Source organism: Lolium rigidum, chromosome 6 (genome assembly GCF_022539505.1).
Source record: "Lolium rigidum isolate FL_2022 chromosome 6, APGP_CSIRO_Lrig_0.1, whole genome shotgun sequence".
Taxonomy (NCBI): Eukaryota; Viridiplantae; Streptophyta; class Magnoliopsida; order Poales; family Poaceae; genus Lolium; species Lolium rigidum.
In genome coordinates this window covers 126,983,399-127,052,291 of record NC_061513.1, presented here as the reverse complement: position 1 = coordinate 127,052,291, position 68,893 = coordinate 126,983,399, and the positions used below count along the sequence as shown (strand labels likewise).

At 44.2% G+C, this 68,893-nt stretch overlaps 4 protein-coding genes across 4 annotated transcripts; all 4 read left to right on the top strand.

Annotated features, from left to right (window-relative positions):
• The first annotated feature begins 10,282 nt into the window (after positions 1-10,282).
• On the top strand, positions 10,283-13,351 carry LOC124661805. Its single transcript, XM_047199689.1, has 2 exons — positions 10,283-10,566; positions 11,792-13,351. Exons 1-2 carry the CDS (start codon positions 10,283-10,285, stop codon positions 13,119-13,121), a joined length of 1,614 nt encoding a protein of 537 aa, XP_047055645.1. The 3' UTR covers positions 13,122-13,351.
• A 19,374-nt stretch (positions 13,352-32,725) lies between these two features.
• Positions 32,726-33,610, top strand: LOC124658878. Its single transcript, XM_047196873.1, has 2 exons — positions 32,726-32,884; positions 33,406-33,610. Exons 1-2 carry the CDS (start codon positions 32,726-32,728, stop codon positions 33,469-33,471), a joined length of 225 nt encoding a protein of 74 aa, XP_047052829.1. The 3' UTR covers positions 33,472-33,610.
• Positions 33,611-54,444: 20,834 nt separating this feature from the next.
• On the top strand, positions 54,445-57,909 carry LOC124661212 (GDT1-like protein 4). The gene is made up of 8 exons (XM_047199072.1): positions 54,445-54,488; positions 54,614-54,730; positions 54,848-54,946; positions 55,054-55,126; positions 56,660-56,739; positions 57,038-57,121; positions 57,370-57,429; positions 57,519-57,909. The coding sequence occupies exons 2-8, from the start codon at positions 54,614-54,616 to the stop codon at positions 57,705-57,707; spliced, it is 702 nt and encodes a 233-aa protein (XP_047055028.1). The 5' UTR covers positions 54,445-54,488; the 3' UTR covers positions 57,708-57,909.
• Positions 57,910-62,073: 4,164 nt separating this feature from the next.
• On the top strand, positions 62,074-66,665 carry LOC124663256 (ubiquitin carboxyl-terminal hydrolase 45-like). Its single transcript, XM_047200978.1, has 3 exons — positions 62,074-63,301; positions 63,568-64,540; positions 66,153-66,665. Exons 1-3 carry the CDS (start codon positions 62,074-62,076, stop codon positions 66,382-66,384), a joined length of 2,433 nt encoding a protein of 810 aa, XP_047056934.1. The 3' UTR covers positions 66,385-66,665.
• The last annotated feature ends 2,228 nt before the right edge of the window (positions 66,666-68,893 follow it).

Below are 68,893 nucleotides of genomic sequence, written 5' to 3'. Positions count from 1 at the left end.
TTAGTATTTTCAGGGGTGGCCATTTTAGCAGTAGTAAATAAAACAAACTAGATAAAGTAAATGCAAGCAACTAATTTTTTTTTTGTGTTTTTGATATAGAGTGCAAGACAATAAATAAAGTAAAGCTAGCAACTAATTTTTTTGTGTTTTGATATAATGCAGCAAACAAAGTAGTAAATAAAATAAAGCAAGACAAAAACAAAGTAAAGAGATTGGGAAGTGGAGACTCCCCTTGCAGCGTGTCTTGATCTCCCCAGCAACGGCGCCAGAAAACAGTCTTGATGTGCGTATAATTGACACGTCCGTTGGGAACCCCAAGAGGAAGGTGTGATGCACACAGCAGTAAGTTTTCCCTCATAAAGAAACCAAGGTTTATCGAACCAGGAGGAGCCAAGAAGCACGTTGAAGGTTGATGGTGGCGGAATGTAATGCGGCGCAACACCAGGGATTCCGGCGCCAACGTGGAACCTGCACAACACAACCAAAGTACTTTGCCCCAACGAAACAAGTTGAGGTTGTCAATCTCATCGGCTTGTCTGTAACAAAGGATTAACCGTATTGTGTGGAAGATGATTGTTTGCAGAGAACAAGTAAAGAACAGGTATTGCAGAGATTGTATGCGATGTAAAGAATAGGACCGGGGTCCACAGCTCACTAGAGGTGTCTCTCCCATAAGATAAAAGCATGTTGGGTGAACAAATTACAGTCGGGCAATTGACAAATAGAGAGGGCATAACAATGCACATACATGATATGATAAATATAGTGAGATTTAATTGGGCATTACGACAAAGTACATAGACCGCCATCCAAGCATGCATCTATGCCTAAAAAGTCCACCTTCGAAGTTATCATCCGAACCCCTTCCAAGTATTAAGTTGCAAAACAACGTACAATTGCATTAAGTATGGTGCGTAATGTAATCAATAACTACATCCTCGGACATAGCATCAATGTTTTATCCCTAGTGGCAACAAGCACATCCACAACCTTAGAACTTTCTCGTCACCGTCCCGCATTTAATGGAGGCATGAACCCACTATCGAGCATAAATACTCCCTCTTGGAGTTAAGAGTAAAAACTTGGCCGAGCCTCTACTAATAACGGAGAGCATGCAAGATCATAAACAACACATAGGTAATAACTTGATAATTAACATAACATAGTATTCTCTATCCATCGGATCCCGACAAACACAACATATAGAATTACGGATAGATGATCTTGATCATGTTAGGCAGCTCACAAGATCCAACAATGAAGCACAATGAGGAGAAGTCAACCATCTAGCTACCGCTATGGACCCATAGTCCAGGGGTGAACTACTCACTCATCACTCCGGAGGCGACCATGGCGGTGAAGAGTCCTCCCGGAGATGAATCCCCTCTCCGACAGGTGCCGGAGGCGATCTCCCGAATCCCCCGAGATGGGATTGGCGGCGGCGGTGCCTCGCAAGGTTTTCCGTATCGTGGCTCTCGCATCGGGGGTTTCGCGACGGAGGCTATTTGTAGGCGGAAGGGCAGGTAAAGAGGCGGCACGAGGGGCCCAGACGACAGGCCGGCGCGGCCAGGGCCTGGGCCACGCCGCCCTGGTGTCTGGCCACCTCGTGGCCCCACTTCGACTCTCCTTCGGTCTTCTGGAAGCTTCGTGGCAAAATAGGACCCTGGGCGTTGATTTCGTCCAATTCCGAGAATATTTCGTTACTAGGATTTCTGAAACCAAAAACAGCGAGAAACAACAACCGGCTCTTCGGCATCTTGTTAATATGTTAGTGCCGGAAAATGCATAAATACGACATATAATGTGTATAAAACATGTAGATATCATCAATAATGTAGCATGGAACATAAGAAATTATCGATACGTCGGAGACGTATCAGCATCCCCAAGCTTAGTTCACCCCTGGACTATGGGTCCATAGCAGTAGCTAGATGGTTGTCTTCTCCTCATTGTGCTATCATGTTAGATCTTGTGAGCTGCCTATCATGATCAAGATCATCTATTTGTAATGCTACATGTTGTGTTTGTTGGGATCCGATGAATATTGAAAACTATGTCAAGTTGATTATCAATCTATCATATATGTTGTTTATGTTCTTGCATGCTCTCCGTTGCTAGTAGAGGCTCTGGCCAAGTTGATACATGTGACTCCAAGAGGGAGTATTTATGCTCGATAGTGGGTTCATGCCTCCATTGAATCTGGGACAATGACAAAAAGTTCTAAGGTTGTGGATGTGCTGTTGCCACTAGGGATCAAACATCAATGCTTTGTCTAAGGATATTTGTGTTGATTACATTACGCACCATACTTAATGCAATTGTCTATTGTTTGCAACTTAATACTGGAAGGGGTTCGGATGATAACCCGAAGGTGGACTTTTTAGGCATAGATGCATGCTGGATAGCGGTCTATGTACTTTGTCGTAATGCCCCGATTAAATCTCATAGTACTCATCATGATATATGTATGTGCATTGTTATGCCTTCTTTATTTGCCAATTGCCCAACCGTAATTTGTTCACCCAACATGCTATTTATCTTATGGGAGAGACACCACTAGTGAACTCGTGGACCCCGGTTCATTCTTTACATCTGAAATACAATCTACCGCAATTGTTCTTTACCGTTCTTCGCAAACAAACATCATCTTCCACACTATACATCTAATCCTTTGTTTACAGCGAAGCTCGGTGAGATTGACAACCTCACCGTTACGTTGGGGAAAAGTATTTTGATTGTGTTGTGCAGGTTCCACGTTGGCGCCGGAATCCTCGGTGTTGCACCGCACTACACTCCGCCACCAACAACCTTCACGTGTTCCTTGACTCCTACTGGTTCGATAACCTTGGTTTCTTACTGAGGTAAAACTTGTCGCTGTACACATCACACCTTCCTCTTGGGGTTCCCAACGGACGTGTGTATTACACGCCATCAAGACAGTTTTCTGGCGCCGTTGCCGGGGATCTGAAGAAAAGTTACACCACAGAGAATTGCCTCCCACGGCAACACTAGCCCAATTTTTTCTAGATTTATGAACGGTCTTTTCCAAGATAGATTTAATTTCTCTATTTGATAATTCTACTTGCCCACTAGTTTGAGGATGATAAGCGGAAGAAATCCTATGATTAATACCATATTTAGCAAGATTTTTTCTAAAACCACCATGAATAAAATGAGAACCTCCATCAGTCATAAGATATCTAAGTACTCCAAACCTAGGAAAAATAACATCTAAAAGCATTTTTAAAGAGGTATCACCATCATCACTTTTTGTGGGTATGGCTTCCACCCATTTAGTAACATAATCAACATCAACAAGTATATGAGTGTTACCTTCTGAAGAAGGGAAAGGACCCATGAAGTCAAATCCCCAACAATCAAATGGTTCAATAACAAGAGTATAATTCATAGGCATTTCATTGCGTCTAGAGATATTACCAACTCTTTGACATTCATCACAGGATAAAATAAACTTCCTTGCATCTTTAAAGAGAGTTGGCCAATAAAAACCTGACTGTAGAACTTTTTGTGCGGTCCTATCTCCGGCGTGATGTCCTCCATAAACACTACCATGACACTTACTCAATATCTCCTTTTGTTCATATTCGGGGACACATCTTCGCATAATACCATCCACTCCTTCTTTATATAAGTGTGGGTCATCCCAAAAATAATGCCTCAAGTCATAAAAGAATTTCCTCCTTTGCTGGGCTGAAAAGGTTGGTGGCAAGTACTTGGAGACAATAAAGTTAACATAATCAGCATACCATGGACTTTCTCGCGAGCTCACCTTTATTACAGCCAATTGTTCATTTGGAAAACTATCATTAACAGGAACAGGATCATAAGCAATATTTTCTAATCTAGACAAATTATCAGTAACATGATTATCGGCACCTTTCCTATCTACAATATGTAAATCAAATTCTTGTAAAAGAAGCACCCATCTAATAAGCCTTGGCTTAGCATCTTTCTTTTCCATAAGGTACCTAATTGCAGCATGATCAGTATGAATTGTAACTTTTGAATCAACAATATAAGGTCTAAACTTATCACAAGCAAAAACTACAGCTAATAATTCTTTTTCAGTTGTAGCATAATTTCTTTGAGCAGCATCAAGAGTTTTACTAGCATAATGAATAACATTCAATTTTTTATCTACTCGCTGTCCAAGAACATCACCTACAGAAAAAATCACTAGCATCACACATAATTTCAAAAGGTAAATTCCAATCAGGAGGTTCAACTACAGGAGCAGTTGTTAAGGCTTTCTTTAGAGTTTCAAAAGCTTCCTTACAATCATCATCAAAAATAAAAGGTACATCTTTTTGAAGAAGATTAGTAAGCGGCTTTGAAATTTTAGAGAAATCTTTAATAAATCTCCGATAAAAACCAGCATGACCAAGAACACTACGAATACCTTTAACATCCCTAGGATAGGGCATCTTCTCAATTGCTTCAACTTTAGCTCTATCAACTTCAATACCTCTCTCAGAAATTTTATGTCCCAATACAATTCCTTCATTAACCATAAAGTGGAATTTCTCCCAATTAAGAACAAGGTTAGTTTCTTCACATCTCTGCATAACTTTATCAAGGTTTCGCAAACAATTATCAAAAGAATTCCCATAGACAGAAAAATCATCCATGAATACCTCTACAATCTTTTCACAAAAACCATGAAAAATAGCAGACATGCATCTTTGAAAAGTAGCGGGAGCATTACATAAACCAAAAGGCATACGCCTATAAGCATAAGTTCCATAGGGACAGGTGAAAGTGGTTTTCTCTTGATCCTTAGTCAGAATAACAGCAATTTGTGAAAACCCAGAATAACCATCAAGAAAGCAAAAATGAGTATTTTTAGATAACCTTTCTAGCATTTGGTCAATAAAAGGTAAAGGGTAATGATCCTTCTTAGTAACTTTATTAACTTTTCGATAATCAATGCACATTCTATACCCTACAACTACTCTTTGAGGAATGAGCTCATCATTATCATTGGGTACAACAGTTATTCCTCCTTTCTTAGGAACACAATGCACAAGACTAACCCATCTACTATCAGCAATAGGATATATAATACCAGCTTCAAGAAGTTTTAATACCTCATTTCTTACCACATCCTTCATCTTAGGAATTAGACGACGCTGATGTTCAACAACAGGCTTTGCATCATCTTCCATGTTGATGGCATGTTGGCAAATAGCGGGAGAAATCCCCTTCAAGTCATCAAGAGTGTAGCCAATAGCTCCTCGGTGTTTCTTCAATATTTCCAATAACCTTTCTTCCTCAAAATCTGAAAGCTTAGCACTAATAATAACAGGATATATTTTCTTATCATCAATATAAGCATACTTAAGATTATCGTGCAATGGTTTCAAATCAAAAACAGGATCTTCCTTTGGTGGTGGTGTTGTACCTAGATCTTCAACCGGTAAGTCATGTTTAAGAATAGGTTGACGAAGGAAAATTTCATCAAGCTCATTCCTTTCTTCCCTAAAGACTTCACTCTCATGATCCTCCAAATGTTGCTGCAAAGGATTACTAGGAGCAAGAGCAATAGATGCAAGCTGTTCAACTCTAAAATCACTATTAGGCAATTCAGCTTTATAAGGAACTTTGGCAAATTTAGAGAAATTAAACTCATAAGATTCACCAGCAAATTTAGTCACAATTTTCTCCTTCTTGCAATCTATTATAGCTCCACAAGTATTTAGAAAAGGTCTACCAAAAATAATAGGACAAGTCTTACTAGCAGCAGAACCAAGTACCAAAAAGTCAGCAGGATATTTAATCTTACCACATAGAACTTCCACATCTCGAACAATACCAATAGGGGAGATAGTTTCTCTATTAGCTAGCCGAATAACCACATCAATATCTTCAAGTTCACAAGACCCAATTTCATGCATGATTTCCTTGTAAAGCTCATAAGGAATGGCACTAATACTTGCACCAATATCGCATAAACCATAATAACAATGATCACCAATTCTAACAGAGAGCATAGGAACACTACCTTTCCTAGACTTACTAGGATGTGAAACAATATTAGAAGCATCTTCACGAGTAAAATGATGTGACCATCTTCTACATTTTCAGTTACAAGATCATTAACTATTGCAACAACAGGTTCAACATTTATTTGCTCCTCAGGTTCTATAGGTTTCTTTGCACTTTTATTAACCACACTAGTTATAACAGAATACTCCTTCATTTTAGCAGGGAAAGGAGTTTTTTCAATATAAGCTTCAGGAAGAATATGATCAACAGTTTTAATTTCAACACATTTACCTATAGGTGAATCAGTTTTATCTTTATAAGGTTCATGATACTTATCAAAATTCGTCCTAGGTAATTCAAAATGAGAGGCAAAGGCTTTATAAAAATTTGCAACAACTTGAGAGTCAAGACCATAAGTAGCACTCATATTACGAAATTTATCAGTATCCATAAAAGTTTCAATGCATTCATAATCATAATTTATACCTGACTCTCTACCTTTGTCGTTCTCCCATCCTTCGAGCATTCTCTTGGATCCGATCAAGAAGGTCCCATTTAAACTCTTCTTTGTTGCGCGTGAATGATCCGCAACAAGAAGTATCCAAGCAAGATTTTATCTTGAAAAGAAAGTCTTGCATAGAAATTATCAATGATTATATTACCAGGAAGCTCATGAATGGGGCATTTGAGCATTAAAGACTTCAATCTCCCCCATGCTTGGGCAATACTCTCTCCATCATGAGGCCAGAATTTATATATGCGGTTCTGGTCTTTGTGAATTTCACTTGGAGGATAGAATTTAGAATAAAATAGAGGCACAATATCCTTCCAATCAAGAGAGTTCCCATTCTTCAGCAATTTATACCAATGCGCCGCTTTACCAGACATCGATATAGAGAATAGTTTCTTCCTAACTTCATCCATAGAAATACCTGCACACTTGAATAACCCGCATAATTCATGTAGAAACAATAAATGATCTCCAGGATGAACAGTTCCATCCCCTTCATAGCGGTTATCCACAACACGTTCAATAATTTTCATAGGTATTTTATATGGAACCTCTTTCTCACCTGGCGCCTCGTCCACTACCGTTGCAGTAGTAGTAGACTTTCCAAATAGGAATTCAAGAGAAGATCTCTCCATAATGAATTATAGCAGCAGGCAGAAATAAAAACAACACGTACAATAAAAGTTTCCCTTACCAATTTCACTTACCAATAGCGCTTCACTCCCCGGCAACGGCGCCGTGAAAATAGTCTTGATGACCCACAAGTATAGGGGGTGTATCATAGTACTTTCGATAAATAAGAGTGTCGAACCCAACGAGGAGCAGAAGGTGTTGACAAGCAGTTTCGACGAAGGATTCACTGTAAATGCTCACAGACAAGTTTTTATGGGGTTTTGATATAGCAGATAAATAAAGTACAAGTAAGTAAAATGCGAGAATTATAATTGCAGCGAGTGGCCCAATCCTTTTTAGCACAAAGGACAAGCCGATTTGTTTACTTATGATGACCAAACGTTCTTGAGGACACACGGGATTTAGTCTAGTGCTTTCGCTTCATATAGTTGATTAATCTTCATTGTTTTGATAAGTGTTGTGTGGGTGAACCTATGCTAATGCACCGCCCTTCCTAGGACTAATACATACTTGTGATTAAACCCCTTGCAAGCATCCGCAAATACAAGAAAGTAATTAAGATAAATCTAACCACAGACCTTTAAACTCGAGATCCTACTATCCCTCATGCATCGATATACCAACGGGGTTCGAGTTGTCGTCACTCCAGCAACCCCACAATTAGAAAACGAATACAAGATGCATTCCCCTAGGCCCATAAAGGTAAAGTATCATGTAGTCGACGTTCACATGACACCACTAGAAGAATAACACCACAACTTAAATATCAAACCATTAAATATTACTCAACATAGTTCACTACTAACATTTAGACTTCACCCATGTCCTAAAGAACTAAACGAACTACTCACGAGACATCATATGGAACATGATCGGAGGTGATATGATGATGAATAACAATCTGAACATAAACCTTGGTTCAATGGTTTCACTCAATAGCATCAATAACAAGGAGTAATCAATACCGGGAGAGTTTCCCCTATGAAATAATCAAGATTCAACCCTAGATGTTACAGCGGTGGAGATGATGGTGTCGGCGGTGGAGATGATGGTGCTGATGATCCCAATGAAGTCCAGCTCAATGGCGGTGACGATGGCGACGATTTCCCCCTCCGGGAGGGAATTTCCCCGACAGATTTCAGCCTGCCGGAGAGCTCTTTTCTCTCTGGTGTTTCTCCGCCCCGCAGAGGCGGCTCTGTCTATTCTCGATGCCTCTTCACACCTTAGGGTTCTCGGGAGATGAAGTACGCGAAGGAGAGACGGCCGAGGGGGGTCGTGGGCCCCCTTCCCACAAGGCGGCGTGGCCAGGGTGGACCCCGCGCCGGCCTATGGGGGGGGCCCATGGCGGCCCTCCTCAGCCTCCCCTTTTGGCTGTGTCCGTCTTCTGGAATAATAAGAGCTTCGGTATATTTTCCGTCAGTTGTTGATCTTCGAAATACCGTATCCCGACGGTGCTTTTTCCAGCAGTAATCCCGACTCCGGTGAGTGATTCTCCAATAATCATGAAACATGCAAAATAGGTGAAATAACATAAGTATCATCTCTAAATATGAAATATATCAATGAATAACAGTAAATTATGATATAAAATAGTGATGCAAAATGGACGTATCAGTGGCCATCAAGGAACTAATCCCCTTCAAGTCATCCATAGAATACCCAAAAGCTTTACGGTGCATGTTTATTATAATCATCAAGTTTTATTCTTCCTTTTTTGTAAGATCAACACTTACAATAACATGGTATTTGTTAGTATCATCTAAAAACATGTACTTTAATTTTTTAGGAAGAAGTTTGAGTTCAGGGGGTGGAAGTTCCTCATCTCTCTTTCTTTCTAGAACTTCATAAACTTCATTCATCAAAGATTATAGGAGAGGAGTCAACATACTAATCAATCTCCATCTTACCAATGTCTTCGGGTTCGGGAATATTATTATTTTCAGCCAAGCTTCTCTCTAGATCATCATCATGTATTTCATAAAATAGAGCGGTAAGACTAGTGATAGTGTTTCATTCTTCTTCTTCAAACTCTTCATAAGTGGGTTTGCGTTGAAATTTTGAGAAATGGAATTGGATTTCATCTTCCCCCAAGTTGAGAGAAAATGTCCCCTTCTTGCAATCAATACTTGCCCCTGCGGTATTTAAGAAAGTTCTTCCAAGAATAATCAGGCAATATGAGTTAGTGGGCATATCAACTACTACAAAGTCAATGGGATATGTATATGGACCAATAGAAATGGAAAAATCTTTAATAACTCCCATCAAGACTAGTGTTTTATCAACAAACATAATTGTCACGTCGGTATTTAGGAATTCAGTTGGTTCTAATTCATCTTGGATGTCTAGATAAAATAGTGCAGGAGGCATCAATTGGTTCTATTCTAACGACCGGGTTGCGTATCCTCTAACTCTGAGGTGTGGGAGGAACTCACCGCCGTGCCTCCCACCGCTACCGCCTATTGCACCTCGTCACGACACACTCTCCGTTTTTGCTGCAATTGCTACCTCACCATGTCCAACCTTGGTGATATGGGACACATATGAGTATAATCACCCCCTGCTAGCGTAGGTGAGATATAGCCTATACTTTGAGCAATATGAGGGAAGGAGGCTCGGTAAAAGCCGAACCAAAGTAGGAGGCACGTGGACACGGGGTAACCTCGCTCACAGGGGTGTAGATGTGAGTAGTGTGTTTGGTTTCGACTAGTGGCGCATTATGCACATGAACAACACAAGTATTGGAAGGGAAAACACTAATTTCCAATGAAGAAGCAATTTTGCGTATGATACAATCTCATGTGGGCAAAACACAATAAATAAATCCAAAAGTACTCATCGGCCGCCCCACCTTGGATAACTTGATGATTCATGGGGACTTTGGAATCGAGTGGGGATATCGCAGAATTTTGCGATAATGCAAAGGCCCCATTACCGTTTAGGTATCCCAGGAAGGAACACGACTACACTGTGTCACGTTCTGTACTACTACTCCTCCCCTTCCTCTCAGCACGATAGGAGCCAGCCAGCCAGCCAGCCACCGGTGGCTCGAGGTCGAGGGCAGCGCCGACCGCCCTGCCCCCGTGCGCCGGTAGCCGCTGTCGGAGGAGGGAGCGAGAGCGGCGGCGGCGTCGGATGGGCGTCCTGGGCGACGGCTCGGGGTGGTGCTTCTGCTCCGGCGGCGGGGCCAAGCTGGAGCGGATCAAGTCCACGCTGCTCGCCGCCAAGGGCCCCGCCGTCGCGGCCGTGTCCTTCCCCCGTAGCGGAGAAGGGGCAGGAGGGAAACGCGGGGACGGGATCCTCATCCACCGCGGCCTCCTGCTCACCACGCACGGCACCGTCCCATCCGCCGCCGCCGCGGGCGCCGCCGAGGTCCGCCTCAGCCAGGGCCGCCTCCTGGCCCGCCTCGTGCCTCAGAGGTAACAAAATCCCCGGAACAGTCTCTGCTTGCGGTTGATTTTGGCTGTGCAATGCGGTTGCATTTTTGTGCCGAGTTTGCCCAGGAATCGATTGATTCTTGCCCAGCGCTCAATGGAAACACTTTAATTGCATAAGACTTTGGCAATTTCTTCGCGCTGCGCTCGTGCTCGGATTGTTCCTGTGGTACCGTGGTGGAAGAAGATCTACTTCCCGTCTTTCAATTCATGGGAACCTGTTAGGTTTCTGTAGCAATCCCCAGCAGCAATGCTGTTAGAAATGGCTCAAGCTTTTGCCAGATTTGTGGGTCAGCTCCATATTAGTTTCCCAGTTTCTGCATTTGAGTGAAAAGCGAAAGATTAAGACTTTTGTGGGGTTGACTTCCTTATGGTCCAGGGAATCATTTGAGCTTCTGATCATGGACCTCGACAATCTTGATGTTATTAATGCATTCACTTATTGTGGCAGCCGTATGTGAAGCGGGGCATGATTTCTAGCTGTTCTTTATTGTGGATAAAATGCAACCAGGTGTACTACAAGATTATAATATCCTATTAATATTACTTTGGTGAAAGTGAATATCTAACAACTTATATACCAAATAAGAATGTTCACCTGATGTAGTAGTGGCTTCTTGCCATTTATTGAGGTATGCAAGATTAAAGTTGGTTATGTACTAGCTAGCAGAAAAGTTGGTGTAGCCGCATAGGATCACTCACCTCTCTGTACAGGTATGCATAAATTCTAGTATTGAATTTTGGACACTAGTCTACTATAGATAAGAATCAATGTGAGGTAATATCTGCTGAAAGTGGTCCGTGGTTCCATTTATTCACTTGATTGATGGGCGTAGGGCGTGTTGTTTTTAATGTATTTTTCTCAAGATGGGCTCAATCTGGATCTTACAACAACAACATCAAAGCCTTTTTCCCGAGCAAGTTGGGCAGGCTAGATATGAAATTCAATCTTGATTTTATATAGAGAAAAGATTCGCTAAGAGCCCAACAAATTTGTAATTTAGCTGTATGATAATTGATAAGAAATGAAAGGTGATATTAATGGACTAGTTCTTGTGGAGAAAAATGTAGTGCTCTGTGCATACTCTCTTTGCTAGTAGAGATGGAATAAGCTTTACTTTGGTGGCTTATGTACTCTAATGAGCCTTTATTTTACATGCCTTTGCTTATTGTCATTGCTACCAGTTTTACATTTTTTTTTTCATTTCAGGTTCTTTATTACTAGTCCAATTCTGGACCTTACGATAGTCGGGCTTGATATCGTGGATGATGGCTCAGATTCGCATGGGCAACAGCCTCATTTCCTGAAGACCTGCTTGAACCCCAGCTTGGACCTTGGCAGTACAGTTTTGCTCCTGGGCCACACAAACAGAACAGATTTGGCGGTGGGTGAGGGGAAGGTTGTTATAGCAACGGACAACCTTATAAAGTTCTCAACAGATGGAGTCTCATGGCGACCTGGATCTGCTGGTTTTGATATGCATGGGAATCTAGCTTTTATGGTCTGTGATCCGATGAAGCTTGCGCCTTCGACACCTACAGGGTACGCTTCTGCATCATCATCTGCACTCCTTGCATCAAAGAAGGACATGCCTATGCAGTTTGGGATCCCCATCCCTGCAGTATGTGAATGGTTAAAACAGCACTGGACTGGTAGCTTGGAAGATGTCAGCAAGCCAATGATGCCTCCTGCACGATTAATATCTGCTGGACAACGAAGCGAACCTTCTTCTATGGGTCATCTTCGTTATACCAAGACCACTGAGCAAGAGGATGGTGTATTGTCATCATCGCAGATGCCATCAAGGCCAACACAGCTGCATGGATCATGCAGTTCAGCATCTGCCAAGATTTCATATGGTGAAAATGGCTCTTCACGCTCTTTTCAAGACCGACGAGATCCAACTTCGCAGATGTCCAGACCTAAGAATGACCAACCAGGTTCACTTGTGGGTATCAGCTTTCCTCCAGGACATCCAAGATCTATTTGCTTACCACCTCCTCTAAAGCAAATGATGCCTGATGAGAGTAAGATGAAACCAAATGGCTCAGTTTCACATGAATCACGGCTAGCCAATGCGCGGGTCAACTGCGACGCCCAGCACAATGTTGCTTACCAGGAAAATTGCTGGAGTGAGGCGCAGTCAAGTTCCTCACCACCGGCGATATCAGAACAAGGAGATAGGAGGGATGGTTTTAGCAGTGGGGAAGAGACAATGTACTCCGCGGAAACTATGGAAAGCAGAAACATTCCAAGTCCAAAGGAAAAGAGGCCCCAGCCAGTTGGTAGATCACAGAGTTTTGCGAATCATAGCAAATGGGATTCACCTAAAAGTGTCGAATCTTCAAAAGGGCCCCCCTCAAGGTCGCATACATTCATTCCTCTAAGAAAACCGCATTTGCAAGCCGCAGCAATTTCACAGAAAAGCCAAGTTTATTTCAGCCCTACCGTCTCCTCGAACATGAAAAAGAGGAACATGTCCCGTGTTCCGATGAAACCTAGGCAAAGTGCTCAGGTTACCTCCAAGTGGATAACCTGATACTATGACCCCCTCTCTCCAGACCATACAAAGATATCACATCTTTCGGTTTAGTCAGTTCCACTAAACATCTCCTTTTTGTTTGTAGTCGTATGGTGTAAATCTATACTAGCTGTAAACTGCTCCGGTGATTCTATTCAATTTAACATTAGCTAGCATTATTCCTTTTTCTGTTTACCCAGTTGGCATACAACGAACTGCCATAAGAGAATATACTAGCTTTATTTTCAGTCAGGTGCGATGTTGAGGATGCTGCTGTGCATTGGCACAGACAACCAGAGTTGTATTATTTATGAAACTGTCCAGTAGTGACATTTTCCGAGCCGAATAGGGGAATGCTTCGTGTTTTACCAGCTAGGGGTTTCTGCATCCTGTCATATTTGCTGAAGCGTGTTCAAGTCATTGCAAACCAGGAAGGATCTTCCTGAATGAATATGCGCACATCTCGCTTTGTTTACTCAAAGGTCGTAGATGCGGTCGTTTGGCTCCTGCGTTTCTGAGAGCCTGCAACTTACAAAAAAAATGAAAATTCTATTTTGAAGTTTCAGAAAAATCTGAAAAACAATCTCACTTAATCTATAGTACTTCTTATAAAGCAAAACTCCACTATCTGCAATTAATGTTAGTCTATCTACTACATGTAAGCCATCCACATCATCTATTTCATTAGTCAATCAAATGTCCATATCATCCCCACTAATATTTATTATTGATGTATCCTTGCATGCAAACTATCCCTCTCACCACTTTTTTATTCAACTGCTAATTTGAAGCCATCAAATGTACAAAAAAGTTATGTAAATTAAATTTATCATCTCAACTATTTTGACCAATTGAATCTTGCATACTTCTATAAACAATTTATATTTTATACGTATTATACCATTTCATTTAGATAATATAATTTCTTAGAAAATTCCCGCTGTAGCGCGGGGTATCCTTCTAGTTTCATTAATAACTAACTCTATCTGTCTGCTAAAAAAAACTTTTTTTTATTATAGATCCACAACTTTTTTTTGTGTGTACTCCTCAAATTAACACATTTCGTGGTGAAAATTACAGGTTTACTGTTCGGATCTATGTGTGCTTGTGAAGAAATCGTACTTTAACACAAAATATGTATTCCACTTTTTTATTATTATTGTAAATCGAGTTCTGTTTGAGTTTTTTGAAGGCCACACTTATGGCGGATCAATGATAGCATGTCAGGACCCTCCTGACCCTCACCCCTCCTAACCCTCGCCCCGACGCGGCGGCGCCGCGCCGTGCCCGGGCGCTCCGGTAGCCCTTCCTCTCGCCTCCCCCGTGCGCCTTCTCTTCCTGCCGCCGTGATACGTCTCAAACGTATCTATAATTTCTTATGTTCCATGCTAGTTTTATGACAATACCTACATGTTTTGTTCACACTTTATATCGTTTTGATGCGTTTTTTGGAACTAACCTATTGACGAGATGCCGAAGGGCCAGTTGCTGTTTTCTGCTGTTTTTGGTTTCAGAAATCCTACAAAGGAAATATTCTCGGAATCGGACGAAATCAATGCCCAACATCTTATTTTTCCCGGAACCTTCCAGAAAGTCAAAGGGGGACCAGAGGGGAGCCCTGGGGGCCCCACACGTGTGGGCGGCGCGGCCCAGGGGGGCCCCCCTAGTGTGAGGAGGCCCCGTGGCCCCTCCGACTCCGCCTCTTCGCCTATTAAAGCCGTCCTGACCTAAATCTTCGAGACGGATTGACGAAACACCAGAAAACCTTCCAGAGCCGCCGCCATCGCGAAACTCCAATTCGGGGGACAGAAGTCTCTGTTCCGGCACCCTGCCGGGACGGGGAAGTGCCCCGGAAGGCATCTCCACCGCCATCTTCACCGCCATCGCTGTCTCCATGATGAGGAGGGAGTAGTTCTCCCCCGAGGCTGAGGGCTCTACCGTAGCTATGTAGTTCACCTCTCTCTTTGTGATCTAGTTACTCTGGTGATGTTCTTAAAGTACTCTATTCCTCCTTCATGATGTAATGGTGACAGTGTGTGCATCATGTAGTACTTGGCGTAGGTTATGATTGTAATCTCTTGTAGATTATGGAGTTAACTATTACTATGATAGTATTGATGTGATCTATTCCTCCTTTCATAGTCTGTCGGTGACGGTGTGCATGCTATGTTAGTACTTGGTATAATTGCAATGATCTATTATGCACTCTAAGGTTATTTAAATATGAACATTGAATGTTGTGGAGCTTGTTAACTCCGGCATTGAGGTGCTCTTGTAGCCCTACACAATTAATGGTGTTTGTCATCCAACAAGAGAGTGTAGAGTGGTTTTATTATATGGTCAATGTTGAGAGTGTCCACTAGTGAAAGTATGAACCCTAGGCCTTGTTTCCAAACATCGAATCTCCGCTTACTTACTGTTCTGTTGCATGTTTACTCGCTGCCATCTTTATTTCAGATTGCTATTACCACTCATATTCATCCATACTACTTGTATTTCACTATCTCTTCGCCGAACTAGTGCACCTATACATCTGACAAGTGTATTAGGTGTGTTGGGGACATAAGAGACTTCTTGTATCATGATTGCAGGATTGCTTGAGAGGGATATATTTGACCTCTTCCTCCCTGAGTTCGATAAACCTTGGGTGATCCACTTAAGGGAAACTTGCTGCTGTTCTACAAACCTCTGCTCTTGGAGGCCCAACACTGTCTACAAGAATAGAAGCACCCGTAGACATCAAGCACTTTTCTGGCGCCGTTGCCGGGGAAGTAAGGTAAAAGGTATTCACATCCTCCGACTACTAAGCTATTTCCTAGCACTGTTGCCGGTGTGTGAGTGCTCGAAGCTATTTCCTTTAGATCCTGCAATTGCATCTTTTTGTTTCTTGTTTTATTTTCACTAGTTAGGCATAATGGAAAACAACAAAAAATTTGGTGAGCTTTTTAATCTTTTTCCTGAGTTAGAATTGTTTGATGCGAAAATTAAAAAACCTATGGAACCTTATTTGCATGCTAGTAGCAATGTTATTAGTATGAACACAATTACTACTAATGCTATGGAGAAGTCTAAGCTTGGGGAAGCTAGTTTTCATGATCTTTTTAGCTTCCCATCTTTAGGGGAGAAAATTTGCTCTAATAATACTTTATCTCCCATATGCGATAACTCTAATGATGCTTGTGATATTTTAAATCCACCTACTGAAAGTATTCCATATAAAATACCTATGAAAATTATTGAACGTGTTATGGATAACCGCTATGAAGGGGATGGAACTGTCCATCCTGGAGATCATTTACTGTTTTTGCATGAATTATGTGGGTTATTCAAGTGTGCAGGTATCTCTATGGATGAAGTGAAGAAGAAATTATTCTCTATGTCGTTGTCTGGTAAAGCGGCGCATTGGTACAAACTCGCTGAAGGATGGGCATTCTCTTGATTGGAAGGATATTGTGCCTCTATTTTACTCTAAATTCTATCCTCCAAGTGAAATTCACGAAGACCGAAACCGCATATATAATTTCTGGCCTCATGATGGAGAGAGTATTGCTCAAGCATGGGAGAGATTGAAGTCTTTAATGCTCAAATGCCCCAATCATGAGCTTCCTGGTAATATCATCATTGATAATTTCTATGCAAGATTTTCTTTTCAAGATAAAACCTTGCTGGATACTGCTTGTTCTGGATCATTCACGCGCAATAAAGAAGAGTTTAAATGGAACCTTCTTAATCGGATTCAGGAGAACGCTGAAAATTGGGAGAACGACAAAGGTAAAGAGTCAGGTATAAATTATGATTATGAATGCATTGAAACTTTTATGGATACTGATACAATTCGAAATATGAGTGCTACTTATGGTCTTGACTCTCAAGTTGTTGCAAATCTTTATAAAGCTTTTGCCTCTCATTTTGAATTGCCTAGGAAGAATTTTGATAAGTATCATGAACCTTTCAAAGACACTTGCATGGAAAATGAAATTGTTGTTAATGATTGCAATAAACATGCTCAAACTTCTGAGAATGCTATTTCTTATAAGCATGTTAATTTTTGTGGAATGCATAGACCCTGTGGAATTAATCAAATCAAAGATGAATATTGTATCCACCATATGAATGAAAAAACTAGAAAGTGGTCTAGGGCTCTAGATGATCTTGGTAAAAAAGTTTGTGCCCTCTATCCTTTTATTTGTGAAATTTGCCATAGAGCGGGTCATTTTAATTTTCAATGCTCCTCCAATGATAATTCGAACCCCATGAGTGCTGCAAATTTGTATTGTGATGATGAAATTACTCCTAATCAGCATGATGAATTTACTTTATTTTTGTGGTGTGAAGAGTTATCAAGAAAAATCTCTTTGTTACATATGAGTGATCTTGATATTGATGATGTCCTGCATGGGTGTTTTTCTTATTGCATTGATAATTGCCATACAAATACTTACATACAAAATATTTTAGAAGATGACACTTTGCCAAAATATGATAGGACCGCTGTGTGCTTTGAACTTATTAATGAAAAGGAGGAATCCTCCCAAGTTTCTTCTATTGTTTCTGGAAATAAATCAGGTTATGTGGAGAAGCCTCCCTTCAAGCCTTTTCCTCCTAAAGAAGGGAACGAGGAGAAGGAAGAGAAGAAGAAGAAGAAGAAAAAGGGAACGAAGAAGAAGAAGAAGAAGAAGAAGAAGAAGAAGAAGAAGGGGAATAAAAAGAAAGAGGTAACAACATATCCCCGCGTGTATGAGATAACGATAGGTAACCGTAAGTATGTTGCTCCTGATGATTATTATGATAATGAATCTGAATACAATGATCTTCCTATGCCCTTTACCTACATTAGTGATCATGATTTGAAAGAGCACACTACTTTTGATATTGCAAATCTCTGGGAAACTAATTTTGAAAATGATAAATTTAATAATTGCCATAGTATTAGTACTATCTGTGCTTCCTCCCATAATGATACAGAAAGCTCTAAGCTTGGGGATGAGGTGTTTGAAAATTCTTTTGCTACTGATCATTATATGTTCGATACATCTCCTTCTAGTAACAATGATGGTATGGTCACAGATGAACATACTGTGAAAGATAACTATTCTATTTCTTATGATGACACTGTGCCTCCAATCTTTGATGATTATTATAAAGAATGCTATGATATAGGTTATAACTACCCTTATGAAACTTTTCATAGTTATGATTGGATTGCCAAAAACCATTCCCTTAGTATGCAACTTGTTTACCATGTTCAAATTCTTGATAATGATCCTGCTCCAATTACTATTAATGAGAAGAGTTTTTCTTATGCCAAAAATAATGATACTTTTATGCATATGAACCATGATAAGAATGTCTTAAGTGATGGATATATTGTGGATTTCATCAATGATGCTACTGAAAATTATTATGAGAGAGGGAAACATGGTTATATGCATCTTAATAATATTAAGTTTCCCCTCTTTATGTTGAGAATTTTGAAGTTGCGCTTGTATTGCCTTCTTATGCTTGTCACTTTGTTCTTCATGAATTTATTTGTGTACAAGATTCCTTTTCATAGGAAGTGGGTTAGGCTTAAATTTGTTTCATATTTGCTTCTTGATGCTCTCTTTTGCTTCAACTCTTATTTCTTGCACGAGCATCATTAAAATTGCTGAGCCCATCTTAATGGCTATAAAGAAAGAACTTCTTGGGAGATAACCCATGTCTTTATTTTGCTACTGTTTTGTTGTGTCTTGGAAGTTGTTACTACTGTAGCAACCTCTCCTTATATTTATTTTATTGCATTGTTGTGCCAAGTAAAGTCTTTGATAGTAGGGTTGATACTAGATTTGGATTATTGCGCGTAAACAGATTTGTCTCGTCACGAATTTGGGCAGGGTTCTCTGTAGGTAACTCGGAAAAATCTGCCAATTTACGTGCGTGATCCTCGGATATGTACGCAACTTTCATTCAATTTGAGCATTTTCATCTGAGCAAGTCCAAGTGCCTCTAAAAAATTCGTCTTTACGGACTGTTCTGTTTTGACAGATTCTGCCTTTTATTTCGCATTGCCTTTTTTGCTGTGTTGGATGGATTTCTTTGTTCCATTGACTTCCAGTAGCATTGGGCAATGTCCAGAGTTAAGAATGATTGTGTTACCTCTGAACATGTGAATTTTTGATTATGCACTAATCCTCTAATGAGTTTGTTTCGAGTTTGGTGTGGAGGAAGTTTTCAAGGGTCAAGAGAGGAGGATGATATACTATGATCAAGAAGAGTGAAAAACCTAAGCTTGGGGATGCCCCGTGGTCCATCCTCGCATATTTCAAGAAGACTCAAGCGTCTAAGCTTGGGGATGCCCAAGGCATCCCCTTCTTCATCGACAACTTATCGGGTCACCTCTAGTGAAACTATATTTTTATTCAGTCACATCTTATGTGCTTTACTTGGAGCGTCTGTTTGTTTTTGTTTTTGTTTTTGTTTGAATAAAATCGGATCCTAGCATTCCTTGTTTGGGAGAGAGACACGCTCCGCCGTTGCATATGAACACATGTGTTCTTAGCTTTATTCTTAATGTTCATTGCGAAGGTTGAACTACTTCGTTCATTGTTATATGGTTGGAAACAGAAAATGCTGCATGTGGTAATTGGTATAATGCCTTGAATAATTTGATACTTGGCAATTGTTGTGCTCATATAGATCATGTTTAAGCTCTTGCATCATGTACTTTGTACCCATTAATGAAGAACTACATAGAGCTTGTTAAAATTTGGTTTGCATGATTGGTCTCTCTAAGTCTAGATATTTTCTGGTTAAGGTGTTTGGACAACAAGGAGACGATGTAAAGTCTTATAATGCTTACAATATGTTCATATGTGAGTCTTGTCGCACCGTTTTATACTTGAGTTTGCTTCAAACAACCTTGCTAGCCTAGCCTTGTATTGAGAGGAATTCTTCTCGTGCATCCAAATCCTTGAGCCAAAACCTATGCCATGTGTGTCCACCATATCTACCTACTATGTGGTATTTCCTGCCATTTCAAGCAAATACTTCATGTGCTACCTTTAAACAATTCAAAACTTTATTACTGCTTATTTGTGTCAATGTTTTATAGCTCATGAGGAAGTATGTGGTGTTTTATCTTTCGATCTTGTCATTTACTCTTGACAGACTTTCACCAATGGACTAGTGGCTCATCCGTTTATCCAATAATTTTGCAAAAAGAGCTGGCAACGGGGTTCCCAACCCCAATTAATTAACTTTCATTAATAATTCTCTTCACATGATTTGCCCTGATCTATCAGTAAGCAACCTAATTTTGCAAATAGACACTCCTCCATGGTATGTGAATGTTGGAAGGCACCCGAGGATTCGGTTAGCCATGGCTTGTGTAAGCAAAAGGTTGGGAGGAGTGTCATCCATCAATAATGAAACTAAAATACATGTGTAAACAAAAGAGAAGAGGGATGATCTACCTTGCTGGTAGAGATAACGTCCTTCATGGGAGCCGCTCTTGAGAGTCTGGTTGATGAGGTAGTTAGAGTGCCCACTACCATTTGTTGACAACAACAAACACCTCTCATAATTTTACTTTTATACTCTCTATATGATTTCAAAACTTAAAAAGCTCTAGCACAAAAATAGTAATCCATGCTTCCCTCTGCGAAGGGCCATTCTTCTACTTTATTGTTGAGTCAGTTTACCTACTTCTTTCTATCTTAGAAGCAAACACTTTTGTAAACTGTGTGCATTGATTCTTACATGTTTACCTATTGCACTTGTTATATTGCTTTATGTTGACAATTATCCATGAGATATACATGTTACAAGTTGAAAGCAATTGCTGAAACTTAATCTTCCTTTGTGTTGCTTCAATGCCTTCTACTTTGAATCTATTGCTCTATGAGTTAACTCTTATGCAAGACTTATTGATGCTTGTCTTGAAATTACTATTCATGAAAATTCTTTGCTATATGATTCATTTGTTTACTCATTGTCTTCATCATTGCTTCGAATCGCTGCATTCATCTCATATGCTTTACAATAGTATGATCAAGATTATGTAAGTAGCTTGTCACTACAGAAATTATCTTTTTTATCGTTTACCTACTCGAGGGCGAGTAGGAACTAAGCTTGGGGATGCTTGATACGTCTCAAACGTATCTATAATTTCTTATGTTCCATGCTAGTTTTATGACAATACCTACATGTTTTGTTCACACTTTATATCGTTTTGATGCGTTTTTTGGAACTAACCTATTGACGAGATGCCGAAGGGCCAGTTCTTGTTTTCTGCTGTTTTTGGTTTCAGAAATCCTACAAAGGAAATATTCTCGAAATCGGACGAAATCAATGCCCAACATCTTATTTTTCCCGGAACCTTCCAGAAAGTCAAAGGGGGACCAGAGGGGAGCCCTGGGGGCCCCACACGTGTGGGCGGTGCGGCCCCGGGGGGGCGCGCCCCCCTAGTGTGAGGAGGCCCCGTGGCCCCTCCGACTCCGCCTCTTCGCCTATTAAAGCCGTCCTGACCTAAATCTTCGAGACGGATTGATGAAACACCAGAAAACCTTCCAGAGCCGCCGCCATCGCGAAACTCCAATTCGGGGGACAGAAGTCTCTGTTCCGGCACCCTGCTGGGACGGGGAAGTGCCCCCGGAAGGCATCTCCACCACCATCTTCACCGCCATCGCTGTCTCCATGCTGAGGAGGGAGTAGTTCTACCCCGAGGCTGAGGGCTCTACCGTAGCTATGTGGTTCATCTCTCTCTTTGTGATCTAGTTACTCTAGTGATGTTATTAAAGTACTCTATTCCTCCTTCATGATGTAATGGTGACAGTGTGTGCATCATGTAGTACTTGGCATAGGTTATGATTGTAATCTCTTGTAGATTATGGAGTTAACTATTACTATGATAGTATTGATGTGATCTATTCCTCCTTTCATAGTCTGTCGGTGACAGTGTGCATGCTATGTTAGTACTTGGTATAATTGCAATGATCTATTATGCACTCTAAGGTTATTTAAATATGAACATTGAATGTTGTGGAGCTTGTTAACTCCGGCATTGAGGTGCTCTTGTAGCCCTACACAATTAATGGTGTTTGTCATCCAACAAGAGAGTGTAGAGTGGTTTTATTATGTGATCAATGTTGAGAGTGTCCACTAGTGAAAGTATGAACCCTAGGCCTTGTTTCCAAACATCGAATCTCCGCTTACTTACTGTTCTGTTGCATGTTTACTCGCTGCCATCTTTATTTGAGATTGCTATTACCACTCATATTCATCCATACTACTTGTATTTCACTATCTCTTCGCCGAACTAGTGCACCTATACATCTGACAAGTGTATTAGGTGCGTTGGGGACACAAGAGACTTCTTGTATCGTGATTGCAGGGTTGCTTGAGAGGGATATCTTTGACCTCTTCCTCCCTGAGTTCGATAAACCTTGGGTGATCCACTTAAGGAAAACTTGCTGCTGTTCTACAAACCTCTGCTCTTGGAGGCCCAACACTGTCTACAAGAATAGAAGCACCCGTAGACATCACGTCGCCGCCAGAGGCGCTGCCGGGCAAAGCCTCAGTGGCGGCGGCGGAGGTTCTCGTCCGCGACTCGGCGCAGGGGCGCGTCTTGTGCTGGCGGTGGCGACCGCACCGGCCAGGTCGACGGGGCGTGATACGTCTCCGACGTATCGATAATTTCTTATGTTCCATGCCACATTATTGATGATATCTACATGTTTTATGCATACTTTATGTCATTATTATGCGTTTTCCGGAACTAACCTATTGACGAGATGCCGAAGTGCCGGTTCCGTTTTCTGCTGTTTTTGGTTTCAGAAATCCTAGTAAGGAAATATTCTCGGAATTGGACGAAATCAACGCCCAGGGTCCTATTTTTCCACGAAGCTTCCAGAAGACCGAAGAGGAAACGAAGTGGGGCCACGAGGCGACGACACAACAAGGCGGCGCGGCTGGGCTTGGGCCGCGCCGGCCTATTGTGTGGCCACCTCGTGTGGCCCCCTGACCTGCCCTTCCGCCTACTTAAGGTCTCCGTCGCGAAAACCCTACCACGTTCGACGAAACTAGAGAAAACCTTCCAGAGCCACCGCCATCGCGAAGCCAAGATCTGGGGGACAGGAGTCTCTGTTCCGGCACGCCGCCGGGACGGGGAAGTGCCCCCGGAAGGCTTCTCCATCGACACCACCGCCATCTTCATCAACGCTGCTTGTCTCCCATGAGGAGGGAGTAGTTCTCCATCGAGGCTCGGGGCTGTACCGGTAGCTATGTGGTTAATCTCTCTCCTATGTGCTTCAATACAATAATCTCATGAGCTGCCTTACATGACTGAGATTCATATGATGATGCTTGTAATCTAGATGTCATTATGCTAGTCAAGTGGATTTTACTTATTTGATCTCCGGAGACTCCTTGTCCCACGTGTGTAAAGGTGACAGTGTGTGCACCGTGTGGGTCTCTTAGGCTATATTTCACAGAATACTTATTCGCTATTATGAATGGCATAGTGAAGTGCTTATTTATATCTCTTTATGATTGCAATGTGTTTTGTATCACAATTTATCTGTGTGCTACTCTAGTGATGTTATTAAAGTAGTTTATTCCTCCTGCACGGTGTAATGGTGACAGTGTGTGCATCGTGTAGTACTTGGCGTAGGCTATGATTGTGATCTCTTGTAGATTATGAAGTTAACTATTGCTATGATAGTATTGATGTGATCTATTCCTCCTTTCGTAGTGTGAAGGTGACCGTGTGCATGCTATGTTAGTACTTGGTTTGGTTATGTTGATCTGTCATGCACTCTAAGGTTATTTAAATATGAACATTGAATATTGTGGAGCTTGTTAACTCCGACATTGAGGGTTCGTGTGATCCTACACAGTTAGTGGTGTTCATCATCCAACAAGAGGGTGTAGAGTCTAGCATCTATCTATTTATTCTGGTTATGTGATCAATGTTGAGAGTGTCCACTAGTGAAAGTATGATCCCTAGGCCTTGTTCCTAAATATCGCTATCGCTGCTTGTTTACTCGTTTTACTCGCATTTATACTCGCTCGCAATATTACTACCATCAACTGCACGCCAGCAAGTACTTTTCTGGCGCCGTTACTACTGCTCATATTCATTCATACCACTTGTATTTCGCTATCTCTTCGCCGAACTAGTGCACCTATTAGGTGTGTTGGGGACACAAGAGACTTCTTGCTTTGTGGTTGCAGGGTTGCATGAGAGGGATATCTTTGACCTCTTCCTCCCTGAGTTCGATAAACCTTGGGTGATCCACTTAAGGGAAACTTGCTCGCTGTTCTACAAACCTCTACTCTTGGAGGCCCAACAACTGTCTACAAGAATAGAAGCACCCGTAGACATCAAGCACTTTTCTGGCACCGTTGCCGGGGAGGAAAGGTAAACGGCACTCACACACCGGATCCCGGCAATGAAGCACTTTTCTGGCGCCGTTGCCGGTGAGGAAAGGTAAAAGGCTCTCATACTCCGGTCCCAGGTAAAGTACTTTTCTGTTGCCGTTGTGTGTGTGCTCGAAGCTATTTCCTTTAGATCCTGCAATTGCATCTTTTTGTTTCTTGTTTACACTAGTTAGGCATAATGGACAACAATGAGCTTCTTATTCTATTTCCTGATTTAAGACATGGATGGTTTGATGCGAAAATTAAAAAACCTATGGAACATATTAGTATGAACGCTTTGAACACCATTGTTGCTAATAATATGGAAAATTCTAAGCTTGGGGAGGCTGGCTTTGATGAGCATGATATTTTTAGTCCCCCAAGCATTGAGGAGAAAATTTACTTTGATGATACTTTGCCTCCTATTTATGATGATTATAATGATATTGGTCTTTTAGTACCGCCTGTTATGGAGGATAAATTTGATTATGATTACAATATGCCTCCTATATTTGATGATGAGAATAATAATGATAGCTACTTTGTTGAATTTGCTCCCACTACAACTAATAAAATTGATTATGCTTATGTGGAGAGTAATAATACTTTTATGCATGTGAATAAGAATGCTTCATGTGATAGTTATATTGTTGAGTTTGTTCATGATGCCTCTGAAAGTTATTATGAGAGAGAAAAATATGGTTGTAGAAATTTTCATGTTACTAAAACACCTCTCTATGTGCTGAAAATTTTGAAGCTACACTTGTTCTATCTTCCTATGCTTGTTACTTTGCTCTTCATGAACTTGTTTATTTACAAGATTCCTTTTCATAGGAAGCATGTTAGGCTTAAATTTGTTTTGAATTTGCTTTTTGATGCTCTCTTTTGCTTCAACTCTTATTTCTTGCGAGTGCATCATTAAAACTGCTGAGCCCATCTTAATGGCTATAAAGAAAGAATTTCTTGGGAGTTAACCCATGTGTTTATTTTTCTACAGTACTTTTGTTTTATATTTGAGTCTTGGAAGTTGTTACTACTGTAGCAACCTCTCCTTATCTTATTTTATTGCATTGTTGTGCCAAGTAAAGTCTTTAATAGTAGGGTTGATACTAGATTTGGATTACTGCGCAGAAACAGATTTCTGTCTGTCACGAATCTGGGCCTAATTCTCTGTAGGTAACTCAGAAATTTTTTCCAATTTACGTGAGTGATCCTCAGATATGTACGCAACTTTCATTCAATTTGGGCATTTTCATCTGAGCAAGTATGGTGCCATTTTAAAATTCGTCTTTACGGACTGTTCTGTTTTGACAGATTCTGCCTTTTATTTCGCATTGCCTCTTTTGCTGTGTTGGATGGATTTCTTTGTTCCATTGACTTCCGGTAGCTTTGTGCAATGTCCGGAAGTGTTAAGAATGACTGTGTCACCTCTGAACATGTGAAATTTTTGATTATGCACTAACCCTCTAATGAGTTTGTTTCGAGTTTGGTGTGGAGGAAGTTTTCAAGGGTCAAGAGAGGAGGATGATATACTATGATCAAGAATAGTGAAGAGTCTAAGCTTGGGGATGCCCCCGTGGTTCACCCCTGCATATTTTAATAAGACTCAAGCGTCTAAGCTTGGGGATGCCCAAGGCATCCCCTTCTTTATCGACAACATTATCAGGTTCCTCCCCTGAAACTATATTTTTATTACATCACATCTTATGTGCTTTGCTTGGAGCGTCGGTTTGTTTTTGTTTTTGTTTTTGTTTGAATAAAATGGATCCTAGTATTCATTGTGTGGGAGAGAGATACGCTCCGCTGTTGCATATGGACAAATATGTCCTTAGGCTTTACTCATAGTATTCATGGCGAAGGTTGAATCTTCTTCGTTAAATTGTTATATGGTTGGAATCGGGAAATGCTACATGTAGTAATTCTAAAATATCTTGAATAATTTGATACTTGGCAATTGTTGTGCTCATGTTTAAGCTCTTGCATCATATACTTTGCACCTATTAATGAAGAAATACATAGAGCTTGCTAAAATTTGGTTTGCATAATTGGTCTCTCTAAGGTCTAGATGATTTCTAGTAAAGAGTTTGAACAACAAGGAAGACGGTGTAGAGTCTTATAATGTTTACAATATGTCTTTTATGTGAGTTTTGCTGCACCGGTTCATCCTTGTGTTTGTTTCAAATAACCTTGCTAGCCTAAGCCTTGTATCGAGAGGGAATACTTCTCATGCATCCAAAATCCTTGTGCCAACCACTATGCCATTTGTGTCCACCATACCTACCTACCACATGGTATTTCTCCGCCATTCCAAAGTAAATTGCTTGAGTGATACCTTTAAATAATTCAAAATTTATCACCTCTGATTTGTGTCAATGTTTTATAGCTCATGAGGAAGTATGTGGTGTTTATCTTTCATTCTTGTTGGGCAACTTTCACCAATGGACTAGTGGCTTCATCCGCTTATCCAATAATTTTGCAAAAAGAGTCGGCGCGGGGTTCCCAACCCCCAATTAATCAACCTTCATTAATAATTCTCTTCACATGTTTTGCTCTGATTCATCAGTAAGCAACTTAATTTTGCAAATAGACACTCCTTCATGGTATGTGAATGTTGGAAGGCACCCGAGGATTCGGTTAGCCATGGCTTGTGTAAGCAAAAGGTTGGGAGGAGTGTCATCCATAAATAAAACTAAAATACATGTGTAAACAAAAGAGAAGAGGGATGATCTACCTTGCTCGGTAGAGATAACGTCCTTCATGGGAGCCGCTCTTTGAAGGTTTGTCCGGCAAGGGGGTTAGAGTGCCCACTACCATTCGTTGACAACAACAAACACCTCTCAAAATTTTACTTTTATGCTCTCTTTATGTTTTCAAAACCAAAGCTCTAGCACAAATATAGCAATCAATGCTTCCTCTCGCGAAGGGCCTTTCTTTTACTTTTATGTTGAGTCAGTTCACCTATCTCTTTCCACCTCAAGAAGCAAACACTTGCGTGAACTGTGCATTGATTCCTACATACTTGCATATTGCATTTGTTATATTACTCTATGTTGACAATTATCCATGAGATATACATGTTATAAGTTGAAAGCAACCGCTGAAACTCAATCTTCCTTTGTGTTGCTTCAATACCTTTACTTTGATTTATTGCTTTATGAGTTAACTCTTATGCAAGACTTATTGATGCTTGTCTTGAAAGTACTATTCATGAAAAGTCTTTGCTTTATGATTCACTTGTTTACTCATGTCATTACCATTGTTTTGATCGCTGCATTCATTACATATGCTTACAATAGTATGATCAAGGTTATGATGGCATGTCACTCCGTAAATTATCTTTGTTATCGTTTACCTGCTCGGGACGAGCGAGAACTAAGCTTAGGGATGCTGATACATCTCCGACGTATCGATAATTTCTTATGTTCCATGCCACATTATTGATGATATCTACATGTTTTATGCATACTTTATGTCATTATTATGCGTTTTCCGGAACTAACCTATTGACGAGATGCCGAAGTGCCAGTTCTCGTTTTCGCTGTTTTTGGTTTCAGAAATCCTAGTAAGGAAATATTCTCGGAATTGGACGAAATCAACGCCCAGGGTCCTATTTTTCCACGAAGCTTCCAGAAGACCGAAGAGGAAACGAAGTGGGGCCACGAGGCGACGACACAACAAGGCGACGCGGCCTGGGCTTGGGCCGCGCCGGCCTATTGTGTGGCCACCTCGTGTGGCCCCCTGACCTGCCCTTCCGCCTACTTAAGGTCTCCGTCGCGAAAACCCTACCACGTTCGACGAAACCAGAGAAAACCTTCCAGAGCCACCGCCATCGCGAAGCCAAGATCTGGGGGACAGGAGTCTCTGTTCCGGCACGCCGCCGGGACGGGGATGTGCCCCCGGAAGGCTTCTCCATCGACACCACCGCCATCTTCATCAACGCTGTTGTCTCCCATGAGGAGGGAGTAGTTCTCCATCGAGGCTCGGGGCTGTACCGGTAGCTATGTGGTTAATCTCTCTCCTATGTGCTTCAATACAATAATCTCATGAGCTGCCTTACATGACTGAGATTCATATGATGATGCTTGTAATCTAGATGTCATTATGCTAGTCAAGTGGATTTTACTTATGTGATCTCCGGAGACTCCTTGTCCCACGTGTGTAAAGGTGACGAGTGTGTGCACCGTGTGGGTCTCTTAGGCTATATTTCACGGAATACTTATTCGCTATTATGAATGGCATAGTGAAGTGCTTATTTATATCTCTTTATGATTGCAATGTGTTTTGTATCACAATTTATCCGTGTGCTACTCTAGTGATGTTATTAAAGTAGTTTATTCCTCCTGCACGGTGTAATGGTGACGAGTGTGTGCATCGTGTAGTACTTGGCGTAGGCTATGATTGTGATCTCTTGTAGATTATGAAGTTAACTATTGCTATGATAGTATTGATGTGATCTATTCCTCCTTTCGTAGTGTGAAGGTGACCGTGTGCATGCTATGTTAGTACTTGGTTTGGTTATGTTGATCTGTCATGCACTCTAAGGTTATTTAAATATGAACATTGAATATTGTGGAGCTTGTTAACTCCGACATTGAGGGTTCGTGTAATCCTACACAGTTAGTGGTGTTCATCATCCAACAAGAGGGTGTAGAGTCTAGCATCTATCTATTTATTCTGTTATGTGATCAATGTTGAGAGTGTCCACTAGTGAAAGTATGATCCCTAGGCCTTGTTCCTAAATATCGCTATCGTCTGCTTGTTTACTCGTTTTACTCGCATTTATACTGCTCGCAATATTACTACCATCAATCGCACGCCAGCAAGCACTTTTCAGGCGCTCGTTACTACTGCTCATATTCATTCATACCACTTGTATTTCGCTATCTCTTCGCCGAACTAGTGCACCTATTAGGTGTGTTGGGGACACAAGAGACTTCTTGCTTTGTGGTTGCAGGGTTGCATGAGAGGGATATCTTTGACCTCTTCCTCCCTGAGTTCGATAAACCTTGGGTGATCCACTTAAGGGAAACTTGCTGCTGTTCTACAAACCTCTGCTCTTGGAGGCCCAACACTGTCTACAAGAATAGAAGCACCCGTAGACATCAGGGCGTCACGGCATGGCGGCGGCCGGAGGACATCGGCGACCCTAGTGTGGACGGCAACGGGTGGCGGCGGTGGTCTGGGCCCCGATCTGGGCCCAGATGGGCCTAGACGGGACTGGGGCATGGCTTTGCTCTGCGAGGTCCCCGACGGCGATTCGCGGAGGAAATCTTTGGCTATTCTTGCGACGGAGGAATCTAGAGTAACTGCTCTGGGCATGGCGGTGGTGTCCATCTTCTCCGTCGGAGGTGGTCGGCCAGGCTGGTAGTCCTGTGTGGGGATCATGGGATCTCACACAGGTCTCCGGCAATGGTGATCTAGTCTGGGGTGTCATGGCGGCCGGTGAAAACTGAGCCTCGACCTCGGTCTTGGTGGATGATGGCGGCGTCGGTCGACGTCATTACCTTGTCGAAGGCGTCATCTTTGCCCGTCTTGGCACTACACTCGGCGAGTTGGGGATGCGCGGCTGCCGGTGAAAACCGTGCTCCGACTTCGGTTGGCGGACGATGGCGATGTGTCGCGCCGCTACCTTCTTGAAGGCATCGTCGTCGCAGTCTGCGGTCTCTCACTTGTGCTGCTCCGGGGGAAACCCTAGGTCCGGGTCTCCCGGATCGAACGATGGCGGCGCGCCCTGCGTCGTTCTACCTCTTAGGGCATCGTTTTTGGAGCAACTGCTGGATGTTGGCGGTTCTCAGTGGAGTGGTGTTCATCTACCACATTGTTGGCGCTGAGTTTCAGCGGCATGGTGCTGCAGGGTATCAACGACAGATGCGGGATGATGTATAGGTGCAGGATGGTGGAGCCGTCTGGCGTCATGATGGCATCGACGGCAGGTCTTGCAAGGTTAGTGCGATGATCTCTCTTGAAGATGGAGTCGAGGAAGACGGCGGGAGCAACTCCTGTGGCATGGGCGTTGGCGTGCGCTGAGAGTCTGCTTGACTGAATGTGCTTCTCACCTGCTATTGGACGGTTTGGGAAGGTATTTAGTTTTGGTTGATGTGAGTTGGTGTATTGTTAGCCTCTTTATCCCACTGTAGGTATAGTAAGGTTGCTTCGAGATTGGTCTTTTGTATTGTTTCATGTAAGGTTCGTGAATAATCTAATAAAAAAAGTCGTGTGCATCCTTTGGATGCAGAAGCTAGGATGATTTTTCCCCATTTCGAAAAAAAAACAATGCTATCTTTCGGTTCATTGGATCTGGCACAAATGTTTCAGATGAGATCGGCAAAAGTCTTGAATCCTCGGTACAAATAATCACATTCTTCTACTTTGCATCATACTCCCGTATGTTAGCTTGAACCGTAAAACTTTTTACAAGCGTGCCCTTTCATCGCTAGACTCGCTAGCCTCCGGCCAAATTCCGGCAATGGAGGCGTCGTTCAACATTATTAACTCCACCAACCCCTCCCAGTGAGCTCCGCTCGCTTTTTTTTTCTTCTTCTTCCCCATCCTCTCCAGGCAGTGGCGGAGCTACAAAGAAATTTATGGGCGGGCCAAGCCACAAAAAAAAGCAAAAAAAAATGTTCTTACTCAGTTCATACCACTTCACCTAAACATTAGATTACTCAAATCTTTTGTTTTCGTTGGTTACAGATCAACAGATTATTGGTAAAATAAGCATCCTCCCTCTTATTATGCAACCTTATTTTGATGATTTTTTATTGGCAAAATAAGCATCTCACTCCATACCTTGAAAAAAAGTAACATGTTCATTTGATTGTCCCTTCATGGTTGTGTTCTTGTTGTTCCAATTCAATCAAAGTCAAACGATCAGTTGCTGCTGAAAGATCTTCTTCAACTTCACTTATGTCATCATCTTTTTTTTCAAGATAAAATCAATTCTTCTTTGATTGGCCTTCTTCCATTGGCAGTAGCAATTCAATCAAAGTCAAACGATCAGTTGCTGCTTAAGAACGAAATGTTCGTGGCTGTTCGTGGGCAGTGGGAGAAAGAGAGCATCCTGGATGTAGGTCGTTTTGGTGGGCTGGGTCTCTGATGATCAGTACCTAATTTTTTTTGTGCCGAAAACCTGGGCGGGCCGTGGCCCAGTTCGGCCCTCACGTAGCTCCGCCAGTGTCTCCAGGCACCATAGCCGTCATTGGGAAGTTCGTCCCGAGCGTATCCGGCATGGCCAAGCTTTGTTGAGGCAAGGCCACCACACACGGTCAGTGCGGACACACATGGCTAGGCAGGGGAGGATGTCTCCCTGAGAATCTAAAAAATGGCTAGGCAGGGGCGGGCGACCCGGCTATGCGTGGGCAGCACACGCAGCATGGGTGGCGGATGGCTAGAAGGCGGCCAACGGCTAGGCAGACAGCTTGGAAAAAAATATGAAAAGGGATAGAAGGAAAAAAATATGAAAAAAATGCTAACAAGTGGGCTTTTTTGTGGAATATTTTGTTTTACAGCTTTTTGATTACGGGATCTGCTCGGCCAGAGCTCGTGTGAGCCTCTAATTCAGTGGCTTGCAAACCAGTTTTAAGGGCTGTGTTTTTACAGGATCTACTAGAGTTTCTTTAAGTCTTTAACTTTTGTTCTAGGTTAAAAATAATAATTTTGGCAATATTTTAGAAAAGGGTATCAATATTCACAAAGCGTATTTGTTTGGTATTACGTATGTTGACATTTTTCTGTCAGTTTTATCATACTTATAATTTTCCTGAATTATCTTACATTATATTTTGAGAGCGAGGGAGTACTAAACATCTCGCACCAAAAATTAATTTTTTTTAAGAAGATTTTTTTTTTGGAGCACCGTTTTGCACGACCTGACCTGTACTGGTGAGGAGCAAACGCATTCCCCGTCCTGCTTCTCAGCCACTCTCCGCCGTTGGATCCGAGATCGTGCGCACCACCACCGCTCGAGCCGGCAGCGTTAGCAGGGGCTGCGTGCGAAGACCCCGACACGCGAACCCACTCTCCGGCTCGTCCGACCGAACCAACCAGCAGCCGGCCGATCGTCTCCGCCGCCGCCGCCGCCGCCGCCCCGCCGGCGATCCGGTAGCTGTCCTCCCGTTATCCCAGCTGTCTAACTGCTTGTGTCTCTCTTTGTTACGCTCAAGTTGAGGGTTCATAGCTTCAGGGAGGCAGTGCGCAGTAGAGGGATCCGCGCGCGACCGGGGGCGATGCGGCCGCAACGGGGCGTGGGCGGCGGCGGCGGCCGGAGGGAGCCCGGGCTGATGACGAGGGCCGTGGACAAGGTCTTCCGCTTCGTCCGCCTCGCCGAATTCGAGATCCTCTTCGTCCTCTTCTTCCTCATCGCCTTCATCCTCTTCAAGGATCTCGTAAGCCCGCACCCCCATCACTCTTCTCTTCTCTTCTCCCCCAGTTGAACATTTCGCATCTACTCGTACGTAGTATCGTGTCAAAATTCTGGCAATTGACACCGTCCGCCTGCGTTCGTGATGATTAAATGGCATAGAGAAATAATCAATTGGAAGCGTAGGGGAGGGGGGGTAGATAATCTACTGCTACTATTCTCCACGGCTTTGGATTTTTTACATAATAAAGATAAAATGGTGGCATTGCTGTCGACAGTTACTGCAGGAACTATGCTTTTCAAATCGAAACCACCATTTCCGGATACACACATTCATGTAATGTACTGTCAACCTGATGATATAACTTGGAGAGCTGATGGCTACAGATAGATAGGTAGCAAAAGCAAATCATGCCTGTAGCCATATGCGGTTTGGTTACCTTGGTGTCAGCAAGTGTAGTCTGGTTCACATAATCTGCTATATCTGCTATTCTGGATTCTGTTATCTTCTTGCACTAATAACTGAATGAATGATTTGTGTTACAGATGTCACGACCAGACTACAACCAGATCTTTGTCAAGAAGCCTGATCTAGATGACCGCTGGCCTTAGAGGGTAGGAATTATGAAATGTTCTTATTGTAATGTAACCATTTTTCCAATGTATTGCATTATACGTACATTCCATAGATGCTTCTTTAAACCTCCAACTTATGACTACCTATTCAATACTTTGAAGAAGTTTGCTGACATGTTGCTGCCTCCAGTTTTCCGAAAGATTCAGTCGCTCACCATTGCTTCTGTGCTTGTTTTGGTATGCGCCTTCAATTTTCCTGTTATGTACAAGCAAGCTACCGCATCATGTTAAGTGATCCTAGTGAAGTTACCGATATTTCTTGTCCAGGGCATGTTGTTTCTCTCCATTTATTATGCGTGACATCCTGATGATTTCTAAGCGAAGCTTGGTGTAATGGAATGCATTCGTCATTGATGTGTGCCAAACATTGACTCAGACGGTAATCTTGTTGATTACTCAAACCCAGCATTCACCTTAGTCATTCGAATCTTCAAAATCTAATAAGAATATATAAGATTTGCTCAAAAGTATATATACATTTCCATGCCGATCTTATTTTGGTCATCATTTGATAAGTATCTCCGTTAATGGTCATGATCATAGGACAATTTCAGTCATTGATAGCTGTTGCTTATAAAAAAATTGTGTGTGACTATAATCAGATAACTGAGTCTGGTGTGTGTCCGTCATAATATCCAACACAACATATAGATACATGGGATCATGATTATTAGATCCTGAAATCTTAATCGGGCTACTCTTCTTCCTCAGGGTGCCCGCTAGATGCGTCCTTATTAGACAACTTCTATGAAATTATTTCTGCTGATGTTGAAGTTCATATGTTGTCATATATAGTTTCTTTCAGTTCTTGTGCATCGGTGCAATCCATTCGGGCCTTGTTCGGTTAGTCCCGCCCCGGCCGGGATTTGGACTCAACCCCCGTGGGTCGACCGGGATTGGCCTGGCCGGGAATCAACCCCGGACAGCACTAGAAATTGCGTTCGGTTAAACCCGGTCTAGATCCCACCCCGGCCTAAACCACCCCGATCCCGTCCAAATCGCGTGTATTAAAAACATCGAGTCCCACCCCGTGGAACTGTTCCCTGCGTCCTCGTCCCGAATCGGTACCGAGAATATCTCGCTCTTTTCTCCCTCGCGCGATTCAAGGCTGCGCCGCCGACGACGGAAGGACCGGCGGCGAGGATGTAGTGCACAGCAGCCGGACGAGATGGGCGCTCCCGCCTCGAGCGGATGTCTGGCGAGGAGCCCGGCCGGAACTCTAGCTAGCCTAGGCTAGGTCCCATCTCCCCTGCCGCTTCCCGTCGGAGAAGATGAAGCAGCTCCGCGCAACAGGTTTGGGCGCGCGCGCTCTCCCTCCCTCCCAGATGTCAAGTTCCTTGGATAGTAGTAGATTTTTTGGTGATTTTGCGATTGGTCGTTACTAGGCCGGTGATTTAGCTGCAGTTTCCCTGGGGAGTGGGGAGTAACCGAACAAGCAAATGTCCTGCAGGGATTATAGGGTGTTTATGGGAAGGAATTAATGGGGATCTTGGTGACACGAGGGGATCACCCAATTCCTCGGGTGGTTTGTTCCACGTGTGTATTGGTTCGGGATGAACCGAACGAGCCCTCGATGTTATCTGTACCATGACTGATGATTTTTTCTAGTGGCTTTGCATGTGTAAATTCACCAATCTGATCTTCTGTATGAATTTCATCTCGAGCTATATGCACAATTGTTGTAACAGTGAATTGTGCTTTGAATGGCTTTTGTTAATTAGTAGGTATTTTCTTGGATTGACTTTAGTTCCTGGTCTTTGAACACATTTTTGGAGTCTGCCTCGAAACTATATTCTACATGGAGTATTGTCTTTCGTTTGTTTGTTCGAAAGCAGTGCTTTAGCTTGTTCTTTTGATGGGAGTGATGGTAACTATTCATATGCATAATGAAGAAACTATGCTGTTATATTATATATCTTCTTAGCTCCTGTTCTATTCTTACACAAGCGTTGAAATTATGTATTCTGATGATTTTGAAGTTCATCTGTTATCATATATTTTCCTTCAGTTCTTGTGCATTGGTGTGATTCACTCAATTTTTGTAAGTTGTGTTCGGCGCTGTGATGATTATCTGGTGCCTAGCACACAATTTGACTGATCTTTTGTATGAACTTCATCTAAATTGTATGCACAATTGCTGTATGTGCTGTGGCTCTTTGTGATGTGTGCGATTCATTTGGTGTTTGGGCTTTGTACTGTTACTTTCTGTGACTATTTTTTCCCAGCTACTGGCACATATGAAGTTCAGCAAAGTTGTATGCGCATTGCTGCAACACGAACCATGTTTGGAGCATGCCGTTTGTACAGAGTTTTGTTTGATTTGTTCTCATGCATGATTCTTGTTGTCCTTTTGATGTTAACATGAATAATGAGGGTGCTCAAGTTGTTTATGAAATTGATGCTCATGGACGACATGACATAGACGTTTGTTTTTGTTGTTCCGTTCTTGTTTTTGTGGCTTCTTGTCCTGCTGAAGTTCTTCCTGTTCTGTTGTTACCTCTCCAATTAGTAAATTGTGAACCACCAGCGGATAAAAAGTACCCTGAGATTCCAATCCATGTGAATAATCTGACTAGTTGGGGAAAACAATAGACCTATACATGAAGCTGGATTGTTATTCACATATTTCAGTGCCCTAGTTGAGGTGCCAAGCCTCTTTTACACAACAATTGGTTACAGCTTATAACAGGAATGCTCCAGTTGAGATCCATAGGGAGCATTCACAAATGAAATGTGTTTTTACAACACCATGATGATGATCACTACAACAAACATTATCAAATAAAACCCGAGTTAAAAGCTATGAACAGAGCTACAAATGCTAATGTGGTCTGTATGTACAGTTTATAAATGATAAAAAGGAATGAATTACTAGAACGATAGTTAAGCTGTGCAATTGGTGCTGCTACTATTGGATCATCGTCTGACGATGGCTCTCGAGTGCCTGAGGACCATGTTGAAGGGTGTCCTCCACGGCGACGCCCGTACTCGCTGAGGGCATCTCCAGCGGCGCGACGCAAATGGTCGCTGAGCGACCGTTTTCGTCCGCCGTGACCGGAAATGCGTCTGGGCCCTGCTCAAGCGGGGCGACGCAAAGTGACCGGCCCGTCCGCGGAGACGCAAACCTGACTCAAATATGCGCCAGGTTTGCGTCTCCGCGGACGCTCGGCGGTCGCGGAAAATGTCCGCGTTGGGTACATCCGGGCCCGGTCGGCAGTGACTAGATAAGCAAAATATTTTTTCATTACTATTGATTGGCCAAAAGGACCATCTTTACGAACATGGTTAGTGGAGTTAACCTAAAACTACAATTGTCGTACCTACTCGCCGTCGCGCGGCCTACACCGGCCTCGGTTACTCGCGATCACGCGCCCTACCACGGCCGCCGGATGGGCCGGCGCCGTCGTCGAAGCGGGAGCGGTTCTTGCACTCCGCGCGCCGCGCACGGCGGCGAACGGACATCTCGTCCTGCCACGAGCGCCGTCACCGTCGCAAAGGCAACCTTCCTAGCCGCCGCCTCCGCCGTCGCCCGGGCCTCCTCCTCTGCCGCCGCATGGACCGCCGCCGCCGCCCGGGCCTCCTCCTCCGCCGCCGCCGCGTCCTCCTCCGCCTGGACCGCCGCCTGGATCGCCGCCACGTCGGCGACGAAGCGGGCCCTGTCCCTAGCCGCCGCCGCCGCCGCGGTTCGTCCCCGGCGGCGATGGCGACCTCCAGCTCCCGGTTCTCCTGCTCGACCCGCGCGGGAGAACGGCCCCTACGCTGGAGCGAGTCCAGGTCGGAGCACATTAACCCCCTAGCCATGGCCGTCGCATAGCTGGCGGCTTCCTCCTCCGCCACCAAAGCCTAGCGGCGCTGGGCGTCCCCTGCCAGGGACTCGAAGGACGCGAGCGAGAACCCGGCCGGTCACCGGCGCACTCGAAGCGCCCGGGCACGGGGGGTCGTCGTCCGCGATGTCGTGGATGACGGCGTCGGCCGGAGGGGCCGCGAGGGCCGCCCGCGCCTCCGCGAGCTCGGCCATGGCGTTGGCGATCTCCGCCCTGGTCGCCGCGAGGCGCCCTTCCGCGCGCTCTGCCGCCTCCGCCTCCACCTCCGCGACCTCCGCCTCCGCCTCCGCGACCTCCAGGTCCAGCTGCTGGGCCTCAACGCCGGCGGCAGCTACCTCGTCCACCTCCTCCTCCGGGTGGAGCTGGCGGCAAATGTCAACAACTTGCTCCCAACTCATGTGGTCCGCCATGGATGGATGGTAGTGTGAGGTGTGCCCGTCGCACCCGGCGGTGTCCACCGTATATAGCCACGGCGGGGCGGGAAACGGCGTTGGCGCGCAGGGCGTTTCTCGCGCGCGCGAAACGCCGGCGAAACTTGCGAATGTATTGGGCGCGCGCGGGAACGATCGTCGTCGCGCGGGAATAGTTAATCGCCGGCGGCAGTTCTCGACGGGACGTAAAACGCCATTAGCGACCTTGACGCTGTCCCCGATAAAATATGCGTCCGCACCGCTGGAGCTACCCGACCCAAACGGTCGCCCTGGGCCACAACGCGTCCGCGGGCCGACGCAAACGGACATTTCGGACGTCCGAAATGCGTCGCGCCGCTGGAGATGCCCTGACCGCCGCCTTCCCCATGCTGTCGCCTAGCGGGATGAAGCCTGAAGCAGCCCGGCCGGTGAGGCGGCCCAGTTGATCGGTTGCTACTTGCTTTCCTATTTATTCTTTTTTTACATTAATAATTGTTTTCTAAAGAAAATACTCCTACATTACTTGATTTCCTATTCGTTCGTCTAAAGTAACTACACCGCAAAATGTACAGCCTGCGAAAATTCTAAAAGAAAAAAAAGCCTACCTTTGCCCAGGTTTGGCGGCGAGCTACGTGCTAGTTGCTTTTGGTGTCTAGAAATTTTTAGGAAGTGGTTTCACTACTTAGAGCATTTCTACCGATCCTCAAATTGGTTAAATTCGGGTATTTGCAGATCGGTTTGAGGGTTTAAGGTGTTTTTTTGTCCAGTCCAGACACCTTAAATTGGTCACCCGTAAATTTTTTTGGAGGCCGGCCTAGATACCTGGATACGAGCCCGCGACCTTCATAGTTGGGGTTTCGAAGGCGTTTTTGCAGACCAATCTGGTTACAGTCAACGCTCTCGCGACAGCTCGCTCCAACACAGTTCGTCGATAAACTCGTCGGAGTCCGGCCAAATTCCGACGAACTTCCACATTATCCGACCAAATATTAGCAAAAATCGCGCTCGTCGGAATTGGCCGTCGGTTGGGTTGAATTCGACGAGCAAGGTTGGCGCCAAAGCGGCTAGCGAGCAGGGGTGGCACCGGAGGGGGCAGCGAGCAGGGGCAGCGGTAGGGCGGCCAGAGGCCAGCGGGCGCGCACGGGAGGCGGTCGACGAGCTCATGCGGGAGGCGGACAGCGGCGGGCCGGTCGTGTGCGGGAGGCGGCCAGCGGCGGGGCGGGCGCGCGCTGGAGGCGGCTGGAGCGTGCTGCACGCGCGGAGGGGCCGGCGCCGGCTAGGGGGCGTGCGCGGCCGGCGGGCGGGGTGGGTGGCTAGCGGGCGGGGTGGGCGGCCGGCGGGGAGGGCAGCTGGCCAGCAGAGCAGCACGCGGGGAAGAAGAAGAAAGGAGAAAAAAAGTTGTGATTCTGGAATATGCTCTTTTAGTGTGCGGAGGTCTTTTTCAGCCCCCAAATCGTGAATTTTTCGACCTGCAAATACGTTTTTAGGGTTTGCGGTTTGAAGGGTCTGCTAGAGATGCTCTTATCACTTATCCCAAAGAAAAGAGAAGTGGGAATGTGGGATGCGGGACGAGAGACATAGACACATGAGGACAATATAACTTGCGGCCCTCTCTCGGCCTAGATCCAGGCCCTTTGGGGCCTATCTAGGGCTGGGACGTGGAGGCGCGCATCCAGCAACATCCCGACGGGGGCTTCACTAGCATTGACTAGGTGGGTCTGTTCTCGGCCGCGCCGGGAAGGCCCGGTGTGCCCCTTGCCGGCATGTTTGGGCGGGTACCGCCATTGGCAGTGGAGGCGGTTCCCTCTCGCGTGGCCACTACCTCGTTGATGCTCGGTTTCAAGATCCTCCTTGGTCACGCTGACCTAGGTTCGTTGGCCGCGGTAAGGCGGCGATGGTGGGTGTAAAGCCGTGGTGGCGCACGTTGCTGGGCGTTGAGTTTGATGGAGCACAATTGAGCGTCCAGGGTGAGGTTGCGAGGGTCAAGAGAAATCTCTGTCGGGCAGGCTGACACCGACGCGGAGACGCACACGGGTGCCAACCTTCCTTCCTAAAGGGCGTTGGGTGCAGCCATCCTCCCTTGTCCATGTGCGTGCCGGGGGAAACCCTAGGACCACTCCGGGTAGCAGCATCGTCACGACATTTCTTCTTGAAGGTGTTGCTTGGTACACGGTGTTTCAGAGTGCTATGAACGTGGTGGGAATTCTTTAGAGGATGCATCGGCTACGGGACACCTTCGTTTTCGTCGATCCGACCTTTTCAGGTTTTTTTTTTTAATCTTTTTCTCTTGACGTGATTGTGCTAATGCTCAGCAGTTGTACTGTGTGGTTGCTATATTAATATAGCAGGATGAAAGCCTATTTCTAGAAGTGCTTTAGGCCGTGCGCAAGATATGTTTTCGAATTGCGATTCTTCCTCAACAATCTAAAGGTATAATTGCTGCACCTCCATGGGGCATGGAGAGGCTATCCACGGCAGCCACCCGTCACGCAAGGGCTGGGCGTTCGCGTCGCTTCTCCTCCACCAACAGGCCACGTGGCGCATTATGATTGGACGTGAACAGTACTGGGTGAGACAAAAATGAGTGCCCAGCCAAACCCTAGATAAATCTTCCCCAATCCCCGCATACATTCCTTTTCGTCTCCCTCGCGGCCGCCACACATGGAATCGGGCTCGACCTTGCGGACGGCCATCTGCTCGCGCAGCACCACATCGTCGGCGGGTGTCTTCGCCGCTGTGGGATCATTGCCTCCTCACGCGCGGCAGGAGGCCAGGAAGGCGACGCTGTCGAGCGAACTGAACAGCCCGATGACGATGGCCGCGGCCAGCACCAGCGACGAGGTGCCATACACCCACGGGGGCATCTGCATCCGGCCACAATAGCATGGCTGCTGAGAAGCTGCAGCCAGCGGTTAGACGCAGGGACGGCGGCTGCAGCCGGCGGTCAGCGCGCGGGCGACGGATGGACAACCAAGAGCACCTCAAGGAACGTCGGTCGCCGGGTGGGGTGGAGATGAAGAAGATCTGCCGAGGTACACCGCTGATTCGTGCCCAGATCTCGACGGGTTGTGCTGAACTGCTGGCCTCCTCCACCTTGGCCTGTCCTCCTCTGCCTCTTCTTTGAAGAGGGCCTGCAGGTTCCTCCTCCTCCTTCTCTCTCTTATCTTTGTTTCATGTTCTCTTTTTCTCTCTCACAGGATCCCCATGTTCCTGCAGCCACCGGAGGTATCACACATCTGCAAAGAAAGATTTTGTGCAGGTGAGCTTCTTTACATTTATTTTGTTCTTTTTTTTCCTCTCTTTTATTTGTATTTTCAGACATTGGTTTCCAAATGGTTCAGCAATGGATGTTTGGTTGGAATTTTCAGGGGTTGTATACCAGAGGTATCACGGATCTGCAAAGAAAGCTTTTGTGCATGTCTTCTTCTCTTTTCCTCTCTTTTACTTGTATTTTCAGACATTGGTTTCCAAATGGGTCAGCAATGGATTGTTTGGTTGGAATTTTCAGGGGCTGTTTTGAGCTATGAGATGTGATTACTTCAACCCTTTGCACTCTTGTTTTATTGTAGTGTTGAGAACACCAGACGAGTGAGGATGCAGATTGATATGGCGAGGACGGATTGTTGCGGATAGTCGGTGGTATGTCCATAGGTCTACACAAATGACCAACAAATACGGACACTTCGTTTGAGGCAAATGGGCTACAATTCTTCAGCCAAGAACATATTAGGTGTGCAGCAAATGGTTATTATTCCCACGATTTGGAATTATTCTCCAAATGTAAATTCTATAATATGTCCTAGGCTTTCCATGGAGTATCTGATTGTGAGATTTGGTTCAGTGGTTTTGTCTCACTCGTCAGTTTAGTAGTGTCCAGAACTGAATTCTTGTTGCACACAACAATCTCCTATGCATTTTTTGTTGTCCAGAACTGAACTCTTGCATTCGTATTTTTATTCTATACTAGTACAAATGCCCGTGCGTTGCCACGGGGCTCAAAGTATGTTTGGTTGCCACAATATATAAAAGTAATGCAGATGAAGATATTTGAGCTACTGTAGGAGAACCTCCACCGGCAAGGTGGGCTGGCAACCTGGCAACCTAGCATACCAACCTCTAGGTTTCCCTGAGATCTGTCTATGAGGTGGCAACTGCAATACTATAACATGCATAAACTTCAACATTCTCATGCTTATGAGGTAAGAACATACAATCACTGTCAAAGATCACCTCATATGGTCTTATAAAACGATTGACTCATATGACCACAAATTTCCTAGATTGAGCTTTCAGTAGCGAATCATTGGTCGCGGGAGTTGTTCCCAGGCCACTGTGTCCCATCCGGCATGACCCAACCTTCCTCAGGTGTCTTCTGAACCTTGGCAACCAAAGCATTTATCCTCACCTTGTACTCTTCATAATCTCTCTGCGTGAAACACAATGCTTATTTACATAACCAAGAGCAAAACGCAAGCTTTCAAAATAAGGGCGTAGTCAAACTATGCAATAGAAATCTACCTTCATAGACATGCACTCCTTGACGAAAGACAGGTGTATTTTGTCCTTCAAGTAGTCAATCTTCTGCTAGAAGTAGAACAAATTCGTGGCTCAGTGGCATACATCTTGCAAAATGGAACCCATCTCCTTGCAAATTCCGCAGTTTCAGCAAGTGATTCTAATGTGAGCATAGAAGCTCCATAATCAGAGACGTAGCACGAAACCTTCTCAACAGGATAGTCCACTGCAAGAATGGACAGCACAGGAGGCTCTTTCAATGGATCCACTGTACTGACAAAGAAATCCACAGGTGTTAACCCAGAATCTTCTCCATCTCCATATGAAATTCACTGGATACACATACTTAATAATGTATAAACAGGTTTAGCAGTACTACTACTACTAAGCATACCGTGCAATGAGTCTATCAACATAAGTCTCCCGATCGAAATAAGTAGATTTCACGGATTAAGCAGGAACACATATCTACTTGTTTGCAAGCTTACAAAATAAGTATGTCCCTTGGTTTATTCCTCTTTCTCATTTATTTTGCAAATATGAAATTTCTATTACTCACATTCTACTTCTCAGTTATCACAAACATGGGATTTTTAGTAAAGGTGTTAGTAGAAAAGCAGATGTGGGATTATGATGTGTGAATCACAAATCGTCTAGTTTATATGCTGTCAGTGTGGCATCCTGGAAGGAAACCACCATGTCTTAAAACAAAAAGAATATGCATGGTTTAATTAACCCGATAACTCTAGCCACCGTTGCCAAGAACCACTGCATTTCCGTTAGCACCATGAGTCATGCTATAAACCTAAGAAACCAGCAATCTGCTTTCCTCACATAGCACAAAGCAAAAAAGAAAAATCCTAACAGACTGAACAAGATGATTAGATGAGCACAGCTGCAACAGTACGACAACATTGCTGATCACTCACTCAAGTTCAAACAATTGTAACACTAACACCGCTGCCTACCCTGATTCTCCAAGTCCAAAGCAAGATTTCCCTATTTAAAGACCACAAGATGTCAATACCACAGTGAACCTATATATTTTTACCTTATGAGACATTGTACTACTCAATTTAGAAGATGCACAGATACAAAAAAATATCTGCTCTAAAATCAAATAAGAAAAACATGCTTATATACATTAACAGTAGAAAAGATTCCGAAAGCTATCATGATTTATCACCAAAAATAACAGTAATTTAGCTAATACGCGAGACATATGCTTACTTGCTTAGAAATCAAGAAAGGGCGATATTGACCAATATCAATCAGTAATTTCTTTTTTCTATCGGATGCTTTTCACACGAGAAAACACAAGGGAATGAAAAATACTCATGTTCCGGTGGGGCAACATCAGGCATGTATGACAGCGAGAAAACATGTTGTTTTCCTATTTGGGGAGGAAGAAACCAGATTGTTATCCGAGTATATAGTTTTAGAAGTGAGAACATCAAGTCTGTGCAAGCTCTCTATCCGTAAGCCTGAAGTATTGCAATGTAATCTTCGGTAAATATAGATTCTAAGAGACCTCAACTGAATGGACTGGGATGGCTTGAATTGCTGGATTATATTTCTTGTGATGACTATGATATCAAGAAGATATTCATATCCTAAGTATAGTTCTTCATTATCTTTCTTGCCGTGACTATGGATTATGTACTCTCTGCATTTTTGTCAACACCACATATTCTGTCTTTTATAAATCTGTTTTGGATTTTACTTAGGAAGTAACAACTTTTTTAGATCTAACCTTCAGTCATGTATATAAGAGCCTATTCAATAAAATGACAATTATCTATCCTATTAGGCAAGTTTTATGGGAACGTGCTATGCTAATCTGATACATACAACCATCCACAACCTGAACCATATTTTCACCACCGTGCCGTTTACAAGGTAAAAACATTAAAAAAAATCACGAACAGTGGATACCCATAAGAGCTAATCACTCCTAATCACCCGTGAACTTCCATGTCAAATTTCTGAAACTTGAGGTTCTTCTTTAAACACAGCGCATGCAAAATTCAGTATTATGAACTGAAACTCTATTTTAGAAGAAACAAATAAACAACCAAACTCGGGAGACGATATGCAAAGATAATTGAGATTCTGAACTTGTGGAGCTCTAGTGAAGCAGGAGACATCTTGTTATGGACACTATATACCTGGAAGTTTCAATGGCAGACCAATGATATGAAATCTGACCAACCCTTTTAAGGTCTACTAAAGTAGCAAGCCTTTTCACCCATGCCCTTGGTGCCAAACGGGGCTTGCCCAGAATTTGAGTTGCCTGCTCAAGAAAAGGTTCAAGAGTGTGAGTAAGCTAGAGTACCATGGAATATATCAGTATGAGTAGAACTTTCTAAATTTATCCTCCAAAATTCGCCAAGCCTTACTCTATCTAACATAACTAATCAAGCCGACCGATCGAGAGGAGAAAACAGAAACCAGCAAGCACCTTGAGCATTGAAAAAGAGGTCGCCGGGCTTGAAGCAGAGATAATTCATCTAGCAAAATATGAGCTGATAGAAACGGAGCCCTAGCAAAAATCTATATATATATCACGAAATAAATTTCCAACACCCTGAAGAATTTCAGTTTAAGTTTTTCTGAAACAACAAAATATAGAAATTTCTTAGGCGCTTAGAGAAGAATTACCACTGTAAACCTAGTACCAGACTTTTTCTGTGGAGGTCGTGCTTTCACATGGCGGTGAAAACCTGGAGGCGGTCTGCCGTGGGCTAACATTCCACGCACCCAGCAAGATTCCCTTGTAGGTCATCTGAAGGAACACCACACAACTCTTGAACTATTGCATTTGAAGTTTTAGATACTGGTTGTATCCGGTTGTATCCTTTCTGAGTATCTTGGTCAGGTTTTGAAGGCTTTGTAATTCCTAGTTATAATGCTGATGATTTAGAAATGCTGCATCACAAAGACAAGTTTCAGAAAATGCTTCAAACCGAAAAGCCCGAACATGCAAATTCTATTTTTAATAATCAAGAAGACTAACACCAGTATTTTGAATTGGCAACTTAGTTTGTTGCTATTGCTACTGAAGGACTGCAGATAAACCAAGAGAGCTGACTGCATCGATTTGTACATCGGCTCCATGAGATTCTTTCACATCAATATTTGTCTCTAGCCTAGTGGGGGCCTCGATTTCAGCTGAAACAAATGTGTAAATGGGTAAAGATTGAGCTCAAGCACAATCTGTAGTATCAAATTTTAGCATGACAATGTTGCTGGAGCTCGAACAACCTATATTAACAGACATGTACTTAGTTGGTTGTGCATGCACAACCAAACCCGGCAACATATGTATGATCATCTGTGAAGTTGAATATACACATGTGTCACAATGAAGTGCGATCTCGCAAAGCTAACTGAAAATGACATTCTAATAACTAATATGTGAAAGATAGTTTGACGATCGTGGACTAAAATATTAGTAATAAAATGAGAAGAAAAGTTGCTATAAAATATGGATTGTTTACCATGTACAACTTTTGAGCACAACCAGTGTCCTAGTAATAAGCATTGGTTTACCTTCTATTCCAGTAACTATTGTTACAGTGCCATCAATGTCACAACATTGTTGTATCTTACATGCTACCCCACAACAACATACTCTAATCCTAGGAAATATTCCATGGATAGTCCAGGATCATTCTTCCTTGCCTAGTAACTCAACTCTGCGTCCTAGTTTATTTTTATGCTAGTTCCAGAACCTGCATCCTAGTGATAAGCTAGTAACTCAAATCCCATATTCCACAATGTTCTGGTCTAAAAAAAAGCAAAGCACATAAAGAGTCAAACCATCCAAGTTGGCGTATTATGGAAATAGTTCCCTGGGAAACATAGATAAATACGGAATATATAAACCTGAAACTTGGAGGGGTTGGAGTTGCTTCGGATCTAGTCGCCAATACTTCCTGCCACTCTAAACTCAACCCTTCGTAGTGGAGTACCAAATTGTGTCTATCTGAAATCGCCTATTTCTGAACACACAAAAAATCAGAATAAGTTATGTGGACTCGGTGTCCTTTAATTAAGAAACAAGTAACAGCAGGGGAAGAATGGTATAGAATGCATACCTGACTATATTGTCACCGACGGAGGACAGCCATGCGACGGATCTAGGCGGTGCCGTGGGGTTGAGCCGCATGCGTTGTGGAGCACCATGGCGTAGCTCGCAGACCAAGATAGCCTCACGCGCCCTGGGAGGCGGAGCAGGCGTCACGCTAGGGTGGGGAAGCTACGCGCAGCCGGCCGCGCGTCGTAGCTAGCCGAGGGGTTCAGCGCCGCGCATCCAAGAGGAGCTGCACGGCGGAGCGCCGTCGTCGCAGACGTCATGGACGGCAAGCCACACACGCCCATAGGGGGAGGGGACGGCATCGCGGGCAGCCGCGCGCATGGTCGGGGGTTAAGCTCCCCGAGAGGCCGACCGCGCAGCGTGCTCGAGTCGAGATCCGGAGCGGCGATTTGGGGGCTGATTTTCGGCCGGGGAGTTGGATTTGTGGGAGGAGGAGACCTCTCGCCACCGCCATCGGTGGTGGGACGGCCCCTTCGGCGGCAGCGGGGAGATGGCGCGGTCTTGGAGGTTTTTGGCGGCGGCGCGAGACCCCGGGGTCGCCTGGGAGCGACCCGGAGGCGGAATTCGTTTTCGTTGCGACGTTGTTGGGCTTGGCCCGTTCGGGATTAGCGATAGGGGGACGAAAGCCCGTTCGGGATTAGCCATGGTTGACGAAAGATGATGGCAGAAAACGGAGGAAGTTCCTCCTTTTTATATAGTAGAGATACCCTACCAAATTAACTCAATTTAATGTTCTCTGCAGTTGCAGGCGAAATCTAAAATTGCTCTTTGGCAGTCAACTCTGTATGAGTATCATGAAGCACTCGAAGAGGTTTCTGTTTTCTGTGTGAGTGTTCTTTGATAAATTTACCAGATATGCATTTCAATATAAATTTAGGATGATTTGAATGCAGATGTGACTGGTTTTTCTAGCTACAACTTCTACTCATGATTGTACAACTTTTCCATGTTTGTTTTGCAGGTTCTTGCCTGTGTTCAGCTCTGTCATTTTTGGTTGTTTATGTAAGGCTTCCTCCTAATTTTGGTGGTGTTATTTTCTTTTCCTTTCTAGCATATCTACTAAATTTTCGTTGCATCATATCAGGGTCAAATATCTTAAGTTCTATGTTCATGGTGGAAGACAACTCTAATCAGATACTAGACAAAATGAGATTCTTGAGTTACAGGTGTATATCATTTCTTAATATGGATTTTTGCAATATTTTGGTTCAGAAAGTTGATCCATTGCATTCTATATAGAGATTGTTGTACAATTTTATCATTCAGATTCTTCCAATACTAATTAGTTATTCCTATAAAATTACATTGGTCACCTAAGAAAGAGATATAAACCTTATATTTTGTTTTTTTAGTATTTTTCTGCTATGTTCATGATAGTTAAATCTGATCTGATCTATAATACCATCTGTTAGATATTGAATTCTCTTGTTCTTGTGACTATATGTGGAGGTTTCCTTTTGTTTTTAGATGTTATACAAATGAAGCCAAATGAGAGATGAGATATTTTCCAAGGGAGATATTGGAATGGTTTCGTCTTGCTGTATGTCATGCAATGAAATGAACTTTTTTATCTTTCTTAGTTTGTGTCTGAACTTTTCTCAAAATAAAGTAGCAATGAAAATCCCATTCGTGTATACATGTAATTTCTGGTTTCTGCAACCTATATCCAACTCCTATGCCCCCCGTAGTCTCATGTGCTCTTGACAGTAGTGTACCAGGGGGGATACTTTGCTCCAACAGCGACCGATCACAAGCAAGCAACGAGTGCGATCGAATCGGTAGAAATCAGCAACACCGCAAGTTCCAGGTAACACTATAAAAATATGCAGCCCTTTCGTGTACTGTTAACATGTGCCTAAAATTTTAACCATGTAGCAGCGTGTGCAGTCATATAGGAACAATCAACAATTCAGAAAATACGTATGAATGGGCCTGAGTTTGTACACCAAAAAAGTATTCAGCCATACCATTAGCTGTAAATTTGATTACTCTGTTGTTTGCACTGACAAAAGGCTATTCAGTTTTATTGAGCTATGCACGAAGTTGCTTATCATGATTTATCATGATGCTCTCATGGATTAAAACAGGAAATTTATATTTTTTTCAGTTCAAAGTGGTAGGCAAGATATATTATAGATTAAGATTTGAGAGAATACTCTGTTGGGATCAAAAGCAGGAAGAATCAATCCTCAGATCCCCATAAAATGATAATGACAAGAAATTGTTCGTTTACAATGATATTTATAAGATACTATTACAAGATGAAGCTGAACATGAAAATCGTTTGAATACGTAGTTTCCAAGATCAAAACTGACAAGAAATGTCACTTCTACCTTGCAATCATGAGCTCAGATATGATGCCTTTTGACTCAGTTATCTTTGCGCTTTTTTGCAGCATTGAAATTTTATTTATAGCCTGAAGGTGTTACTGCAAGTGTGGCTTGAGTAGCAAAGTGCGTTCTTCGGAGAGTAGTTGCAGAAGCATATCTATTGGTTAGTTTATATCAAACCCCATGGAAACCATGTTTAGGCCCATGTTTAGCGTTTTTGCATATTTTAAGAAGCGGGTCCTGGTTAAAAGCTAGCTGCAAAAAATAGTGGCTTACAACTTCAGTTTGTATGGAGGAAGTATTATTTTTATTATATGGATATCTTCCCTTAGTTACGCAGGTCACTTACTATACTATTTTTTCGTTTTCTGATCATATTGATCGAGTCAAATCACACACGTATTTAAGGTTATCATGCAAATCAGTTGTTGTTAGGTAAGCATTACATGTTCGTTTACATTATGCTCCAAATCAGTGGCGACTGTCTAAATTGAATTACATATGGTTCTGAGGCCATTAAAGCATGGCTTGGTTTCTTGCCTATATAAGACAATCATAAGTTGTACATGACCAGCTTTGTTCAATGGTGAGAGGTATCTGCTCTCTTTTCTTAGGATCACAACAATATTAGTGTTCTTTTTACAGTGTATATAACCTATTTATATGTGCAAACCAGATGCAAAAGTTTTTGGGTTCTCATAGTCAGTATCTTTCTAAAAATAGATTCTTTATTTGTCGAGGTAGGTTCTGACTTACGCGACAGCGGTTGGTGGCACCCGGAGGGTTCTGGCGGTTGGTACCACCGGCGGTCCGAAGTCGCGGAGGTGGCGCATCCACCGGTGATGGCCTACTTTCTCGAAAGGAGCCGCCGATACCACTATCAGGTGTACAGTAATTTCTAAGAGAAAGGTAGGTTAAAAATCAAGAAATAAATATTACCATGTTGAATAAATATTTATGGATATCCATTGCCCTTGTTTGTTGTGCTGTAGTTAAACCGGCTTGTCACAGAGTAGTGGGTAGATGGGTGGGATGATCCTCATCTGTTGACATTGGTAGGACTGCAGCGACGGGGACTTTCAGCAACTGCAATTAATTTATTTATCCGTGAAATTGGGATAACAAGAAGGTAAAAGCATGAATAATGGTGAACAAATTGTTTGCATGGACTGTGCTTTGGGCCACGACCGCAAAATATTTATTTCTGCTACTGACTGGCCCTTGATATTCTTTATGTGCAGTGAGAATTGCTTGATTCGTGTTGATGGTCTTGAATATCATATCAGAGAAGAACTTAATAAAACAGCTTCTCGAACCATGGTTATTCTGCATCCTCTAAAGGTTTGACATTCTATTCCGGCTGCAAACCACTCTATGCATTCAGTCTTTAGAAGTTTCCAACAAACTAATGGTGCTTCCCTTTGAGGATGGAAAGGTCATAGACCGTGATGGAAAAAAGTGGCCTGATGCTCCTGGCAATGACGCTTCATCCTACTACAAGGTGCCTCTCTGGTTCAGTATATGACTTGCTTAAAATTCACTCAGAACAATGCAAAAAGATTCACAATAGTAGGAATATTTGGGTTCACTATACCTTTGATGCATCATAATTTGTTATGCGCTACCTATCTACATGTTCCTTTCTCAAGAACTTTTTACATTGAGAAAAGTGTTTTTTTTGCCTTACGAACTCAAAAAATTACTATGGCCTAGCTTATGGTAAATCTGCCTTGCTAAGGTAATTGTTTAAGTATTATTGTTCATGTGTTGAGAACATTGATTTGAATTTACTTACCATTGATGGTTTGTGTCTATTTAATTACTATTGGCTAGCTCCTGGTAAATCAGCATAGTTACAACGTGGTACTTGTATATTTAATTACTAGGCAGCATGCATTCCCGAGTCTAAAGAAGATTGTAAAGGGCGCCTATGTTCTACCATCACTCGCTACCGCAGTCCTAGGTGACTATTTCCAGTTTGAGCGGCTTGGTAATTGCTCTAGACCTTTTTATTTGTTGGCATTCCTCCCTGTACCTCTCGATGCAACTGACTGTCTTGCTTCAATGTAATTCCAGGCCACTTTGGGCACGGACTCGACCCCCGCGAAGCTTGTGTTCAACATGACTGTTGTGGAAGAGCACAAGCCTCTCTCTCTCTCTGTGATCGCGTCCTTCCCTCCTCAGTAGGGGCGGACGTCCGCTATCACCGAGAGAAATGAGGAGACGAAGCCGTTCAATATCTACGCCTCCCTGGTGCCTTTGAGCGGTCTCCCACGCAGAAAGGACGCACAACCATGGGGCACTTGAGGGGAGCCTGGTTTGTCGGGTAGGTCGATTCCCAACAGCACCTCCTCCTCCTCCGCATATCTCCCCTTGCCGCCGGAGGAACTGACGCAACCATGACCATGGCTCCTCCGCTTCATCTTTGGACGCTGCTAGATTGTGGGAGTGCCTTTTCTTTGATCCATGATTTGGTGCGATTTACTTTCTGTACTTTCTTTTTTGCTTGCCACTGAAGGAAATTCTGGGGAACAGAGCGTTCTTTCAGCTTATTACACTTTCTAAGCTACCGTAGGATTAATTGTTAGTTGATGCCGGTTATGATTGAATCACAACGGCAATCTAATATTGTTCTGATTATATTTCTATTGTAATGTGGCTGTTGTAGTACATTTCAACCCCTGATGTGTGTTGATCATGCCTTCTACTTTTTCGTACTCTGAAGGAGATAGCACTAGGTGTTGTGGAATTGGATTTTTTTCATTTAGCTTTGAATATTTCTCTAACCATGGGCTAGAGAACTCATTAGTTAGATTATATGTGCATCACTCTCACTGATGTACTTTATTAATGCAGTGATGGATTTGCCTTTTGTATCTTTTGAGCGGGGGTTTTTTCTTGAAGATGCCATGATTCTTCAATATGAGCAATCATTGGGGTGCTGAATAATATCATTGAAATGGTATGCTTTCAAATTTGTATTCAGCCTTTATCGTAGTTATCCATGCTCTATTGAAATTTCCATTTTGTTGTTGTAATTCAAACAGAAAGACAATGTTCCACATTCATTGTATGTTCACATGCATAAGTACTTACTATATTGCCGTGGGAGATGACAGATTTCTTCATGCCTTATAGAGTTGTGATTTATACCAACAATAGTTTGACCCCTGTGAACAAATAAATGAACCAAGAATGTAGTTGTGATTTATACCACTTTGATGCAGCCAAGATTCCAGGGAGGAATGGACTACATTCACTCTTGATTAACTAAATATTGATTCTTTTAATTTCTATATTCTCTGAAGGAAAACATATATTTTATGTGTCCATGACAATGAGGTGTTGGAAGCTCTAAGTTTGCCTCATGGTTTTCTTTGTGTAGTATTTGGCAGAACATGCCCCCTGTATATGTTTTATCTATAAAATGTGAAACAATCCCTTTCTTTACCTCATGTAGGCAGATGCAATAATATTATTGTCAAGATGATCCAAAAAAAAATACTATTAGTTGTTGTAGCATGTTCTGCTATTTTCCCTATAGTGTATAATCGGTTTTCCCATTTTTGTTACGTGTATCGTTATATCATCCTGTTGGTTTGTTTTCCAAATCCAAGTTTTCCAAATCTAATAAAGCGTATTTTCATTTACCCGTAGATTGGTACGAGCTTCACGGGATCGTGCGCCAAGGCGCACATCTAAATCTAGTTATTTTAATTGGCATTTACTGTCTTTCTTTTCTTTTTAATCCAATTGTTCCAATCTGACAAAATATACGAGAAATATTATTTGTACATAAAGCACACTATTTGTGTAGGCAAGTACGAGTGTGTGCTTAGTTGAGTGTACCGTACTACGGAGTACAATTTACTTTTCGAACATGGAAGTACACCTACGAGTAGCATTTGTAAGTATAACCGCGGAAGTATACTGCCACTGCTCCAAGCGTGATGTGCACACAAGTCAAAGCAACCTTCCGTTGACGGTGCACGCAGTTTCAAGCCAATGGAAAAGAAAACGTGGAAAGATGGCAGCATGATCGCGGTCAACGTAGCTCGTGAAGCATGGACCAAACGGACGCGTAGAAGCACGAGTGTGAAATCCAAAGAATTTTGTGTTAGGGTATCTTCAACGGGACGGCACAAACGCACGCTGAGCGATCATTTGCGTTCGCTACCGGAAATGCATCTGGTACCCGCTCAAGCGGGCGACACATAGTGGTCGGGTCGTTTGCAGCGATGCAAACGCGGCCTAAATATGCGTCAGGTTCGTAGCTCTACAGAAGCTGTCGGACGCCCCAAGTGACTGCTCGTTTTTTCACCGGACCCGCCTGGCAGCGAGCCTGATCGAAGACATCGGTTCCGCGGCCATCGCTTCCGTGGTCAGCGCTTCCGTGTCTGCGCCGCAGTCTTCGCCATCAATGTCACGGCAGCCTCTTCTGAGCGCGCACTGACGGGTGGCGGCTGGGCCGCCTTTAAAGGCATCGTTTCCCGCGCGCGGCCGGCCTTAGTAGTCGACCGACATCGTTCCTGGCATCGCCCACAGCACGAACACCTCCACTCCCACCCCCTCCGCGCCCCCCCCGCAACATCATGGGAAATAAAAATGACTTCGAGGGCGCCCGGTAGCGGCAACAAGAAGGAGGTACGGCCGCGCAGGGTCCCGCTACCCGTCCACGTCGCGTGGCTCATGCACGCGAACTGGACGCCGTGCGACGGCTAGGGGGACATGCAAATGCCTAGCAGCTGGCGGCCCAGCTACCTCCGGGTGCCCGTCCTGCCCGTGCCTGCGCGCGAGCCATATAGGAGCGACGAGATCCAACGCAGGCCCGCCGGACCTCTGCATCGATCCGTGTACGCCGTCAACTCCGACACGTGGCGCATCTGGCGCCATGCCGCTGGAGCCACCCGACGCAAACGGACGCGTGGTCGATTTCGACTATTTAAGCCGACGCAAACGGACACGCGCAGACATTTTGACCGTTCAAAATGCGTCTTCCGCTGAAGATGCTCTTAGAGTGGTGTTGGGGATTGGGGAGTCGGGCAAAGTTTGGGTGAATTCAGCCCCCAAGCCCAAGACTGCGACACCCGGAGAAGGAGGAGAAAACAAATCAAATCAAACACAGGCGTCGCCAGCTCCAATGGCGCGACCTTTGTTTTTCATCAAGCCATCGTTTTTGCAAGTGCACAGACGTCAGCGCACCAAGAAAGACATTGGCTATTTGTACCGCGGGTGAGGAACTTGGACCGAAGGTGCGATTTTCTACCCAAGATCACGCGTTTCGTACGCCGCCGGCCGCCGGGGGAGGAGCCCGTGCTTTGGCGTGACACCGCCGGGCGCCGGGCGGTGGGTGAGTGGGCGAATCGGCACGGCGTCTCGGTGACACGGCAGGGAAGGGGAGCACACGGCGCGAGCTTGGTTCCGCCAGTGGCCGGTCCACTCTACGGGCTGTTTTTAAGTCGCCCAGCCACCCCACGCCGCACGCGGGCTGCCCCGACCCCAACCCCGAGACCCAGATCCCGCGCCGATACTACTTGCCGACGCCCCCTCCGCCAGGCCGATCCCCTCTCCCTCTCCCCGTTCGGCCGATCCGATGGCTGCCCGCGCCTCCACCCTCCTCCTCCTCCTCGCCCTCGCCGTCTCCGCCGCCGGGGACCAGGTCAGCGCTCCTCCCCATCTGCCATCTCTTCCCCGTCTGCTAGGCCGTCGAGTCCCCCTCTAACTCCGGGCGCGTGGTTGCTCCTTTCCTCTCTACAGGGTGCGGAGGATGGCGCCGCCGGCAACGCCACAGTCCGCCTCGACCGCCGAACCAAGGTCAGCTCACGCCGTATTCCGTAATACTACTACCCCTGCCCCGGCTTCTTTTGGGTGGGGGATTGGGTTGTTGTTGGTTTCTCACACACAAAGGCATCTCCCCGCCCTGTACCGCCACTTCCCAGATGTTCGTGCACACGGCGCGGGAGGCCAACGACGGCGCGGCGTGGGCGGAGAAGGACGCGGAGCTGGGCCTCTTCGACGCCTTCTTCGCCAGCCTCTCCATGATTCTCGTCAGCGAGGTCAGCTCAACAATTCATTCTCGGATCCAGATACACGCTCCCTCCCGCTGTGGATCCCCTTTCCTGCCCGTACTGTTTTACGCGCTTACTTACTCTATGCCTTGCTGGCTGATGAAGATTGGGGACGAGACGTTCATCATCGCGGCCCTCATGGCCATGCGCCACCCCAAGTCCATCGTGCTCTCCGGCGCCCTCTCCGCGCTGGTAGTCATGACGGTATGTGGAACTGGGGCTTTCTCCGCTAGCAGTACCTTGGTTGCGAAAACTGCAGTATCACACTTTAGTAGTCTTGACTAAACCTGCCTGTGTCTGTGCTGTTTTAGGTGCTGTCGACGGGGCTTGGCAGGATCGTCCCCAACTTGATATCCAGGAAGCACACCAACAGCGCAGCAACTGGTAAGACAACTAATCTGGTTGATAGCTTGCTGTCCATTACATGCGCATCTGCGGTGCTCATCGAAATAAATGGCGCAGTATGACCATGACTATTCCAGGAGAGCATTGATAAATTCTTCACATCAAGATTGTGGCATGGTGATCATTGCTCGCAACTAGCTAAACTAAGCATTAGATGGTCTGCGTTATCTAAAAACCAAACGGTTTAGCTACACACGTTGTCAGATATAAGTTCAGACGCCCGATACCTGCATTGGCTAGAATCCTTTGGAATCAGCGTCTCTATACAAATACAAGCTTTGAAAGTTCCCAGAGTTTGATTTCAAAGAAGCTAGGACTAATCTTATTGTTAGCTTAGTGTCCATTGATTGCTCAATCTCGTCTGAGGTTGTGGGAGTAGTAGATTTGGTCTCTGCCTGGTCACCTGCGATGTTCATCAGAAGAATGGCACCGCATGACCATAACTGTTCCGAAAGCATTGATAAACATTTATGTAAAATAAATCAAGATTGTGGAATACCGATCCTTGCAAATACCTATAGTATGCATTAGATGGTTTACATTATCGAAAAAGATGAATGGTTCAGTTTGACACATTATCACATATAAGTTCAGATGCTAGAATCCTTACAAAATCAGTGTCTAGAGAAATACGAGCTGTACAAATGCCCTTAATGCCGTAATTGTAGATATCCCACACTCCACATGTTGAGTTATTTCTCCGTGGATCCGAGACAGCCTCTATATTAGGATAGATAAGTTGCATTAGGAACAAACCTCGAGTTTCTTTCAACCTTTATCGCGAATAATTGGCACAGGTACTGAACTTTTGTAGATCAACCACCAATTTTGTCGAAGGAATGCCCATGACCCTCCTTTATTGACATGTTAGAGTTCAGACTACACCCGGTATAGACAAGTATATATGGAATTACCACTGTATGCTACGAAACAGAGCAAAGCAGCAGACATGAAACCAGGAGTTGCCACTCGAAGCTCCAATCGTTCAAAACCTCAGAAAATGATTTCCCTAACACAACCGTTATACTTTTGCTTGCTAATCTAACCCTTCCACAATGGTTGCAGTAAACCACAGTGTGCCCAGCAAGCAGCAGCAAAACCAAACCACAACACCCAAACTTTCATTTCATCAAATGCACCTCGTTCTCATATTCGTTACAAAAACAATTCAAAATATATCCATTGGGGAAAAATGATGGCAAAAAGTAAGAACTACGTTTTGTTACCATGGAAATATGCCATGATAGTAAGGCTGTTCAAACCTGGGCTCCTGAAGCTGTGCAAAACAATCGATCAATACAAAAGTTGAGCACCGTGATTGAAAAGCCGGTACTAGTGAGCTTCCATGGTTCTTGCCATGCCATACTATATTGTTGGTTAGGCATATATATAGATATACTTTTAATCGTAAGTATGTATTGTGTGAAATATGTCCATTTTCTCTCACTAGCACACAATTAATTCACCACTTTGTCTAATATCTGACATCCTCCATTTGTATTTGTGCTTCAGTCCTCTATATGTTCTTTGGGCTACGGTTGCTTTACATTGCTTGGAGGTCAGATTCAACGGCATCACAAGAAATAGAAGAAGTATGTACCTTTTCTTACACTACTCTTTACCTCTAGAGCTGTTTTTATTTGTTTACCATGTGGAATGCAAATTATATGGGATTCTTTTGGATTGCAATTCAATTTCTTGACATACTGAATTAGACTTCTGAAGAATAAACACCAATTCTGGTAGATAAACACTTCCTTTTGTGCCAACAGCGGTGTCAGTATCATTTGGAGATGCATACTATGTATTGGTGTCGGCTCTAACCTAATTTTTTTTAATTGTTTGGTGTGGTAATTTAATCAGCTTATAATATTATTGCTTGATATACAGGTACAGGAAAAGCTGGAAGCGGGTCAAGGGAAATCCACATTTAGACGCATCTTTTCAAGATTCTGTACTCCTATTTTCCTGGAGGTACATTTCCCATTCTATTCTCATCTGCAATTTGTATTTTCCCTGATAACTGTGTGTTCTAACGTCTGACTTGAGATGGAATTATATAGGATCGAGAAATTTTATAGTTCCCTTTTGAACCTTGCAAAGTATATTTCTGTTCACACCAATAGTTAATATACACTGCTCAATAAAATATATACCTTCAGTGACGCTGCAATAGTGTGAGTGATATGCGCTTGATGTATGCCTTATTTTCTATGATCCAGTCATTTGTGTTGACCTTCCTGGCTGAGTGGGGCGATCGGAGTCAGATAGCCACAATAGCGGTATGGCTTATTTCCCCTCCAGAACCTACTTCCTGACCTGTCCATGTTCAATCATATCCATTTTAACTTGAACATGTTTCAAAATGCAGCTGGCTACGCACAAGAATGCTGTAGGTGTGGCCGTAGGAGCAACGTTGGGGCACACCATCTGCACATCATTCGCAGTGGTGGGCGGCAGCATGCTGGCGTCGAGGATATCTCAGGGCACAGTAGCCACCATTGGAGGCCTTCTCTTCTTAGGCTTCTCAGTATCATCATACTTCTACCCACCATTGTAACCGCACCCTGTGCTTCCTGCAGCAGTTCTTTCATTTGTTCGTACACTCCCTAACCCACGTCTCATCCTATTTATACCAGCATATGATGCTTGGCATACAGATTTTTGTTGTACCGCTATACACTGATATATGTCGAGTAGGGTATGTTCCTGCTAATATATACAACTTGTCATCATTTCAAGAAAGGGATATCCTGAGAACCTGACAGCATTTCTTCAATAGCAATCTGTATAACTGGCTGTTCACCACTGTATAACATTGGTGTTACATCTAACTAAACTCTTAACGAACTAGCAATAATGGCTCGGCTGGCCTGCCGGCGAGCTAGTAGTTAAACCACCAGCGCCACCGCCCGATGATCTTGCCGACGTACGGGTGTTCATGCTTCCTGTAGTGGCACATGGAGGGGAACACGCCCATGATGTGATTGCAATCTCTAAGCAGCACGTCCCCGACGAGCTTCTTCTCCCGCTTCTGCCATGGCGCCTCCTTGGTGGCGTGCCTCCCGGTGACGAGGAACATGTGGCCGTCCTGGAACAGGTACCGGCACCCGCCGGCGTCGACTCGGCAGAACCGCGCGTAGGGAGCGCTGCTGTTGAAGACGACCACATCCTGGAGGAAGTTGCCCATGTACCCCCACTTGCAGAGGATGGCGTAGTTGTTGGTCTGCGGCTGGAAGAAGGCGTGCTGCGGCTTGTACGGGTCCAGGATGAAGTAGTGGAAGTACTCCCAGTTGCCCGAGTACGCGGCGCGGCAGCTCAGGATCATCTGCCCGCCGGTCATCGTGCTCAGCATCCCCACCGTGTGGTTCTGCTCCGGCGACGCCACCGCCACCTTGGGCTCCTGCGCGTGCGGCGACAGCATGCCCACGAAGATGACGATGGACGGGATGGCCACGAACACGAACGGAATGGAGATGATCGTCAGTCGCCGGAACAGATCCTTCTTCTTGTCCTCCATCAATCTCCTAACTAGCTGCTATTCTTCTTCTCCTCCTCTCTTCTGGAATAGTAATTCCACTGAACGAATGTGTGGTTGATGAGGCGCTGCGGAATTTAGCAACTGCCCTGCACAACAACGTGCAAACGTGATGTAATGGTCGATGCTCGTGGAGTGGTGCTTATATTTAGACTTCAGAAGAAGTGGGAGCCTATTATTAGGCCATGCATCATATGCGTTCGGCAAAACAAAAAAAAAGTTAGCTTCCCTCCAAGTGAACATGGCATGATGGAATCCGAATCAAAGAAAACAATGTCAAGTTTATTCTTGCATTGGAAGATAGTTATACCTAAGGACATCTATTACATCTAAAATAGTTCTTCTTTTAAAACGGAGACAAAATCTTTGCCCCAATCTATTACTAATTAAGAAAAAGATAATTACCCATTTAATTAACGAAAAATGGGAGATAGCTACCGAACAACATTGATTACACCTTCCAAGCTTGCATGGATGGAGATATGACCGAGATATGCAAACAAGCAATTCATGAACATTGATGCAATTAGCTTGAAGCATGCAATCTGCAACACGTACCTGCAAATCGGATTTGGCCGGAACGGAACACACACACACCGGGGGAGCTCCGCTTGGTTTGTATGTCTTGCGGCGGAGGACGGGGATAGGCTCACCGGCTCGGAGGAAGAAATTGGGGAATGGAGGACGGGGATAGGCTCACCGGCTCGTTGGCTTCGTTGCTGGCGCTGTTTTGAAGGAGAGGACGGAATGGAAGCGTGCATGGAAAAGAAATGGTGGTTAATTATATAGGCTGTTCTCTTTTTCCCAAGCCAACAGACGGGGCCGTTGCACTATGAAGAATTTTCTTTTCTTTTAGATAACTCAGTATGAAGAAAACCTATTTCACTGTTTGGCTGTATAGGGCGTCTCTCTGTTCTGGATATTCATCTTATTTTTCCTATACGAAGCGGTGTTCGATATCGCAGTGTTACATGCTAATTATATATGATATCCAGCGGAAAATTTGAACATATCTGTAGACGATATAATGTACTCTTACTATGCTTACTGGTTGAATGCCTGAGTTGCTATGTATATGTAAGTACGAACGTCATGTATCATAACTTCATGAGGTTATACCGTTTAAAAACCTTTTTCAAACACGAATTAAATAGTACAATTTCTATAGCAGGAACCCATGTTTTATATGTCAAAGTGATGATCAAAGTTTAACCTCAAAATGTGTACGCGCAACATAAAAAAGACGGAGCGAGTGCTTCGTGTTTTTTTGGCTTGACATTTGAGTTTTAGCGGGATGAAAATCTTCTCCTTGTAAGATCGACATGCACGTCGAAAAACTAAGGATGGTATTATTCAGAAATTCAATTCGGCATATGGGAGCATATGCTCCTACCACCGAGAACATGGAAGTATTATTATTTTTTTCCTTTACAGGAGAAGGATAGTATTGTTCATCCGGACACTTCAAACGACCTGCACTTCTTTGGTCCTCGCAAGCGCAGGATACAAAGATCTAGGATTCCCCCACAACATGGCTATAAGATAATGTCATGTTATCTATAGTTAGTTTATAACTAATATATATACTATATTGGTATATGATCCACCTATTCTTATAAAGTGCTTAGGAGCACGTGTTGCAGCTGGCTAATACATGAGAGTCCACTCCCACATTTTTCATGCCTCTCACACCGGAGAGGGAGGGGGTGAGACGAGGAGGAAGAAGCGGTGGTTGGCGCGATTGGCAGCCATCTACGACCACTTCTGGTCAGCGATCACACCGGAGGAGTGCAACGACCCGCGATGGGACCCCAACAAAAACATTGTGTGGTCGACCTTCTTCACCCGGCATCGCGAGGATAGGATCGCCGTGTACGACGGTAACGGGCCGCTGCCGGACAAATGCAACTCCGAGGGGCGGCGGCGGTGGTGGAGCGCCCCTAGGAGGAACCTCACCTAGGTCCTCAACCACATCGCTGGCGGGAACAACCCGCCGCTCACAATGCAACCACCACAACCGCACACCACCAGGAAGGGAGGTGGGAACGGTGCTGCCAGCAGACGTCGTCATCCTCACGCTCCTCCCCCTCCCCCGCCTGCTACTCGCCCTACTCGACGTTGTCTCCCCGCCTCCTCGTGCCGGTGAAGCAGGAGCCCAACGAGCGCCCTCGCAGGCGTGCGTGCGGCATCGTCATCCCCAGACGCCGCATGCCTTCTCCTCCCCGCGCCCACCTGCAGCCGAAGCGCCAGGCAACGGAGTGGACGCCGCGGCCACAGTACAAGTCGGCGACCCTCGAGCTGAAGGTGGCGGAGGACCCGGAACAGATCGCCACCTAGCGGGTCAACGAGCGGGCCTCATTCGAGGAAACAGACGAGTTCCTCGAGCAGTTGTCGGTGGCAAAGCACCACCGCGAGGAGGCCGAGCGCGCACGCCGCCTCGGCTTGTTAATAAAAAAAAAGTCCGTGAGCATTAGATTTAGAGCTAGATATTTGTAGACTGGTAGGCCTGGATTCGGGCGTCTAGGCCTGGATCCGTGAGCACCCCTGCCGGTCTAGGCCTGGATTCGGGCGTCTCTCTTTTTTTTTTTCTTTGAACATAAAAGTTTATTCATTTTTTATGTTAAAAAAAAAAACACTTCCCCATATATAGGGAGTTCGTTGCAACAAACACTTCCCCATATATACAGCCCAAACCCAGCCGCCTCCCTCCCCGCCGCCGCGCCGCCTCTCCCATCCCTGCTCCACCCCAGCCTCGTCGCCGACGCCGCTGCTGCTCCGAGCGCTCTCTCCCTCGCCGTCCACCGGTAAGTCTCGCCCCCTCCCCTTCCCGTCGCGACCCCGCCCCGCCGCGTCGCTGCTGGGCGCTCGGTTGCTCGAACCTTGATCGCCCGGCGCGCGGTGGGTTCCTCTCTCGGTTCACGAATCGAGTCCGCGGCGCCGCCGCTTCTGTGCGCGTGTCCTCGCCATGGAATTTTCGATCTCGCCTTGTCTTGTGGGGGCGGAGTTTCTCCTTGTCCTCCGCGCGCGTCTTTCGCGTTCTCGGTTTGCTTTCCCAACCTAACCCGGGGAGCTCGTGATGCTCGCCACCGGAGTTTTCGAGTTCATCTTGCCTTGCTGGTGGTGTTTTCCTCATGTAATCCGGCATTTTCGCGCTGTTCGTTACTTTTCCGCCCTAGGCCGCGAACTTCTTGGTCGTCGTTCGATTTCATCCTGTGGCGTTTTCTTCTCGGCGTGGCTAATGCCTGCCTGATGCTCGCCTGAATGTTCGGTTCTGTCTGTTGGCATGTCGTAGCAGTTTCTCTTGGTTGGTTCTTAGATTGGATTGTTTTTTTTGGACGGGTTTAAGTGCTCATTCTTGTTGTTTCTTGGTTTCCAGGCGGCAGGCGTGATGGGGCAGGAGAAGAGGAAGACGACATCGCCATCGGCGGAGGACGAGAACCCGCACAAATCGCCGCGGCTGGACGCTGCATCTGCGGTCGAGGCGCCGCCGGAGTTGGGCCATCCGCCATCGCCAGAGGATGGGGAGTCGACAACGGGCGACGACAGCACCTACGACATCGGATCGTGCCAGCACTTATTCAGCGACAGCGAGCAGCTGGGTGAGATGGCGCGCCGTCTCAAGGCCGCCGCCCGCAAGCCCCCTGCCTGCGAGCATGACTCGTGCAGTGGAGCTGCTGGGATGATGATGGCGTGCACGGAGTGCCCCTACACTTTCTGCGCTGGGGAGAAGGGCGACAGGGAGAATCCGCAGGGACACGCCGCCTGGCATGCCGCCAGTGACCAGCATTGGGTTGCTCTGTGGTGCGATGAGCCGTCCAAGGGCTACTGCTTCCAGTGTGGACTCACCCTGGTGCTCGGTCAGAACAAGGTGAACGAAGATGATTATCCAGTGGTGCCCAGAACTAACAAGGATGAGCGGGAAATGGTAGCCAGCTATGTAGAGGATTTTTTGGCAAGGTTCCGCAGAAGTATAACGGTTGATTGGGAAGGGATGCTCAGCAGTGTAAAGGTTGATTGGGAAAGGGTGCGCAGTGATGCGATTAATCGGTGGGGAGTAATTAGTGCACTGGATTGCTGGGAAATGGTGGCCGGTGATGATCATGTTATCAAAAGGATGCCGAATCTTGGGAAGACATGCTACATGAATGAATCGTTGCAGTGCCTCCTTGCGCTTGGTAAGCTGAGGACAATGATCTTAAGTCCGGATGCTCGGTTGGGGGACACTGGCCTGCACCTCAAGGAGTTGTTTGTGGAGACAAGCAGTGGAAATAATGCCACACACATGCTGGACCCAAAGATGATATTGGAAGATATGTGGTCGCTTTATCCCAAGATATTCAAGCCCAATGATGTGTGCGACAGCCATGAGTTCCTTTCATCCTTGTGCAATGCTTTGGATAGTGAGGTGGAGCAGCTAAACAAGTTGCATATCGTGCAAGGGGGTGATGATGCACTGTTCCCTACATTTGGCAATTCCATTTTCAGGTGCGAGCTGCTTCAGACCATTTCCTGCAAAAGTTGCTCACATGATGAAGTTACGCATCACGCAGTCCATGGCCTCCAACTGTCAGTGCCATCAAAGGACTCTCCAGCCAGAATCAAGCCTTCGCAAGTTGGTAAGTCTATGTTCAAATAACATTAAACCCTTTGGGATAGCTACATATAATAGGGCTTGACGTGGCAAGGTGTTCACTATAGTGTAGTATTTCGAGTTGCCATTAGATATAGCTAAGGGCGTTGAGTCCTTATCTTCATACAGTGAGAGTTACTCCAAATGGTTGGTTACCTTAAATATGTATGTAGATTCTAAATATGGAAAGTATGAGGATTTGTGGTTGCATAATGAAGATAATAATAAATCCTTGTATGCTTGAATCTGTAGATTCTACTGAAGTGAAGGATACTATACGTGGTTGTCTGGATACTGAGAAGAATCATGTACCAACAGGGGCCGTTGAAGTGCCAATAAAACCTTTCGATTTCATTACTATGTTGCTTGGTTGTGACTTTGATGAAATGGAGGAATCAACAGAAGATTCTCACAATACAGAAGATATGTTGCTTGGTTGTGACTTTGATGAAATGGAGGAATCAACAGAAGATTCTCACTATACAGAAGATAAGGAGAAAGCTCAGAGCAGTGATATTGTTCATGATTTGTCAGAACATTTGAACTCTCCTGCCTCGATTGAGGACTGCCTGAGACTGTTTTCGCATGTCCTGACGAATTGTAAGAACTGTTCCAAGGTTGCTGCTCACCTGCCAGAAACCAATGGAAGTAAAAATGTTGAACCAATCATGGCAAGTACCAATCTAAATACAACTGTTGATGGAGATCAGACTGAACTGTCAGACAGGGAAACATCCCCAAGGGAGCGATCTAGTGACTTAAGAAGCTTATCTGTAGAATCTCCAAGTTGGCAACCATATCGTTCAGATTCACATCATCTAGTTTTACTCTCTGAGGGCATGACTTCTGAAGAAATCACTTCAGGGAAGTGCTGTGGTGAAACTGACTTGGCCTCTTGCAGCACAGCCAATGAAAAAGCTGAAAGTCACGAAAGTGTTAAAGAAGCTTCACCTAGTTGCCTTACAACTGATGAACAGACTGACCTGCTGAGTGCTCAGGATATTCAGGATAACAGCACTCAAAAACAGGACAGTGGAAAGCAAGTGGTGGAACAACAAAATAACCAGACAGATGGTATTAGTGGTGCAACTCAAACACAATTGATTAGCAAGCTGCCACCTGTACTAACCATTCAACTGCAGAGATATGCGCCTGATCGTTCTAAATTGAGTGAGCGTGTGAGCTTTAAGGAGATTCTTCATCTAGGACCATTCATGGACCCCAGGTATTGATTTCGGACAGTTCTACGCAGTAGTATCTAATACCTTTCTTGTTTGCCAGTTCCTTTAAGTTCTTGATCTTCAGAAATACAGTAACTGTTTTACTTCATAGTTCGCTTTTAATAGATTTAAGAGTATAACTTCACTTAGCAAAATCAAAAAGCTTTTAGAAGTCCCCGACATTGCAGGTGAAAGAACCATTGGGACTGTCCATTTTCCATTGTGCTATCTTTTTTTTTTATCACTGGAAGACTAGCATGATTTATATTAAAGAAATGTGAATAAACAAACCAATGTTATAATTATAACACAAGCATATTCTCTTTATTCAGTAGTTCAGTAATTATCAATGCAACAGATGGCCATTCCAGGAATACATTGCATTCACTGAACGACTGCAACAGCATAACAGTAAAGTGTGTAGGTACTCTAAAGTTGCAGCTGGCTAAACTGCATTTCCTCTAATGGGCTATTATAGAACATGCATACTGTGTTAATTTGAGCCTTTGAACACACTTACCCATTTAGCCCTGTAGTCTTGCAGTCTCGTCTATTTCAGTAATTGATGAATAGTACTGTGTTAATCTGCGCCTTTGAACACGACTTACCCATTTAGCCCTGTAGTCTTGCGGTCTCATCTATTTCAGTAATCGATGAATAGCCATTGCTTGTCCAGGAGAAAGTTTTGGTGTGTCACTTTATCTCGTGCTTTACTAAATTACTATACTTCAACTTCTCTAATGGTTCAAAGCACTGTATAAGTTTCATGTCTATATTTTTGTGACTCTAGTGTGATATCAGCTGGACCATCAAAAATATATAGTCGTATTGAAAATGCATATGTAAGTTTGTAAAGAATCTTTTAGGTTCAGACTGACTTTTTCTCTAGGTTCATGCTAGCATTGCTTATTTGTCAGGACACAATAATTGTAAGCATAATTGAACTCTATGAAGGTATCATATAGATACTGCCGATGTATATAACAAAATGTTTATTTGTTGTCTCTTAGAAAAAAACACGGTGACAATGTGAACGTTCTAATTGTACTGTGCTTTTAATTGTGATTTGAGTATCAACTGACTTTTAATGTTTAATCCCCCTAAAAAGAAAAAAAATTGAGTGTTTAGCCTGATCAAGACCAGAACCCTGTACCATTAATCGAAACTTAAGATTTTTGTACATGATATCTTATTTGGATATTTTTTTTAGATGTACATGCTGTCTGCCACAAACACTCTGCTCACCGTGTCAGTGTGACCAAGACATGGTTATGTTTTAAAATTACCATCTCATGTTATGGTACTGTCTAACATTTTTGGTCTGTTGGCTAAGTATAATTCTGGTTTTATAATTTAAATGTTAGATGGTACAAACCTAATACCTTTCAGTAGCCTGCTAAAAATTATGAGATTTCATTTCTTGCAATTTCGGCTAGTACTTAGTAACTTCAGATGCAGCATATTGTTATTTTTATGTGATGGAGTTTTCTTATCAACAATGCAGCTTATTGTTTTCAAGAAAGACACGGCATTGTTTGTGCTCCAAATAATCTTCAGTTTCTTATTAACTTGAATTCTTGCATCTGGTTTGACTATTTAATTTCTTCTAATCTTCAGTTCTGAGGACAAAGAAAACTCCAGCTATCGTCTAGTTGGTGTCATTGAGCACCGTGGCCTCTGCTTGAACAGTGGACATTACATTGCTTATGTTAGGGCAAGTCGCAAGCAGCAGGGCAGTGGCCCTTCCTCTTGGGTTTTTGTAAGCGATTCCATCATCCAAAGAGTCACTCTAGAAGAAGTTCGCAGGTGCGACCCATACATTCTTTTCTATGAGAGGATAGATGACTGAGGCATTGTACCCACTAGCTATCCAAATGATGGATGGGCAATGAGAAAGGATGCAGAGGTTTGAGATTAGCAAGCATGACCACGTGTACATACTTAATAACATAGGGACATAGAATCGTGTGATGTTCAATTTTGTTGCTTCGGCCGAGTCTGCGGTAGTTGCACTTGGTGCAGCATATAGTGGGTACTCTGCTGGAGATAATTCAGCTAGTGTTGCTGGCCAGGTGATATTGGTAACACTCATTCGTTACCATTTTTGTTGTGGTCTATGAGAAATTTTGTGATTTTATGTTGTGTGCGGAAAAAAGCACCAACAGAGTTGTTTTTGTTTGAATGATTCTGAATTCTGAATGTGTAGGACACTGGAAAACATGGAACATACTTTTGTGATTCTCCAACTGATACACATGTTCAGATAACAGTTGATTGTTCTCACTTCTCAACATCTGTTTCTGTATTGTCTGTCTGCAGCATTGGTACCTTACATGCTCGGTTAACCAACCGTCGTGAGAAATTACAGGGATTGCAATTGTTAGTTGTCTTGAGAATCAAGAGGGGTAATACGGTTTATAACACACCGTGTACAAAGATAAAAGAGACATTTATAACACACAACCTGATCTCCCGTATGAATAAATCCAACATCTAAGAGCTTGTTTGCAACACGTTTTCTCACAAAATAATGGTCAACCTTTATGTGTTTAGTACTTGTATGGAACAAAAGGTCTTCAAGACTGTCGCACCGTAAGCACGCAGTTTGAGTATGGTCAACTCTCAACTCCTTAAGTTTAGTCTGCACATATATAACCTCAGCATTAGCATTAGCTAAGGATTGTGCTTGGCCTGAAAACTGTTGCACGTTTTCTAGGATATAAGATTAAAACAAAAAAAATACGCCAAGTACATCAGTGGGTCTCCTGTCGTCTGGAAAAACTACATCATAAGTGTTGTGTTAGATCTACTGATTTTAAGTTTAACTCTGAATTTAGCTTAATATTCTCTTAACTGTTGTCCAATATGAGATGGTGGGTGCACGTTAACTAACATGCTTTATTGATAGAAAAAGGCAACATCCAGCCTTCTTAAAGTCGGATATTGTGATGCACCAACTGACATAGGCATCCTCAATGGGCCTGCCGAAGATGGTACCCGGGGTTTACTGAAGGCCCACGACCCGAAGGATAAGAAGAATCGGAAGCCCAAATTATTATTAAGGAAAGCTAGAGTTGTATTAGGAAGCAATAATTGTAATCTTGCGGGATGAGTTGGAAACCCTCCTGGACTCTGTAACTTGTGTATTATGAATTCATCGGCTCCGCCTCCTATATAAGGGGAGTCGAGGGACAAAGAAAGCATCGAATCATTATCTCACAAACCCTAGTTTTCATATCGTCGAGTACTTTTCTGCCGAAACCTTCGAGATCTACTTGCCCTCTACATCCAACGAAACCCTAGTCTACAATACGTAGGCATTGAAAAGTTAATACCTTGTCAATTGGCGCCGTCTGTGGGAATTGGCGCCGTCTGTGGGATCTAGAGGCGACAAGGAGTTGATCTCGATGGCACGTTCAAGATCGTCGACTTCGTCGGTAGCAAGCAACGCCATGGACAGAGGGTAAACAGATCAAAACTGGTCTCGTTGATTTTGTTTCTCACCCGCCCTCCCGTTTGGATGCATATGCGTATCTGGAGGAGCCCATGGAGATGACGTTCGGAAAGTTCCACTTCCGCGTCGAGAAAGAAGGAGCGTATCGTCTCGAAATTCCGATCTCGTCGGGATTATCGGCGGTCGATTCTGATTTTTCGAGTTCAACATCGTCAACCGAGTCAGGAGACGAGGAATCTTCATCGCCACGCTTCATCAGCACCAGAGCAAGCGAAAAGCTCGCCAAGATCTTCAGCGACATGTCCTTCGAGTCATCTGCGGACTCCGATATAAGCGATGACTCGAGTAGCATCGACTGACTTCAACTTCATCGACAGATCCACTACCGTTGGCAAGGTCTTCACCAATCTCTATGATGGTGTCACCAAACCCAGCAAGGTTCAGAATTCAAAATATCATCAGATTTATGCCATCGGAGAAACAAGTCGCGATCAGGAGGAGAGATCAGAGGCTTTCGACGAATTGGGAAATCCATATGTTGATCCCTCTGACCTAAGGCGAGGTCTGGGCAATAAATATGTCGGGCCTATACCACGTGTTAGGGTTCAACTTCCGCAAGCAGCATGGGACAGAGCCGCAAGAGCTATGGATGGTTCAGAACCAATGGCGACAACCGCCACGACGGAAGAATTGCAAGCATACCAATATAGGCTCGCCCGAGCTGGAAGAGAATTGGAAAAACAAACAGCTGCTCTGAACAGAAGAAGGGAAGCAGCTTCCGCGTCAAGCAGGCGAAGGGCTGAACTAAGCGGAAATTCAAGGACCTCGGGAGATAGTCATAGAGAAGCTCGAAGGAGAGCAAGATCTCGGCTGCAAAATATACCTGAAGCAGAAAGAGAGACTT

What these genes read in the sequence shown, in the direction of transcription:
- LOC124663256 (XM_047200978.1), top strand. Translation starts at nt 62,074, where the DNA reads ATGGGGCAGGAGAAGAGGAAGACGACATCGCCATCGGCGGAGGACGAG. An exon ending in AATCAAGCCTTCGCAAGTTG is followed by an intron (nt 63,302 to 63,567) that starts GTAAGTCTATGT and finishes TTGAATCTGTAG; the next exon opens with ATTCTACTGAAGTGAAGGAT. An exon ending in GGACCATTCATGGACCCCAG is followed by an intron (nt 64,541 to 66,152) that starts GTATTGATTTCG and finishes TCTAATCTTCAG; the next exon opens with TTCTGAGGACAAAGAAAACT.
- LOC124658878 (XM_047196873.1), top strand. Translation starts at nt 32,726, where the DNA reads ATGCGGCCGCAACGGGGCGTGGGCGGCGGCGGCGGCCGGAGGGAGCCC. An exon ending in TCATCCTCTTCAAGGATCTC is followed by an intron (nt 32,885 to 33,405) that starts GTAAGCCCGCAC and finishes TTTGTGTTACAG; the next exon opens with ATGTCACGACCAGACTACAA.
- LOC124661212 (XM_047199072.1), top strand. Translation starts at nt 54,614, where the DNA reads ATGTTCGTGCACACGGCGCGGGAGGCCAACGACGGCGCGGCGTGGGCG. An exon ending in CCATGATTCTCGTCAGCGAG is followed by an intron (nt 54,731 to 54,847) that starts GTCAGCTCAACA and finishes TGGCTGATGAAG; the next exon opens with ATTGGGGACGAGACGTTCAT. An exon ending in GTACTCCTATTTTCCTGGAG is followed by an intron (nt 57,122 to 57,369) that starts GTACATTTCCCA and finishes TCTATGATCCAG; the next exon opens with TCATTTGTGTTGACCTTCCT.
- LOC124661805 (XM_047199689.1), top strand. Translation starts at nt 10,283, where the DNA reads ATGGGCGTCCTGGGCGACGGCTCGGGGTGGTGCTTCTGCTCCGGCGGC. An exon ending in GCCCGCCTCGTGCCTCAGAG is followed by an intron (nt 10,567 to 11,791) that starts GTAACAAAATCC and finishes TTTTCATTTCAG; the next exon opens with GTTCTTTATTACTAGTCCAA.